Source organism: Vigna unguiculata, chromosome 10 (genome assembly GCF_004118075.2).
Source record: "Vigna unguiculata cultivar IT97K-499-35 chromosome 10, ASM411807v1, whole genome shotgun sequence".
Lineage (NCBI taxonomy): Eukaryota > Viridiplantae > Streptophyta > Magnoliopsida > Fabales > Fabaceae > Vigna > Vigna unguiculata.
Window position 1 is genome coordinate 9,132,518 of NC_040288.1, and position 72,089 is coordinate 9,204,606.

At 32.6% G+C, this 72,089-nt stretch overlaps 3 protein-coding genes across 4 annotated transcripts; 2 read left to right on the forward strand and 1 right to left on the reverse strand.

Annotated features, from left to right (window-relative positions):
• Window positions 1-3,044: 3,044 nt before the first annotated feature.
• On the forward strand, window positions 3,045-27,812 carry LOC114167131 (sterol 3-beta-glucosyltransferase UGT80A2). Of its 2 annotated transcripts, none has more exons than XM_028052097.1 (14): window positions 3,045-3,361; window positions 5,680-5,861; window positions 6,496-6,715; window positions 8,006-8,117; window positions 9,768-9,938; window positions 10,277-10,340; window positions 10,487-10,544; window positions 10,635-10,812; window positions 13,205-13,335; window positions 17,873-17,975; window positions 18,058-18,134; window positions 19,597-19,644; window positions 19,729-19,878; window positions 27,421-27,812. In XM_028052097.1, the coding sequence occupies exons 2-14, from the start codon at window positions 5,818-5,820 to the stop codon at window positions 27,586-27,588; spliced, it is 1,524 nt and encodes a 507-aa protein (XP_027907898.1). In that variant the 5' UTR covers window positions 3,045-3,361; window positions 5,680-5,817; the 3' UTR covers window positions 27,589-27,812. The 2 variants fall into 2 exon arrangements, with proteins under 2 accessions (XP_027907898.1, XP_027907897.1); XM_028052096.1 differs by having other exon boundaries at window positions 3,046-3,361; window positions 6,479-6,715.
• Window positions 27,813-28,578: 766 nt separating this feature from the next.
• LOC114165192 lies at window positions 28,579-30,313 on the reverse strand. Its single transcript, XM_028049855.1, has 4 exons — window positions 30,161-30,313; window positions 29,470-29,710; window positions 29,153-29,350; window positions 28,579-29,066 (listed from the first exon to the last, which is right to left on the reverse strand). Exons 1-4 carry the CDS (start codon window positions 30,311-30,313, stop codon window positions 28,579-28,581), a joined length of 1,080 nt encoding a protein of 359 aa, XP_027905656.1.
• A 22,188-nt stretch (window positions 30,314-52,501) lies between these two features.
• LOC114166609 (receptor-like protein 7) lies at window positions 52,502-56,138 on the forward strand. Its single transcript, XM_028051360.1, has 2 exons — window positions 52,502-55,838; window positions 55,945-56,138. The coding sequence occupies exon 1, from the start codon at window positions 52,517-52,519 to the stop codon at window positions 55,823-55,825; it is 3,309 nt and encodes a 1,102-aa protein (XP_027907161.1). The 5' UTR covers window positions 52,502-52,516; the 3' UTR covers window positions 55,826-55,838; window positions 55,945-56,138.
• Window positions 56,139-72,089: the final 15,951 nt, after the last annotated feature.

Sequence of the window (72,089 nt, forward strand, 5' to 3'; positions counted from 1 at the left end):
TTTTTTCTTTGATCATGCAAAAAGAGAGAAAGAATACTAGTTTTGGAATTTTAAGTTTTGAAAACAAGGTCTTCTTGAATGCTATTGAGAAATCATATAAAGCTCAAGAACAAGGTTCTTGAAAAGGTCAAAGGCAGATGCAACGATTTTCGAGCTCAAGGAAAAGGAAGAGGAAGAAACACCCAACTAAGGAAATGTACTTATTGTCATAAGATGAATCACATTGCAGAAATATGTTATTCAAAGCATGGATATCCTCCATGGTATAAACAAAAAGGAGACCAAGACATAAGTTATTACAATGGTAAAAGTGGAAACACACAACAAATGTGCAATCTTAATGTCAAAGGTGATACTCAAGATTCTGCTAATCTAGTTTCTAAGAAAGATGACACAAACACTTCTTTGAGTGTTGAGGATACAAAGACTTTTGAAGCTTTTGGATGACAATGGTGAATCAAACCATGCTATCAGCCACCTTTAAAAGGCCAATAATAATGTGTCCAGTCACAAAGCAAAAGGTAAACTTTGGATCTTAGATAAATGGACTACTGACCATGTGACACATAATATAAAATAGTTTTCTACATTATATAAGATCGAACCTATAACTGCGAGGCTTCCCAACATTTCTATTATTAATATTGTGTATCCTGGAACAAAATACTTCTCTGAAAACTTCATGATCTTTAATGTTCTTTACATTCCAGAATTTTCATTTAACTTGATTTTTGTTCAATCTCTTATCAAAGACCTAAATTGCAGTCTATTTTTTTCTAATGAGCATTATCAGATTCAGCACAATACTTCATAGAAGATGATTGGACGTGCTAGCATGTTAAAGGGTGTATACTACGTTGATGTTTGTCCTTCCATTTCAGAAGACCTTCTTTTATTAATATTGCTTTAAATTGTTCTAAGGACAACATTGATGTTTGGCACTGCAAATTAAGGTATCCTTGTGATAATGTTATTAAACAAATTTGTAAAGCTTTCACTTATTTTATTTTATTTTTTGATCCGCAATTGTTAGTTGTTAGTTTTTGTTAGCGGGGCAAGTTAAACCTACAACCTCTCCCACCCTTCCTTCTAAACCCCACCAAATCCACTTTATTTCTCCAAATTGTTAGCTTTCCCTTATGTTCATAATTCTTTTATAAAGATATTTGTGAAATATGCCATTATTCCAAACAACATAAGCTTCCTTTCTAACATAACATTACTTTTTCTCTAAACTGTTTTGATATGATACATACTGACATAGGGGGTCCTTTTTCTATTCCACCTATACATGGTCATAAATACTTTCTTACTATGGTTGATGATTATTCTAAACATACTTGGGGTTTTCATATGCGTTCTAAAAGCAAAACCAATAATCTTTTATTGAATTTTGTCATTTATGTTAAAAATCAGTTTGAGAAACATATTAAGATCATTAGATCTAGTAATGGTCCTGAGTTTGAATACGTTGATCTCTACAAAAATTATGGCATTGGACATAAAAAAAAAGTTGTGTTGGAAACCCATTATAGAATTTTGTTGTAGAGAGAAAACATTAACGCATTCTAAATGTTACTCAAAGTCTTTTATTTCAATCTAAATTATCCAAATGTTATTGGTATTATGCTGTTAATCATGTTGTCCACCTGATAAATAGACTTCCTTCTATGTTCTAGAAAGAAGTCTCTTTCATGACTTGCACGTCCAAACTGATCTCCGTTTTTTTCTCTACTATGACAAATAATCAGCAAGACATATCGTCGACAACCCTACCTTTCATGAGCATACTAAACACATCGACATCGACTTTCATCTTGCCTGTGAAAGACTTCAAAATAACTTTTTCACCTCCTTCCGATTTGCTTAAACGACCAACTCATCAATATGTTTTACAAAGGCTTTTCATCGCACCAATTTCAAGATGAACATTTCCAAGCTTAGAATCCTGAGATTCACCGTCAGCCTGAGTTGAAACTCCTCTTAATATTTCTGTTTTTGGATTAGTTTTCGATAAGTGATTCAAATTAGTTACTTGGATTTTCCTTTTCCCTTTTTTTATTTCCCAAAAACTAAGACAGGTCCCGCTTTTCTGTAAATACACATACACACACTTTCACATTCACAAAGTGAAGAAGTTTTCTTACCTGTGTTCACTATTATGCTTTTTCCTCATTTGTGCTCTCACACTCACTTTCCTTCTGTTTCCTGCTCGCATGTTCACGAAACCATGGAGAGAAATGTCCAGCAGTCTGAATATTAATCTCATTAAAGTATAAGCATCATCACAGGTAACTAAAACCTTACCACAACTCACAGGTTCTTTAAAACTAACCCGTGTATTCAGCAAAAATTTACCAAACCAAATAAAATACTGTTCAAATTTATGTATTTGTCATAATTATCTATTTTATTTTTTAAATTAAGATATATCAGATTTACCATCGTAATCGAAAACTATCACAAATTTTTATTTATTTTGTCTGTCATTTTTTACGTGAACCACGTCTTTTGTTTTTTGGTGTAGAAAGCAAACGAAAATCACTAGCAATAGGTGATTTTTTTTTGCCACAGAAACAGCGCGGACCCCATTTCCTTTTTTCTCGCAATTTGTTAAGAAAAAAAAATCAAAAGGAATCAGGTGCCGCAGCCTGTAAAGTCAAGAACCTGAAGAAAAAAAAAAGAAATTGGCTGAATGGTTTTTTCAATTCTTTAATGTTTTGTTTTTTTAAATTCGTAAATAAAATGTTCATAAAATCACCTTTCCTTTTCCATATTTAGGACAGAAAATCCTGCAAAGAATTATTACAGGTCTAGTCTAGCGGTTGTATTGTGTCAATTGAGAATGAATTCTGAAGAAGAGTAAAAATGAAGTCGCTGATCAAGTTTCACATTATTATGATTTTGAAATTAAAAATCTTGAATAAATATTTTATTATTTAATAGATAAAATTGATCATCATAAATAAATAATAAAATGACAAATATAATTAAGTCTTTATTTAAATTCTTGGTACATGACAACATATACTATATCGTTCCACCAAAAATATTCCTTACAGCGTGCTATCCTTTCCCCACCCGTGTCGCGCACACGTGTTCTCTTCCCTCCCCTACAAACACGAGGTGCGGTTCTAATTTCGTGACAGCACCGATACCCACCACTCGATACCTCTCTTCTTTTAATTTCTACAATTCTTCTGGAACCGTGTTTGCGACAGATCTAGATCGCCGGCAATGGCGGACTTGCCGGAAAATAGCCGGCACTCTTCTAACAGTTCAAAAGATCACGGAAACGGCAAGGGTACGGAGGATAGTGAGCACTCTGCTGCCAATGGTACAAGTAGCTCTTCAGCCTCAGGTTCTTGTCACACACTCTCTCTCTCTCTCTCTCTATATATATATATATATATATATATATATATATATATATATATATATATCAACACCTTTACTTTTCCATTGAATTTCTGTTACGGTGAGTTAAGCACTAGTTAACCGGAATTGGACAAAGAAATTGTAACGGACACGCAGAAAAAAAGGAGGAAACTAAGTGATTGAGTTCATTTCCTTTTTAATGAAAGCTAGATCGCTAGATTCTTCTTTTTTTATTTTTTTTCTCTTATAAAGTTGCTGAGGTTGCTGAGCGGAGTTGTTTTTTTTTGTTGGAAATATTGTGAACCGAATATATTGGATCAGATTCCTTTCGGTGCGGGGCTAAGCTAATGATAATGTATTTGAACCCATAGTGTAGCGTGTAAATCACGTGATGGAAGATGTGAAAATTACAATCAGTGAGTTTAATGATCGGTATTTAGTTCAGGGAAGGCGGAGGATAAGCGAAATTTTGCTTTTAGAGGTATCGATTATGGGGAATAATATTTAGTTATGCTCTGGTTAGTGGTTAGGGCATGCATAATGTGGTCTCTGCAAGGTCTTTTGAATTTAACTACAATCTAAGCAAATTCCATTGAAGTAGGGTGCAGAAGGTGGACTCTGTTTTGACCATAAACAAAGCAAGTGAGTTTAGAATGACATAGCAGTTAATTAAGGACGGGCTTGCAGAAGGTTGAACCTATTTTGACTTTTCTGTTCCTCTATTCTAGTTGTCCACATCGTGAGCCCTTTTTGTATCTTGCACAACACAGATTTCTTACTAGATCTTGGAATTGGAGCTTTAATACTAGCTATAAAGCATTGACCGGATCATGGATACCAAACATGACACAAATATGGACATTTAGACATAGCTAAAATCTAAAGCATTGGACATGGGGCAATTCATATATATTATATGATCAGCATGACAAAAATTGAATTGATAATTTAGATTTCTATATTCATCTTTAAACAATTTAAGCATTATAATTTTCATATGATAGTAAGCCTCACAAAATTGGTACCAAGAGGCATCATATTCTGCAATGCATAAAATCTAAAAGAAACTTTCTAATGAAGAATCTCGCAGAACAAGAAATATGAGTAGCCATCATTGGAAAGACTTGCTACTTGGTCATCATTGAAAAACACAAATTCTAACTTTAGTTCATCAAGAAATAAGTTAGCAACTTCAAGAATTCCATTGTCATCAAGTAAGTGAAATCCATCTCTTCTAATGTCAAATTTTTGAGTTTCTTCTTGATTGTATCGGGGGAAATTTTTTCAAAGGAGTCAAAGATTGCTATGGACCAATGCTAGATCTTTTGCCCTAAGGTGCCATGTTATTTCTTCTTCTAGAATGAGTGAAGGAGTATATTCTTTCATTTCTTTAATAACATGAAATGAACATGGTTGCCCAAGTTGCTAAGGGCAATCTTTTAAAGTATTGGTACATGAGCACCGTGAACTTGCCCCAAAGATTTTCCATCCATTTGACTTCTATTCCCTAAAGAGTCAACACCATCAGAACCTTCTTTCCAATCTAAAAATATTGCAGACTTCACATTCACTTATATTCTTACATTTGCACCAACAAGGTTCCTTTTAAAGGAATTCTTCCTTTCAACAATAAGTTTCATATCTTGATATAGAGGAAGTCCGTGCAACAATGTCTATTTCACAAATTTTATCTTTCCAACATCATAATTCATGTAAGAAGATAACCACAACCAATATCTACAAATAAAAATAAAGAAATTATACATTACAAAATATCTAGAATTAATAAGAAAAAAGAACGAGATATTTGAAAAGAAAATAGAAACCAAGCAAGACGAAGTTAGACAGAAAAAATATAGAAATGCATGTAAGGAATAAAAAGAATACAAGCCAGAAACCTTATAATTGTTACTATACATTCATTTTATTATATTTTCTCTTTATTTCTGCACACACACAAAAAAAGAAGAAACTTTTTAGAGAAGAAAAAGAAAGATGTACAAAACAGGAAAGTTATCCTCCTAGAAAAACCAAAGAAAAGTGGAAACTAGAGATACAGGAAAACACAGTAAGTCGCAAAGATATTTAATGTCTTTGTATATCTAAGAAAGAAACCCTCTTTATGTCATGAAGTTGATTGTGCCAAGGAGCTCTTAGTATTCTGATATGATACTCGATACATGTCTCTTGAATATTTTTTGGAAGTCTTTTCCTTTTGTTTTCTATTCTAGAATGTTTTGTTTAATTTTATGCTCATCTTGGAACTATGTGTAAATGCTATTGTTTTTTCTCCTTATTCAGACATTCCTGGCAAGGTGTTGTCCAAAGTGACCACAATGCCAGTAGACATTTCACATGGAGATAAATTGGAGTCAAGTTCAAGTAAGTTTAGGATGGAAAGGTCAAAGACAGAGAGGCTTAGACACTTAAGTCCTGAAGATGCAGCACAAATTTTTGATGACAAAATTCCTGTTCAGGAGAAGGTATATGGTTGTGTTTTTTCACCTTTTACCAAATACTCAATATTTTCCGTGTATTTTGGTAAGTTCTTATCCATTGTTTGGATAGGGGATTTGGTAAGAAAAATGAAGCTAGGAGATTGATGATTATTTTTAAAGATGTGATTTGATATCTATAAATATGAAAATGTGTAAACCAAAAGAATAGAGAATGAATTTGAGAGAGTGAATTTCGCACTCTTGGGATCTCATATTTATAATGGTATTGGAGATTTCAGATACAATTTAATGAGAGGGAAGAAAAGTAAATAAGAAAGGTCATATCTAAAAACTAGGTAGTGCACAAAGCAAACAACAACTTTTTGATAAATTCTATTTAAGATGACTTATTCTAACACACTCCCCTTCAAGCTTGAACATACAAGTTGTATATGCCAAACTTGGAACAAATAAATCCAGTCCGAGGTTAATACAAATGACACTACTGTTTCTCTCTAGACATAAAATGTAACTATGAGTAACAGTTTATAAACCTAAATCTATATGAGGTTGACTTTGTCAACATCACTATCATCATTATCTTTATTTTTGTTTTTAATCATGTATGACTGGTACTTCAGTTGATTTTTACAACTGTGCAGCTTAAATTGTTGAACAGAATAGCTACTGTTAAAGATGATGGAACTGTAGAATTTGAAGTTCCTCTAGATGTTGAACCTGAGGCAATTGTTACTCAATCCACACAAGTAAATCATGTTGTTGATGATGCACTTGATGCAACGGACTTTCATTACATCCCACCATTGAATATAGTCATGCTTATAGTTGGTACACGAGGAGATGTGCAACCATTTATTGCAATAGGCAAGCGATTACAGGTATAGAGGCACATTCTTATGTCATAATTTTCTTTTTCCTGCTTCAATAATGCATACACACTACTATGAAATATGAATTTGATGCCTTGGTAAAAAATAATATTCAGACATTGGTTTTTCTTCCTTCTGCCTGCCAAGCCATAGGTTGTAAGAGGGTTTTTAGAGTTAAAGAAAATGTTGACGAGTCTAAAAAAGTATAGCTTTGTTGCAAAAGTTTTTCATCAACAACCTAGTTCAAGTTGGTTACTATTCATATTATATTGTCTTTGGTTAATAAAATGGAGAATAGTAAGACAAATAAAACAAAATAGTGTTCTTGGAGGACGGTGAATCTTGTGGTGAGATTGGCAGTCTGATTGTACGCTTCGGCGAACACTAGAGCCATGGTGACGAGTGTGGCTTTAGTGGTGACGGATTATGACAGCTGGCGGTGGTGGAGACAGGTGGTGGAGACAACAGGGATAGAACCAAAAGTTGGGTACTCTTTAGGCAACTTCAATAATGAAAGGAAGTGAGTGCACTTCAGATAACCCTAAAAATGAAGTATAGTAATGACGGTAAAGAAGAAATGCGGTATCAGGGTCCCCAATTCGGGAGCTTTTTATACCAACTTAAGAAGGTTAATCTGAATGAATGAAAATATTTATCAATTGATTGATTTGAAACCCTCTCTCTCTCTCTATATATATATATATATATATATATATTACAAACACATACATATACATATATATATATATATATATATATATGTATATGTATGTGTTTGTAATATATATATATATATATATATATATATATATATATATATATATATATATATATATATATATATATATATAAACAGAACTCTTGTAATTATGTGTTTTACAATAAAAGTTGCCTCTTTTCTGGTTCTCTTTTCTTTTGTCTCTCTTTCTCTCAAGATCTTAAATAGGTGGCTAATGGTTGTATTTATATAGTCACTTTATTATTGTTTATGACTCAACGAAAACTGTCCATAAAGCCTTGTGAAAGGAAATATTGCCAATACATACTCCATGTTTTGGCAATGCTCTTTCACTTGGTTCTGATATTTGTGGTTGGTACATTTCTGCAATATATTTTCGTTCTTTTGGCTTCACATTTCTATTTACTAATGGGAATTTTCTGTTTTCTGGTGAACATATTATCATTGGATTAGTACATGTTTTAATTTATTGTAGGAGAAGATATATGAAGTGAATAATTTGTATTCAAGTTATTTTCATATTCAAATTCGTTACTTTTTAATTCTTTCTTTAAGTGCAGGACTATGGCCACCGAGTTAGATTAGCAACCCATTCAAATTTTAAGGAGTTTGTTTTGACAGCTGGGCTGGAGTTTTATCCATTAGGCGGTGATCCTAAAGTTCTGGCTGGTTGTATGTACTCTCTACCCATGTACTATTTCTTCTACTGGCTGGCTGGGTGCATGATATTCTTAATTTTTTCCGATCTACATTCGCTTCCCATGTGTCCTTTTGTTTGGCAATGTGATAGAAGAATTTTTAATGAAAATATTTTTTAGCTTGGAAGTAATTAGTACCCGAGTGGCTAGTCAAATGAATAAGTTTTTTCTCTTAAACCAGTCATTTAACATTTTATATAATCAAGTGATTGAAAATAATTGGAAGTAACTTGCCAGATATTTCCCATTATTATAGTGATATTTCTTATTATTGTATCTCTTCACTATAAATAAGAGTACTCGTGTGTACCAAACACACCGAATTCATTGTATTCCTTCTTGGTTTTTCTCTTTTCAGCATGGTATTAGTAATAACATCCTTTGTGACTTGTTTTTGTTACTAGTCCGTTTCAACAATATTTATGATGGCACCCTTTACAAATAGGTCTAAATATGATTTTAGTTCCTCAAGTTTAGGATAAGTTTTTTGGTCTCTCAAATTCAAAACTATCATTTTTAGTCCTTGTAATTTAAAAAATGTATGTGATAGGAACCAGAGTAAATAATAAAACAAAAGAAAGTTATCGATGATACTAAATTAAAAATATATCAAGGATGTTAACCTTTGTTACAGAATGAACAATAGATGGCAAATAAATGAAAGATTATTGAACCCTTTTCTGGGGAAGAACCACTCCTTGACTTATCTCCACCAAATATTCCTTCTAACAAATTCCTTCATTGAACCCTTTGCTGATGCCCCACAACACCTAGAACTAGTAGCCTGTGAACCCAAACCTGGTTGACCTGCCGCCTACAGCTGCTGCAACTGCAGTTTTATTGTCAAAATATCTCTACTAAATCTTGCAATGCATTTTTCTTAGTGACAGGACACAAAAGTTCTGGGTGATGGTGATGTTAGCCAGCTATAGTAGTTCCACATGCTGTATCCCCTACATATTCAGCATATTTTTGGATATAAGATATGTGAGTGAGCCCCCCTAAAATTCAACAATAACAATGGTAATGTATTTTTAAAAAAAAAGTGCTTGGTGAAACACAATTTTGTTATGTTATTCACTATTGTGTTCCTGCACCTTCCTTGTCCTTATTTACATTGTGTCTGTATTGAGTTGGGCATGCTTTTCAAATAAGTTAATTCTACTATCAAATATTTCTTATTATGATTTTGTAAATATGAATGTTACATGATGGGTATACACTGACCCTGAACACTTAACCTACCCCAAATATTGTTTGGATTGCTAGTTATTGATTTGGATTGCTGGTTATTGTGCAATGGAATTTGAAACTTTAATTAGCTTGGACTCCTACACGATCCTAAAAATATAGCATATACTTTGACTTATGTCATGAATAAACTAATGGTGTATTTGGAATAAAGGAAAGAAAATCGAGGAAAGAAGCTTCAGATAAAGTTGCATTTTCTTTTGTTTGGCTGAAAAAAAAATGGAAAAGAAAACTTGACTTTATAAAATTTTGAAAATTTTCTCTCTTTACATTTTCTCTTCAATTAAAATTTTATTTATTTATGTTTTCAATTGCTGTCTTTCCTCTTTACAGTTATTTCTATATTTTTACTTTTGAATTATTTCTGGAGCAGATATGGTTAAAAATAAGGGCTTTCTGCCATCAGGACCTTCTGAGATACCTATTCAGCGAAATCAAATGAAAGAAATTATTAATTCTCTGCTTCCTGCTTGTAAAGAACCAGATATTGACTCTGGTGTGCCCTTTAAAGCAGATGCAATCATTGCCAATCCCCCTGCCTATGGTATGCTTTCTTGTTAGTTATATGTAGATAAGATGATTTGATGAATTTGTGCATCTATATTTTCTCGTCCAGTGAGTATGATGAGTTTCTAAATTATGAAAGAATATTGGATTGTTTTTGTCAGCATACATGAGCAAGCCTGAAAAACTTACTTCCCTATTAAAGCAGTATACAAGATTTCTGCGGATTTTTTATTTTTTGTTTTACTGAAGCGTATTAAACAAGGATTGATCAATTAGGAGGTCACGTTTAACCAGAGTTTATGATCTGTGTGAACTATAAATATTTCTGTTTAATTAATATCTTGTACATTGCCATTGACATCGGTTCATCTTTAGGGCATACCCATGTGGCAGAGGCACTTAAAATTCCAATTCATATTTTTTTCACAATGCCATGGACGTAAGTTTCATCCTGTTTTCACAATCTTTAGAATTCTTTTCCCGTTCATTGTTGCTTTAGTTCTTTAACTGTTGGTTGTGTTTCTTTTAGTTTTCTCAGTGATTCAATTTTGCGTTTTATGTAAGTACTTTTTCATTTCTTCTCAGGCCAACTACTGAATTTCCACATCCTCTGTCACGTGTAAAGCAACAGGCTGGTTATAGGGTGAATTCTTTGTTAATTGCTGTATCTTATAATCCCTCCTAATTTTTTTTTCAACGTGTTTAACTAAATATTGGTCATATTTATCTTCAGCTTTCATATCAAATAGTTGACTCTTTAATTTGGCTTGGAATACGGGACATGATTAATGATCTTAGGAAGAAAAAGTTGAAGCTACGACCAGTCACATATTTAAGTGGCTCACAAGGCTCTGAGACTGAGATTCCACATGCATATATATGGAGTCCACATCTTGTTCCAAAACCAAAAGGTGGTAGCACTAGATCTCAGTCTTCTCATTTTGTTTCTGTAGTTATTGTTATGTTAAGTCCCTTGATTGTTACAGTTTGTGCTCTGTGCATCTGTTTGTTGTTTTGATTTTCTTTCTGACTATTAAGAGAAATGCTGCGAGAAAAATTAGAGAGAAAACAAAACTTTGTATTTATTGTAGAGTTTGTACAAGTGATGAGCTTTTGTTTACAACAACAATCTGTAGACTATAAAAGCTCATCTTTCTAAGTCAGTTGTAGACCACAGGGAGCTCAGTTACATTGAGTTTGAACCCGAGAAACTGAAATTGGTAAGGAGGTCGTCCTGGTGAGAAGATCAGTCTACTGGTCAACATCTGGAATGTACTGAATTACAATTTTCTAGGCCAGGACCTTTCGTGATAAGAAAGATATGAAGTTACATGTGTCTAATTCGTGCGTCCAGGATCTCGCTTGTGAGATAGATGCACTGCATTAACCTGATAAAAAACGATTAAAGGGAGTGTGATGAGGTTTTGGAATTCCAGATTTATAATTTGTTTGCGTGGTATGAGTTTTAGTTGGTCTAGGAGAACAAGAAACATTAGATGAGGGAGTAGACAGGTTGGGTCAGAAATGTTGTTTGATGTTAGTGAGGAGGGAGTCGATGGGGACACTATAATGGATTTGAGGGAGATGGCATGATAGGTATAGATGATGAGAGGTGGATGGAAAGGAGACTAAGGTGGAAAAAGTTCAAGACAGTGGAATCTAGTTTCTTTTAACACTAGTTTTGTATGCTTTTCAAGAACATAGACATTTGTAACCTTTGTGGGCGGTGGAATAGCCAAGGAATGAACACTCATGGACTTGAGATTGAAACAAAGAAAATTTATGTTTTAAGGGCTTAAAGGACCCCTCTCCCAATCTTCTATTTATAACGAAAAACTAATACAAGAATCCATGGAAGATTAAGGGACTGCACTAGACACCTAGGTGCATAACTAGGTACAACTATAAGTACAACTAATAGATGTTCCCAACACCCTACCCCTTAAACTCAAACTCTAAAGTAATAATTACATGAGATCTCTAGAACCTTTTAAAAACTTCTAAAAACTTGTAACAACTTCTACTAATGCATTTAATATCCTACCAACAACTTTCAGTATTGCATTTAATATCCAACTAACAACAGAATCAATAGGTGGAGAGGATGGTTCAGGAGGACTCTGATTAAGACTGTTATTGGCAAAATCATTAGAAAAACAAAAGAACTTGCTGTATGACATGGGCATCTTCAATAGATGGAGAGATGTAAGGAGTTTGTTCAAATAATGTAACATTGGAAGACATATAGTACTTCACACACCTATCTCTAATTTCGTTTTTCTCTCATTTTCAGCATGACCCACTTGCCGGTGCACCCTCTTCTCCTTCCTCACACTTAGGTGCCTCTTTTTAGCCCCATTTTAGGTTCATTTCCCATTGCTTCCAAAAGCTCACACTCAAGTACCCCCTTTGCAGTGACTTTAATGTATTTATAATAAAGAAAATATGCCCGGATACAAATAAATATGTAAAATATTATAAGACACAATATTATTATCTAACACAAGGTAACATTATTTTTAGTGAATTTGAAGATAATGTGATATGATTGTGTCGATCTATTGACAAAAGTAAATTAAATGGGAAGTTTTGGGATAAAGAACAAAGTCAAAAGTAAGAGATGAGAGGGGTTAGGTAGTGCCAATGCTACACATTGGTGTTTTTGAACTATTAGTAGGTCACCTCTTGGGCATTATTTCATTGCCATCATTAGCTAGGGGGAGTTGAGGAGCTGGGAGAGATGACATGCACGAGGGCACACAAATGGATGTTGGTTTTGATGTTTGTGTGATATGATAGATCAACTCAGGGTGATCCTAACCTTGTTCTTGTAAGAGCAAGATAGGTTGCCCAAAAACTCGTTAGAAAAGTCTTAGTGATGATGCCACAATAGTGCATGGAAACATGGTAGAGAAGTTTGCGAAGAAATCAAGGAACATTGACATGAAACCACGTGTTTTTTATATATCAAAGATGTTGTATTTGTATTTGTGAAAACATAATGAATACACTAATCAAAGATGTTGTATTTGTATTTATGAAAACATAATGAATACACTAAATAGAGTAGATGTCATACCTTCTAATAATAAAGCTGTGATAGGAGAATAAATACAGGTGTTTCTAGTAACACATACAATGTAGATATTCCTAATTATAAAAGATTTGCACCTTATTTCTACAATTATAACAAAATAATTTTATTTTTTGATTTATCATTAGTCTCATGGAAAATAGTTCTTAAAATAAACACCTATGCTGTCTGATTCTTGGTTTAAGAATCTACTTTGTTTCGCTTTACAGATTGGGGACCAAAAATTGATGTTGTAGGATTTTGCTTTCTTGATCTTGCATCAAACTATGAACCACCTGAATCCCTTGTAAAATGGCTCGGAGATGGTGATAAGCCTATTTACATTGGATTTGGTAGCTTGGTGAGTCTTTTCCCTTTCATTATATAATTATCGTTTCATATATTATTTCTGAAAGCTAAACCTAATTGTAGGAACTTTGCATTGACTCTTTAGCCTAGCAAATTTACTCTGTATTATTGAATCTTTATTGATGTAACCATTGCTTGAAAAGTGGTGTTTATAATTTCCATCTAGTTGTGAGTATATGCCAAGGTTCTAAAAGATTTATCGCACCCAAATGTGAAATCCAAATTATCTCCCTTCAATATGCCTTCCTTTACTCAAAGTGGATAAAAGCATCCTTAATGGTCCTTTTGTAAGAGAATTTGACACGCTTAAAATAAATGCTTCCCCTTACATGGTTTTTCTATTCTAGCAAGACAACAAACACCTTTTAGTCTAATAAGGTTGAACCACATTTTCTATAGAAGAATATCAGTAATATCTTAGTTTGAAGTCCAATAGCTAAGGAGAGCATTTCATTAGTTTGTCAAAAGCTTGCATCTCTCAAACCTAGGAGTGTCAAAGTTCATGTATAATTGACTCAAGTGCTTCCAATCACATTTCTGGTAATGCTTTATTATTTTCTTCCATTTTGTCATCCTAAAATTTTTCATGTTATTACTTTAGCCAATGGATCTAAAGTTACTTCTCAAAGGCTTAGTCATATCTCCCTTTATCAGTACTTGAACCTAAAACATGTTCTTTTTGTCCCCAATTGTCCTTTTATTCTAGTTTCCTTAAGTCAATTAACTAAATCTTTAAATAGTTCTATAAACTTTGATGCAAATTCTTTTGTTATATGAGTGAAGTACTGACTGACTCACTACTAATGAAGAACATAAGTCTAGGGGATTATACAATAAAGCTAGAAATAAATAGGACTACCAAAAAGAGTTAATTTAACAACGGGATTATACAATAAAGCTAGAAATAAATAGGACTACCAAAAAGAGTTAATTTAACAACGTGGAGATTCGAAAAATATTGAATGCAAAATCAACCAATCAAACAAATCACAAGTATATAATGCAGAAAATAATTGTGTTGAACTCTTTAGTTCGAGGGTGGTATTAGAGAAGTGTAAAAGCATTTAGTTATTCAAGTGGATGCCTGTTTTCTTTCCTAGTCTGTTTTGCTAACAATAGGCTTTAAAGCCTATATATACTATGCCTCTACTCTTGGATGCAAAAGTGAAATAATATACAAAGCTAGAAGCTTGTTGGTTGCAATTGAGTTTACACCATAAATGTTTGGCCAAATTGTGTAATTGACCATCACAAAGCTAGATTTGTGGCCAAAGGATATAGTTAGATCTATGGCCTTAATTATGGTGATATGTTTTTTCCTGTAGTCAAAATGACTACTGTGCATCCCTTCTCTGCCATGGCAGCTATACGTCATTGGTCTCCTCATCAATTAGATACCAAGAAATCTTTCCTTCATGGTGATTTAGAAGAGGAGATTTACATGGAGCAACCTCCTGGTTTTATTGCTTAGGGGAGTTTGGGTTGGTTTGTAAGTTACACTAATCTCTATAAGCATTCTCCTTGTGTTTGATTTGGAAAATTTTGTTAAATTGTTCAAACTTTTGAAATGAAACATAGTGAGGCTGATTATTCGGTTTTTTGTTGTCATATGTTGCCTAGAAAATGTATTTACTTAATTATGTATGTTGGTGACATAGTTATTATAGGAGATGATGCTACTAGAACCTCGTAGCTAAAGGAACACTTATATAATCACCTTCAAACCAAAGATCTTGTAAGTTTCATACATTCTAGGCATTGAAATGGCTTAATCAAGTCAAGGCATTGTAATTTCCCAAAGGAAATATGCTTTAGATATCTCTGAAGAATCAAACTTGACTGTAAATCACTACATAGCCCTATGGATCCTATTAAATATAGTTAAACTAGGTTTGAGATTAATCTTCCTTGTGTAGAAAATACACATAGGGGCTATATTTATAATAAAGAAAATATGGGTTAAGCCAAAAATACATATGAATAATAATAACAATAGAAACAAAAAAAAGAAGATATTAATGATATCTTAACACTCCTCCTCAAGCGGGTGTATACAAATCTTATGTATCGAGCTTGTTACAAATATAACTAATTCTCGGTTCCCATAAAGATTTAGTAAAAATATCTGCTAACTGATCACTTGAGTTAACAAACTCAGTCTTGATGTCTTCAGACATAATCTTTTCTCGAATGAAATGACAGTCGATCTCAATGTGTTTAGTCCTTTCATGAAAGACAGGATTAAAACTGATATAAAGAGCAACTTGATTGTCACATATAAGTGTCATTTGATTAATGTCTCCAAACTGTAACTCTTTCAGCAATTGCTTAAGCCAAACAAGCTCACAAGCGGCTGAAGCTATGACTCTATATTCTGCTTCTGCACTAGACCTTGCCATGACACTTTGTTTCTTGCTTTTCCATGAGATCAAGTTACCTCCAATGGAGACACAATATCCGGATGTAGACCTTCTATCAGAAGATCCTGCCCAATCAGCATCTGAATAATAAACAACTCTTGTATGGTTATTAGAACCATATAACAACCCTTTTCCAGGAGAACCTTTAATGTACTTTAGTATACGAATGACTGCATTCCAATGATCTTCGCACGGAGAATTAAGAAATTGGCTTACCACAGTGACTGCAAAGGAAATGTCAGGACGAGTAACTGTAAGATAATTCAATTTTTCAACTAACCTTCTATACTGTTCGGGATTAGACATAGGCTTCCCCTGATACGGTAGAAGTTTAGTATTGAGATCCATGAGTGTGTGAAGAAATTTTGAATTCATCAACCTAGTTTCTTCTAAAATATCCAGTGCATACTTCCTTTGTGAAATAACAATATCATCTTTATTAAATTGTGCCACCTCAATACCCAAGGAATATATGAGTTTTCCAAGATCTTTGGTTTGAAAATGATCACAAAGATGTTGTTTCATCTGAGAGATGCCATGGTGGAGAGAGAAAAACCCTAAAAATTGAAAGTGCGCCAATGGAAACACGAAGCCCAGATCTGGAAAGCCAAGGATGAGGCGAGTGTAGCGGTGGTGATCGGCGCACGTGCCGCCATGCACGGCGGAAGCTGATGGCGGCTGAAACAGTTAGACGACGTGTGGGACCTCCGATGACCATGAAACCAACAGCGTTCGGGTTGCCTAGCTGAGACGATCACAACCATGTGGTCGTCGGTCGAAACTGAATCTCCAGTGACGGTGACGACGGTAGTGGATCCAGTGACAAAGGCAAAAAAAAAAAAAAATCCTTAGGTTCTAGATACGATACTAAATATGGTGAAACTAGGTTTGGTATTAGTCTCCCTTGTGTAGAAAATACACATAGGGGCTATATTTATAATAAAGAAAATATGGGCTAAGCCCAAAATATATATGAAGAATAATAACAAAAAAAATAAGATATTAATGATATCTTAACAGATCCAAATCAAAAGTTATTGGCAAATCCTTGTATATTAAATGCTATCATCTGCATCCTATGAATAGACACTCTACTGCAGGGTATTGTGTTGTCATTGGAGGAAACATTTTTTTTCGGAAAAGCAAGAAACAAATTGCGGTTACCCGATCTAGTGTCGAAGCTGAATGTTGGGCAATGGCATCTCACACTTGTGAACTTGTATGGGTGAAGCAATTTCTTCAAGAATTGAAATTGAGATCCAACAATTGAAGATGTCTTGTCATAACCAACCTGCTCTCCACATGCTTTGAATCTAGTACTTTGTGAGAGGACTAAACACAAATAATTTGACTGTCATTTCATTTAAAAAAAGTTATTGGCAGGTAAATTTGTACTGAGTTTGTCAAATCCAATGATCAACTTGTAGATGTGTCAACAAAATCCTTAAGGAACCTCATTAAATCCATTGTATTGGAAAGCTACTATACGGTGTACGTACGTATGAGCTGTTTACTTATTTGCATCAATTACCTAGGCTTTTCCTCGTACCTTTGTTCGTATGAACTGTTTACTTATTTGCATCAATTACCTAGGCTTTTTCTTGTACCTTTTGGTGTTTCTAATGTAGTTTTCTTCTACAAATAACAAAGATCAACGAAGAGATAATCAATCTCTTAAACTCTTTTTATCATATTTTTAGTCTTAAAAGATGACTATTTTTCCTATCTTACCTTGACCACCAAAATGGGCCTAAAGTATTCGATAAAAGTCTTCCCTTTTCTATTTTTCTAATCTAACTTCTTTCAGCTTCGTCTCTTTTTCTGTAAGATTCTTGTTTAATAGTTTTATCATGAGGATATCTTAACCTTGTTTCTATGTTTTTCTTTGTTATAATTTTGTATCATTAAAGATTGTAACATTAAATAGGGAAAGTTAGAAATATTGTAGGGCAATTATTGACTGTATCCTTATGTAATACATTACATCTTTTTATTTTTTCTTGAGGAGGATATCTTATCCCCATTTTTATCCTCCTTTATTAAATTTATTTTTCTAAGAACATGAATAATGTTTTTAATCTTATTTCTACTCTCTCATTTTTCCGGCAGCCTGTTCAAGAACCAAAAAAGATGACAGAAATAATTGTAGATGCACTGGAGACCACTGGACAGAGAGGCATAATCAATAAAGGATGGGGAGGTCTTGGGAATTGTAAGAATATTTCTAATTTTTGTTTTCTTGTTGGAATAGTATTTCTTTTACGTGTTTTTCAACAACATATTTTTCTTCCCAGTGACAGAACCAAAGGACTCAATATACTTATTGGATAATTGCCCTCATGATTGGCTTTTCTTGCATTGCAAGGCAGTGGTAAGACTACTATACTATCTAGTTCTTGTTAGAGGGTGTTTGGTACCAGGGAAGTCTTTTCATACCCGAAACTTATGATTCCTGGTGAATCATGAACTGTGTGAATTGTGATTCATAGGAATGACTAAATTTTGTTTGGTTTCTTAGAAATATTTTTGTGAATATTTGTATGACCTTTTTAAAGACCAAAGAGTAATATGCTATTTTTACTAAAATCCTTGATTTTTTGTACATTAAACTAATTGGAGTTATCTGTTTTTTTTTTTTTTTTTCTGTAAAACTTGTATTTTAACTTAGGAATATTAGATTCCCACCCCAAATGAGGATGCGTTTTGCAGGAAAACTTGCTAAACCATCCTTAAGAATGTTATTTTTTAAAAGGTAAATTAAACACACGAAACATACTTTTCCAACTTTAAATTCTCAAGTAGCTAAATATTTCCTTTCGGTCAGACTTTTCCTTAGTCCATCCATTATAGTAGTACAAGTCACATTGAATTATTAGAATAAAAGATCATATGTCTACTGAACTTTCAAACTCTTTAAACCGGTCGAAGTCATAATTTGTTGGATAATCATGGCCTTCCAGCCCATGTTTGCTGTTTCACAAATCTGGAAAGTCTGTTGGGTACAAAGCTTACATAATCATGCTTCAGTGTTTCTAGGGAACATCATTTGTATATTGAATGAATCTTTAAGTTCCATTCATATGCATCTTTTTCAGCATACTTAATCTAGTATTTTTGTTTACTAAAATTTTTTACATAGTAGCATGTGTCTTATAGTACTACAATTTCTTTCACGACATGAAGATGAAAACAACGGTGTGTAACTAACTTGAGGGAACGTTTTCATTCTTATAGTACTAACTTCTTGAATCATGAAGACCAGCACCTAACCAGAAATGTTTTCGATTCATGTTACCCCTATCATTCAAAGAATCAAGATCATCAAAACCTTCTCCATCTGAGAAGTTAACAAAATATATATGCACTTGCTCTACATTCACATCAATAAATTACATTAAAAAGATTTTGCTCTTTCATTACCAAGTTCTATTTCTTGATGTGGAGAAACTTAGTTACAATCTTGACTTAGCCATTGATTACTATAATACCTATAGTTTCTTGTTGATGGGTTTGATTTGGTGCCCCATCTTATTTTTGATAATATATTACAAATGTTGCAGATGATTGGTACCGACTGAGATGCCAACCAAGTTATGATTGCAGTTAGTACAGTCATACACTAGCATTCTTGCTTTTTATAAAAGATAGGACCTGCTGACTGATTCTTAACTAGAGTAATTCACTGAATTCAGACACTTGGGAAAAATGTAACTGATTTTAGGGCTGCATGCATGTAGAAGAGTCAGGTTACATCAGTATATTTATGAATGAAATCGTGTGCAAATTATCTTTTCGCAAATTTTTATTCTTGTAGTTTTACTCAATTTTTGCAGGTTCATCACGGGGGTGCTGGAACAACAGCTGCAGGGCTCAAAGCTGCTGTAAGAAATTCGTTGCTTTATAGATCCTTTGTAATATTATCATGTCTTCTGATAATATGTTTAATATGGGTATTTTTGTGATAGTGCCCAACAACGATAGTTCCCTTTTTCGGTGATCAACCATTTTGGGGTGATAGAGTACATGCCAGAGGAGTTGGTCCTCCACCTATCCCAGTTGATGAGTTTTCGCTTCCCAAGTTGATTGGTGCAATAGAATTTATGCTAGATCCTAAGGTAAATTTAAGTTTCATGAAATAACAAAACTATAAGCAAAAATGTTTACTTATAACTTTTATAAAAGTAAATATTGGAACTAAACTCATCAATCAATATGAAAATATAGTTTACGTATTATAATATATGAATTGCTCTCATAATACTTACCTTGAGAAATACTAAAAATTAATATCTTACTTGAGTAACTTTTGGACCTCTAAAACGAGTTTAAAATGGTAATTTGTAATGTTTAACCGCGTGCATGTTGTGAATAAAAAATAATATACAACTAGAAATTTTTGGAGTTTTGTGTAGATAATCTTCTGTTTTTATTTCCTATTATGTTTGTGTATATATATTGTGGGAAGGATTGCTGTATTTAGGAAAGCTTTTTGTATTATAGAATATTGAATTGATATGCCCTAGATTTAGGATAATTTTTTCCTCTTTTTCTTGTTCTTTGTACCTCAATACATGTCCCATTTGGTGCTTTTTATCAAGCCAATAATATCCAGATATTCAGCTATGCTCTTTGTTTTCAAGTTGGTATTTACTCATGCCATAAATGTGTTTCTTAGTCTCACCACACGTCAAAAGGAGTATTTAGCCTATAGTGTTTCCCCATTGCTTTTGCACGTGTTTTTCCTTTCTTCTATGTTTTTAGTTTGTCTTCCACTGGAGCCACTAGGTCCTTGGCCTCTTTTACTTATTCCTAGAAAGTGCATTTTAGGTCTAATTCAACTTCAAAATTGAGTTTTAAGGTGAGGTTTGCACTCACCTATATGTTGTAATTTAATCATATTTCAAGTCACTATGGGATCTCCAACACTTAATAACTCCATTTGAATTATGTGCCAAATGATATGCACCATACGGAAAGTATAGGTAACTAGGTTCTCCTCTGGCCTCTTGTACTAGGTTTGGCTCCATTGACTCTACATATGATTTTTCCATTGTTGTTTGTAAAGTTATTTATTTTATTTTATTTTTGATCCCTAGTTCAATCTATAATTTCTTTAGTTATCACCCGCTGCCTCTCCTATCCAATGTTTTGTCACTATACCTATATCTCTCCATTGGAAGCACTTATTGGTGACTATTAAAATCTTGGGAGGATGGAAACATTGAGTTGAAACTATATGTTTCTAAGGCAACACATGCGCTTTATTCATATTGAGAATAAAGAAGTAATAATAAATATAGGAGATTGGATATCCTCTAATAACAAATGACTAGATAAAATAGTTACTAATAATATATATAATCTCGATTTTGTGATTATATGGGATCAACTCCTTATTTGTATAACTTCAACAATATTTCTGATTATATAGGATTAGCTTCTTATTTCTATAATTATAACACTTCTCCTCAAGATGGAGTATATAGGTTATATAGGTTGTATGTGCTCAACTTTCTACAAATATAATCAATCATTAGACCTGATAGTGACTTGGTGAATATATCAACCAATTGTTTATTACAGTTGACAAATCTAGTGGTGATGTCTCCAAACTCCAATTTTTCTCTTATAAAATGACAATCCACGTCAATATCTTGAGTCCTCTCACTAAAGATAGGATTAGAGGCAATATGCTTGGGTGTCTCGCACAATGTGCTTTTGGGAGTCATTAGAATGAACAGTTGTATGATATGGAACAAAAGCAAAGAAATTGACGTCAACATACACAAAATACCTATGAAGATAAGGAAAGAGAAACATCGATACCCTTTTTTTATTTTAGCAATGATTTCTCACGAAGACACATTTGAATGGCTAAGGAGAAAGTTTTTTCTCAACCAGCTGAGATTATGTATAAAACATGTGGTACCAAAAACATAAAGGAAGACATGTATAGAGGGGGAATAAAGAAAAAAATGGTAAGGAAGATAATTGTGGTGAAGTGTCTGAGTAGCTTCAATAAGATGTTTGTTTTTGTGTGACTACTTTATTTTGTTGAAGGGTAATCATGACACAAAGTTTGATGAAGGAGCCCATTGGATGTCATGAATTGCTGCAATTGGTTACACAAATATTCACTAGCATTGTCATCATAAAAATACATATGGGAATACTTTGAAATATAGAAATCACTTATGATTGATTCTTCATTAACCCAGTCTAAGTAAATTTAGAATAATCATCAATGAAAGTAGTAAGATATTTAAAACCAAAAGGTTAATAGTATGAGAAAGATCCTAAATATCAAAGTGAGCTAAAGAAAAAGGAGACAGATAGTTTGTTAAGATTACTAGGATAGACCGACAAACATGTTTTCTTGATTGGTATGACTCACAGTTCAAAGTAGACAAATGTTTTAACTTTACAAATCTTTAGCAATTTTGTTAAGCTGGAATGTCCTAATTGTGCATGAATTATCATTTGAGAGACCGTTGATGATCATATTGATGGTGATGGATAGAGACAGTAAAGGTCATATGACTCACTTGACGTCACCAATCGTCTGACTTGATATCCAATCCTGGAAGGCAATATTTTTTTAGTTGTTAGAATAAATAGTCTTAAAGGAGATTCATTTTCCTAGGAGTATGCTTTAGTCCTAGTTCCTAGGAGCATGCTTTAGTCCTAGTTCCTAGGAGCATGCTTTAGTTCTAGTTCCTAGGAGCATCTTCTAGAATTCTCCTCTTTCCTCTCATCCATTGTATCTCATGTACTATAAATATTGAAACCTAAGAGGAGAGAACACACACTCTCAAATTCACTCTAAAATCTTCTTCTCTTTAATTTTAAGTTGGTATCAGAGCGGGTCGATCCCGCTCTGCCTGTCTCTGTCAAAGGAATTGTCACTGGTCTGCCGCTGTCCGCCGTCGGCCGCCGCCGTATTTTTGCCATCCAGCACCTGGGTTCGAGTTGCCTCGAGGAGCGCAATCTAACCTCGGTGGTCGCGCCTCCGTTCATTGCTTCACGCACCATTCAACGTCGCTGCTTCCGTAGGCGCGTGGGTCTCATGCACCACCGTCCCGTCGCCGGATCGTCTCCAGACCACCTTCGTCTGACTCGCCAGAGCACCGTGAGTCCATATTTGTCCTTCGTTTCTAGTTTCACAGCGTTTTGGTGAGTCTCCAAGGGTTCTCTCTCCTAAAAACCTAAGATTCTTTCTTGAACCCCTGTTTTTTTTTCGGTTCTGCTGTTTTTTTTCAGATAGTCCACCAGCTACTGTCAACTTATCATGTCTTCAGGGAGTATTCCATCTTTTTCGGGCACTACTTCCATAACTTCGGAAAAATTAAATGGAAAAAATTACTTGTCTTGGTCTGCATCTGTGGAACTTTGGTTCCTTGGTCAAGGGTTTCATGATCATTTGGAAGATGGAAGCTCAGTGCCAAAAGATCAAATTCAGCAATGGAAGAAAACTGATTTTCAGCTTTGTTCCCTACTTTGGCAATCAGTAGAGCCTAATATTTTGAGTACGCTTAGGGCCTTTAAAACATGTCATTCTTTTTGGAAGAAGGCCCAAAATATATTCGCAAATGATATCCAACGGCTCTACGATTCGGCTAATCGACTATCTTCTTTAAAGCAATTTGACAATGATATGGTAACTTTTATGGCTGAAGCTCAATCTGCTGTTGAGGAATTAAAGGTGTTCTTAGAAGTGGACTCATTAGAAGAAATAAAAGTAAAGTTGGATAAGTTTTACATGGTTATGATTCTTCGAGCAATGAATCCGGAATTTAATCGTATTAGGGATCAAATTCTAACTAGTCAAAAAGTCCCTTCTATGGAGAACTTGATAACACGCCTCCTTCGTGTTCCATCCCTTAAGCATAGAAATGTCCAAGAGAATGCTGAGTCTTCTGCTATGATTTCATTTCGTGGTAAAGGAAATCGTGGTGCTAGAGGAGGGCGTGGTGCTAGAGGGTGTCCCCAATGCACATATTGTAAAAGAATGGGATACACTCAAGAGAATTGCTACTCATTACATGGCTTTCCTGGAAAGACAGCCAATATTTCCAAAGCTGAAAGTTCTGAGACAAAATTCTCTGAAGAAGAATATCAGGAATATTTAAAGTTGAAATCGAGCAACCTAGCTCAATCATCTACAACTCCTAGTTTGTCAACTGCATGCATTTCACAATCTACGAAGAGTGAAAACCCATGGAGTATTGACTCAGGTGCATCTGATCATATTTCTGGTAATATCTCCTTGTTCTCCTCTCTCCTTTCCTAAAACATCTCATTTCATAACCCTTGCTAATGGATCCAAAGTAGCTTCCCAAGGAATTGGTCAAGTTTCTCTTTCTCCTTCTTTGAACTTAAAATCTGTTCTTTTCGTTCCTGAGTGTCCCTTTAGTCTCATCTCTTTAAGTCAATTAACAAAATCATTAAATTGTGTTGCTTTATTACCTTGGTTCTAGCCCATCTATATCTTGTGTTGCTTCATCTCCTAAATTTCTACATGACCGCTTAGGACATCCTCATTTGACGAAACTAAAGAAGATGGTCCCTGAACTCAATAGTCTCCAAACTTTGGAATGTGAATCATGTCAATTAGGGAAACATGTGAGGTCTTCTTTTCCTAAACATTCTGAATCTAGATGTGATTTTGTTTTTTCTATTATCCATTCTGACATTTGGGGGCCAAGCCGTGTGTCATCTTCTGGCTTCAGATATTTTGTTACTTTTATTGATGAGTTTTCTAGATGTACCTGGATTTATTTAATGAAGGATCGTTCTAAACTTTTGCAAATTTTTATATCCTTCTTAAATGAAATTCGAAATCAACTTGGAAAAATAATCAAATTTTCAGAAGCGATAATGCTAAAGAATATTTTTCCTCTGAATTATCCATGCTCTTAAGCTCACATGGCATTTTGCATCAGTCTACTTGCCCTCATACACCTCAACAAAATGGTATAGCAGAAAGGAAGAATAGACATCTAGTTGAAACTGCTCGTACCTTATTGCTTGGTGCAAATATGCCGATTCATTATTGGGGTGATGCTATCCTAACTGCATGTTATCTCATTAACAGGATGCCTTCTTCTTATCTTAAAAATAAAGTTCCTTATTCCATTCTATTTCCAAAAGAGCCTCTCTTTCATATCACTCCATGTGTTTTTGGTTGTGTATGTTTTGTCCATGACATGTCTCCAGGTCTAGACAAACTCTCAGCAAGATCTATCAAATGTGTCTTCTTGGGTTATTCTCGTCTTCAAAAAGGATATCGATGTTACTATCCCGAGACCAAGAAGTACTACATGACTGCCCATGTCACCTTTGTTGAGCAATCTACCTTCTTCCCTACTGCTACTTGTGATTCAAATTCTATCCAACATGTTCTACCTATTCCCTTCATTGAGTCTCCGGCTCCGATGGTCCAAAATACCGTACCCGATCCTACTGAGCCGTTGTCTCCACCCATTATTACTTATCAACGCAGGAACCAAATAGCTAGACCAATACTCCAAGGTGAGTCCTCTTTTGAAGGTCATTCTCCATCATCACCTGGTACCACGACTTCTGATCATGATGATTTGAATTGGCCCATTGCCATCCGCAAAGGTACACGATCTACTCGAAATCCTCATCCTATTTACAATTTTCTTAGTTATCATAGGGTATCTCCTTCCTATTTCTCTTTTATTTCTTCTGTCTCTTCCATTACTATTCCTAAAACTATGAAAGAAGCACTTGATCATCCTGGGTGGCGACAAGCCATGATTTCTGAAATGCAGGCTCTTGAACACAACAAAACATGGGAGTTAGTTCCTCTTCCTTCTGGGAAAAAGATAGTAGGTTGTCGATGGGTCTATGCCATTAAAGTTGGACCCAACGGTGAAGTTGATCAACTTAAGGCACGATTGGTGGCCAAAGGATACACTCAAATCTATGGGCTTGATTACAGTGATACTTTTTCACCAGTAGCCAAAATGACTACCGTCAGACTCTTTCTTGCAATGGCAGCCATTCGTCATTGGCCCCTTCATCAACTAGACATTAAAAATGTTTTTCTGCATGGAGACCTTGAAGAGGAAGTTTACATGGAGCAACCTCCTGGATTTAGAAGTAGCCAAGTCAAAGGAAGGAGTTGTAATTTCTTAAAGGAAATATGCTCTTGACATCCTTAAAGAGACAGGTATGGTCGACTGTAAACTAGTGGATTGTCCCATGGATCCAGATCAGAAATTAATGGCAGAACAGGGAGAAGCTTTCTCTGATCCAGAAAGGTACAAAAGACTAGTTGGAAAACTTATTTATCTTACTATTACCAGACTAGATTTATCCTTTGCAGTTGGTGTTGTGAGTCAATTCATGCAGAATCCGTCTATCGATCATTGGAATGCTGTCATTCGTATTCTAAGGTATCTTAAAAAAGCTCCAGGACAAGGACTACTTTACGAGGATAAAGGGAATACTCGAGTTTTTGGATATTGTGATGCTGATTGGGCTGGTTCTCCTATGGATAGACGTTCTACCACGGGGATATTGTGTTTTTCTTGGAGGAAATATAGTCTCGTGGAAAAGTAAAAAGCAAAATATTGTTGCACGATCATCCGCTGAAGCAAAGTATAGAGCAATGGCATCCCTAACATGTGAACTTATATGGGTTAAACAATTTCTACAAGAAATAGGTTTTTGCAACATTCAACCAATGAAGATGTATTGTGATAATCAAGCTGCTCTCCACATCGCTTCTAATCCAGTGTTCCATGAAAGGACCAAACATATTGAAATTGATTGTCACTTTATTCGAGAAAAATTGATGACCAAAGAAATTTGCACAGAATTTATAGGATCAAATGAACAACTTGCAGATGTATTAACAAAATCCTTGAGAGGTCCTAGGATTGAATTTATATGTTCCAAGCTTGGCACATACAATTTGTATGCTCCAGCTTGAGGGGAAATGTTAGAATAAATAGTCTTAAAGGAGATTCATTTTCCTAGGAGCATGCTTTAGTCCTAGTTCTTAGGAGCATGCTTAGTTCTAGTTCCTAGGAGCATCTTCTAGAATTCTCCTCTTTCCTCTCATCCATTGTATCTCATGTACTATAAATATTGAAACCTAAGAGGAGAGAACACACTCTCAAATTCACTCTAAAATCTTCTTCTCTTTAATTTTAAGTGAAGGTGTGGATAATATCATTTGGTCAATTAGGTAAAAGTAGTAAATTAAGAGGGCAATTTGAGAAATAAAGAACAAAGTCAATAGTAAAGGATGGGAGGGTAGTACCAATGCCACAAGCTTGATTGCGAACCAAAACAGTTATAAAAGGCAAATTGGCAGCAGCAGTAAAGGTGTAAAAGAGAGAATGATTACTAAATGTGATGAATCACACCATAGTCTGGGGGACCCAAAGAAGGAAATTGATAGAGGCGAGAAAATGAATCACTAGTGTGTGCCACCAAAGCAGTGTCACTAGCGTTGTAGATGGATGAACCAGTAATGTAGGAACAAGAAGTGTTATGACATCTTGGCATCTACCTTAATTTTTTTGGTGTTCTGCCATGCAATGCAAACTTAGTGGATTTTTTTTTTCTTGGGTGCGTTATAGCTGAAAGATAACCATTACATTTGCTTAATATTATTCCAGGTAAAGGAACGTGCAATTGAACTTGCTAAGGCCATGGAAAATGAGGACGGAGTGACAGGAGCTGTGAAAGCATTTTTTAAGCAGCTTCCTCAAAAAAAATCAGACGCTGATGCAGATCCGCAACCATCTAGTTTTTTTTCTTTAAGAAGATGTTTTGGTTGTTCCTGATTCGAATCCAGTGGATCAAGGCCAACCTTTTTTTTTACGTGAATCGCAAATATTTACTGCATTTATGAGATTTGCTTGTCACCCTGTCAGGTCATTGTATAATTCTGTGCATGCTTCTATTCTCACTGCTTGAGTTTCAGTATGTAAGTAAATTTTCTGTGGCTTTTAGTTGATGTATGTGCTCCGAATGTATGTGTTCTGTATCAGTATTTTGCACTTGAAAATGTTTGTGAATATGGCCGTAACTAGATGTTTAGAATGAATTCTAAACCCAGCATTTTAAAATATTTGCAAAATATTAATTATTTAACAAGAATCTGTTCTGAACAAGATTTTTTATTAAATATATATATATATATATATATATATATATATATATATATATTAAAATACACTAAATATTTTTAAATTTTAATTGTTTAATTTTAATTATAATATTATTATATATTTACATCCTTAAAACAGACTTTTAAAAAACAGGTTGACGAGCTTGTCCTATTCTGTTTCTAGCCCGTCAAGTTTGTTTTATCATCCGAGTGCTAAACACATGCTAATTAGCTAATAATATTTACATGATATCAGAAGAGGTCTATGAATCAACAAAGTTTATCTTAAAATTTAATCAAGAAAATTGTTTAGAGGTAAGCTTAATTGAGATGTTTTGAAGAGAAAAGAAAAACAATAGATGGAACAATTATTACAAAGATATATTTCGAAGAGCGGTTATAAATAAAAGAATTTATTGTCAGAATATTAACTATATTAACTACCAGAGTTACATTATAAATTGAATTTAATAGGCAATTTGTTAAAAGATAATAGATATAAACATGTCTCTAAACAATATTTCCAAGAATGATCAACAAATAATTTAACATTTTTATATCTTTTGACATTTTAGTGAATGATTAAACTATTCGAAGTTAAAAAAATCTGAGTATGACCAATTGTCCAATCCTGTATTTGAACAATCAATTTGCGACCAATCGACTATTCCTTGTTAGACTCAGAAGTAGGATTCTCCACTGAAAATGAGTTATCCAAGTTTTCATGTTTATGGAAAGAATTAGCATCCAAAATCCTTGTACTTGTTTTGTTTATATCTTTGTTACTTTCTTTGCCTGTATTTTCCTTGTGTGTTTCATCATTATCTGCCACAACAGGAGAAAAATTACTATTGCCTTCTTTACAGACCATTTGTTTCACAGGTTCAACCATATCTCTCTTGGTTGAAATCATATTGTAAGAAGGGGTAGTGACCTCCTTATTACATGTTGCATAAGGAGAAATCTGAGTAGGAGGTAGGGACACATATGTATCACTTTGCAATGAATGGATTGTGGGATGTGTTCTCGAAACTAAATTAGATGAAATTTGTAATTCCTTTTTTGCAAAGTTTGCGACCAAGGATTCAGTCGATGCAGAAGAGCATCCAGAATCTACTTTGTTATTAGGAGATGGTAGCAACATGTTTGTACCTATAAATGAGGAGAATGTTAAAAATTAAATTGATGACATATGAAAATTAAGTGGTATACTTTATGCAAACATAAAACAATCATACATTGGACTTGCTTCTTCTTCCCAGGTGGTCTACCACGAGGTTTCTTTGAAACTGCACACCCATCTACTGTCAGAGTATCTTTTCTCTTCATGTCAGACACTTTAATCATAGGTGATGTGAAGTTTGCATCGAACATGGGTTTAGGTGGTGGCAACGACGTTGTGTTTTGCACAGGAAAAATTGCAGTAGAAGACACAGCTAATAAAAAGTAGAAAAAACAATCAATAGGTTAAAAGAGGAAAAAAAAACTCAAAGATGAAAAAAAAAACAATAACCATATTTTAATTCATTAACAACTATAAAATCTGTGCGCCTACCTAGAGGATCTTGGATAGAATTTTTCATTGGAGGAACAATTGTAGGATTTGTGACCACGGTTGTGACATTAGACATGGGTGATCTTGCATTGAAATTGTTCGTAGCTTTCTGAATGTCTTGCAACAACATTTGGATTCTATTTTTCTCTTGCATCAGCATGACCTTTTCCGCCTCCAACCGTATATTTTGTTTCTTCATAAGTATATATTGATTCAATATCTCCTCCAAATTCATCAAATTCTGGGATACCAAGAAAACAAAATTGATGAGAAAAAATATAGGTCTTTTAGGAGAGATTTATTATTCCTACCACACCCAACAATAATCCCACTTCGTTTAGAAATCTGAGGCCTAAGGAAGTTTAAATATTCTTTTCTCCTTTCACCCTTCAAAGCGCCTTTTAAAGACAAAACCATGACAGATCAATGTTCCGATCCAAGGTTTGATGATAAAAATCAGTGTCAATCACCATACATTTGAGGTATTGTTCGCTTTAAGTAATTAAAGTGCCTTAGACCTCAACTTCTAAGTGAAGTAAAACTATTGTGTATATTAGGTGTGATAAGAACACTATTGAAATTTAAACTTACACTTGGATTTTAAACATAGAATGAAAGAACATCAATTCATTTGTAAAAATTGGAAAGACAAGAAAAAAAATCGAAAGATAGAAAAAGTAGGACGAATAACCTCGCTTGGTGGCAGATTGGAAAAGTGTGGCAAGACTTCGTTGCAATAGGTGGCCCTTGTTTGGTAGAATTTGTTGCGACACAAATATTGATCCACCATGATGGCAACTAGAGCTTGGAGATCGTTACCCCTTCCACAAGTCACTGATGTCATTGAGAATCACACCTTTTAATGCGTTTAACAAAATGTTTTTCACAAGAACACTTTCGAATCGAATAGAATCAAATCAAATCAGAGAGCACTACTATAATCACACGATCAAATACTAACTCACTCTTTTTTGCACTCTGAAATCAAACTTTAGGAAGAGAACACTTTGAAGTGGTGTGAGAGGAACTACTTTTATACTAAAAGGAAGAAAGCAAATATAAACCTTTTATCTTTATTATCTTTTCAATAAATCTTAAATCTTTATTATCTTTTAACTTTATTATCTTTTAATTAAATCTTAATTCTTTGATAAGTTTAATTATTTTCAAATCAATTTATATTACTAATTTAATTATTAAATATTAAAAAATTTAATTTTTAATTAAATCTATATTATTTTTAATTAATTTATTAAATCAATTTTATATATTTAGTTTAATTTATCTTTCCATTTTTTCTTAGTGTTTTCTTATAGGCTCCTAGATAAGAGTTTTATCTTTTTACTGCCTTTTTTTTAAAAAACTTATTATTAGATAGATTTTAGTTATTTAGTAGAATAAAATATTAAATAACATCATTTACGTGTTATTTATTTTAACACGATTTTTCATAGTTTTTAGAATATAATTATTTATAGTTTTGCTTTCCCGAGAAAAAATATTAGACAATTATTATTAAGTATTTTTGTTTTATCATATCAAATATTATATTTTTAAAAAAATTACAATCAAAATTCCTTTGTTAGTATTTATATTAAGAGATTTGATTATTTGTTTATTTAGATACATAAATTTTTGTCTATTTAGATATAGATAGATATATAAATATTTCTATAGATAGATATATAAATATTTCTATAGATAGATATATTTTAGATAGATAGATAATATAAATATTTAGAAAAGTAATATATATTGTAAATATTTATCTATTTAGATAGATAGATAATATTTAGATAAGTATATATGTTGTAAATATTTATATATTTAAATAGATAGATATATAAATATTTGGATAGATAGATATATTTTAGATAGATAGATAATACACATTTTCAGATACATAATATTTAGATAAGTATATATTTCGTAAATATTTATCTATTTAGATAGATAAATATATAAATATTTAGATAGATAGATATATTTTAGATAGAAAGATAATATACTTATTTAGGTACTATTTATACAGATAATATTTAGATATATTTAAATAGATAAGTAGATTAATAAAAGATAAATTATATATATATATATATATATATATATAATGATATTTTTATTTCTTATTATTTAAAAAATGTCTGTGATAAAAACAAGAGTAAAATAACAAAACTAAAGAAAGTTATGAATCATACTAAATTAAAAGTATATCAAGCGTATTAGCCTTTCTTACAAAATGAACAATATATGGTAAATAAATAAGAGAAATTATTGAACCCTTTTTCTGGGGAAAAATTACTCCTTCACATATTCCTACCAGATATTCCTTCTACCAAATTCTATCGTTGGGCAAGGACGATCCTTAAGGATTAAGGAGAGCACGACTCTTCCAAAAATTCTTATTTTATTTTCAAATATATTTTAAAATTATATTTTAATATTATTATTCTTAAATATAAAAAAATATTGGATAGAATTAATTTTCTTGTATTTAAAATATACATATGGTGAATATAATTATAATAAAGAGTTATACAAATTTATAATAATCAAATATAAATATAGTTAATAAAAAATATTATTATAAAAAATGTCAACAATATCTATCAATATTAAACAAAATTTATGTTTTTCTAATAAACAATAGATGTCATGTTTTCCTAATTAACATCAAAATATTAAGTTAGTTTAAAAATATTTTCTTTTAAACTTCAAAACAAAGTTTTCCCGTCCTTCTGTACTTTCTTTTTCTTCTTCTTTTGGTTTCTCTCTTCCATACCTTTATTTGTTTCTCATCTCTCCTTTCTGACTTAATTTTCAATCTCAATCTTTCATTATTTTCAAAATCAAGTGCTACCACATCGAAATTGAGGTTTTAAGGATAATTTTGGACAAAACAATTTTTTCTTTTGAGTAAGTTCATTTTCTAACTTTGTTTATTTTGAAATCATCTATTTTCCTTTTACATGTGGTTTAGGATTTAGGGTAAAAGAATTGTTTCTTTTTTAAAAGGGAGATTTGCGATGAAGATGAAAAAAATGTGTCTACATCAACTGAACTTGAGAAATTTCACGAGTTCAAAATTTGAAGAAAAGAAAGTTCATAGAATTACATATAATGAATTTGAAAATTCTTTAACAAATAGTTTATATTGAAAGGAATATTGTAATAAGTTTTAGTTCTAATTCAATTATGGAATATTTCAAGCATTTAAAGAATGGTAGAGGAGCACTTTGACTAAAAGTAATATTTAACATTTAATTATAACTTTTTATAGTTATTTTATGATATGATAATGGATGATAGACATTTTTTTTGGATTTTACTATTATGTCTGCTTGTTTTGAGTAAAAGAAATAAATATATTTTTTCAGTTAAAAAAATAATTTATATATAAAAAATATAATTTGACACCCTTAAATTTTTTGTCTAAGTTCCGTCTTTGGTCGAATCCTTTGATTATGTGCCACAACATCTAGAAATGGTATGCTTTCTTGTTAGTTACATACGTAGATATTATGGTTAGATGAATTTGTGCATATCTATATTTTCTCGTTCAGTGAGTATGATGAGTTTCTAAATTATGAAACAATGTTGGATTAGTGTTTTCGTTAGCATACATTAGTAAGCCTGAAAAAGTTACTTCCCTATTAAAGCAGTATACAAGATTTCTGCGGGTTTTTATTTTTTATTTTTAAGCGTATTGAAAACAAGGATTGATGAATTTATGATCTGTGTGAATTATAAAGGCCTAGAAGCTCATTTGACACAATATCCCTAAATACTTAACCAAAGTTTGTGTTCTGTGTGAACTATAAATATTTCTATTTAATTAATATCTTGTACATTACCATTGACATTGGTACATCTTTAGGCCATACTCATATGGCAGAGGCACTTAAAATTCCAATTCATATCTTTTTCATAATGCCATGGACGTAAGTTTCATCATGTTTTCACAATCTTTAAAATTCTTTTCCCGTTGATTGTTGCTTTAGTTCTTCGACTATATTGAGAATATTATTTTATATTTATTTTATTTAAATTAATTTTTAAAAAATATTTCAATTTTAAAAAATAGTTATTATTTTAACTTAAAATTGAGATATCATAAATATTTAATATTTAATATATTATATATATATATATATAAAATACAATAAATTCCTTCTTATAAATATATCATGTATATCTTTCGTATTTTGAAAAGTCCTAAAACTTAAAAAATAAAGTTGTGTTTCTTTGGGATTTCTCACTGATTCAATTTTTCGTTTTATGTAAGTACTGAATTTCCATATCTGTCACATGTAAAGCAACAGGCTCGTTATAGGTTGAATTCTTTGTTAATTGTTGCATCTTATAATCCCTCCTATATTTTTTTTTTACATGTTTATCCAAACATTGGTCATATTTATTTTTAGATTTCATATCAAATAGTTGACTATTTAATTTGGCTTGGAATACGGGACATGACTATTGATTTTAGGAAGAAAAAGTTGAGCTACGACCAGTCACATACTTAAGTGGCTGTGAGACTATCTGTTCGTTGTTGTTAAGAATTTCTTTTTCATAATATTCTTAAATTTAAAAGGGAGGATTTTTTTTTTATTTCTCACTCACAATTATTTCACTAACCCAGAAAAAAACTTTTATATTTGTGTATTCATGTCTGACATAGAGATCATACATTCAAAATATCGGTCACATATTTGTAAATAAATCATCAATATTTATGTTTGACCTCACATAGTCAGAAGTAAATTTATGTTTGGTTTAAATGAATCAGACATAAATTTATGTTCGACTATGTGCGGTCAGACGTAAATATTGAAATTTACGTCTAACATAGAGGTGTTAGACGTGAACCTTAAGTTTTTAATTTCAGCTAGTCTTCTCTAGTACTTCCAACTTTGTGCGAAAGGGCTTTGAGTTTGTTTGCCTCCATTTCTTTGTGCGTGAAAACCACCAAAGGTACCAAACGTACCATTTTCGTTTGCCTCCATTTGCGTTTCTCGAAAGCTTGAAACCCTCCCTTTTACAACAACGATGTGTGACGACAGTGGTCGACGGTGGTCTACGGCAACACCGTGCAACAACAGTGTTCGACAATGTTTGTTTGCCTCCATTTGTGTTTCTTGAAAGCTTGAAACCCTCCCTTTTGCAGTAGCGATGTGGTATTCGATGGTGGTCTGCAGCAACATTGTGCAACGATGGTTCCGACGATGGTTTGTGATGACGTGCGACGATAGAGGAGGCTATATCTCCTATTATTGCGGCGACGCACGACGTGTCTCTTTCAAACTGCATTAGCTGCGTGACCTCCCAAAGCACTATTTTTTCTACGTGATTTTACGTATGCTCAGAACCCAACACACGTACATATTCATAATCACTATAAAGATAAATAATATTTATCTTTATCTTTATCTTTATTTTAAAAAATATTTGAGAGATTTTAGCAATAGAAAAGCTCAATCCAAGTTCTATATAAAGAGACTAGGGAAGCAGAAAAGATTAGCTCAGAACTTCGGAGTTTAGGAACCCTTAGGGGGCCTAATTTCCTTTCCTCTCTCTCCACTCTCTTCTTCAATTTTTATGTTACTTTTGCATTCCATGGAGTCCAGGAGCCGGTTACGCGTGGGGAAGGTATTAGCACCCCACATCGTCGTCCTAAGATAGTACCTTTAGTTAAATGTGCAAAAGGATATGATTTTTCAAAATATTTATTTTCCCCAAAAATAATAATAAATGAATGTACAAAAGAAACAAAATTAATTTTTTGGTTTTTGGGTCCGACAAGGATTAATCCTCGCTCTTACGTATCTACATCTACAATGGAGAATCAGGGTTACGTAGTTCTTTATGAATCTTTAAAAAAAATGTTGATTTGACTTCTATTTTTTTTTTTTTACAATTTTGAAAACTCTTTTATGTTTTTTTGATATTTTTAATTATTTAGAAATGAGTATCATGCGATGCGAGCGACCGGACAAACACTAAAAAGTAATCAAAGAAAACTATTTTTTTATTTTAGTTTTTTATATATATTTTTATATTTTCTGAAGAAAAAAAGAATTTTGAAAATTTGTGTTGGACAAACACTAAAAGAAATGAGGAAAACTATTTTTTGTTATGAGTTTTAGAATAAGATAAAAAAGAAGAAGGCCAAAAGTAGGTGGAGAAAAAAAAAGCGTATAATATTAAAACAAAATATAGTGAAAATTTGGGAATGCATAAATAAAAAATATAGGCACTGACATACCTTTTAAACGTTTGAGTTCCTCTTCTTCTTTATCAATCTCATTCTTTTGTTCCCTACAATATAACTACCTTCTCTCTCTTCTTATTTTTACTACATCCTCTAATAAGAATTTTGCTCTTCTTCCCCTAAAAGAGATAGAAAGGAGGTGTGACTGTGTGAGGGGTAATAAGAAAGATAGAAGTGTAAAGAATGTTTTTCTTTTCTTTTTTCGATTTCATATGACAGACTGTGTATTTATATTCACATAGTGCAATATCAATGTAATCCTAGCCTTAATTGTAATGAACAATATAAGGAAGGAATTGGTGATAATAGCACCTACGAGAATCAAATCACAACAAATAAGAGCACAATATCAATCCTCACCAGTAATATTGATTCTAATCATTAGAAGAGATATTGTTTTTAATTATTAGAATCATATCACTATTTTCTCTATCAGAAAGAAAAGGTAGAAAAGCAAAGAGTGAGAACAAAAACATGTTTGGTTGTTAGGCTCATGATAATGAGTGTGATAATTAAAAACCAATTGGGTTCTTCCTCTTTTCTTTTTCCTTTTTTTTTCTTTTTTACATCTCTCTTTTTTTCTTTTTTTGCTAAAATTAAAGTTTGAAAATATTTGAAGAAAAGTTTATTTCACTTTTTTTTATTTACCATTAATTAAAAACTTTTTATTTTTTTTTCCGAAAATAAATTTATTCACCTGACTGACTTGTTCATTAAATCTCTTACACATGATAGATTTAATAAGTTTAGGACGAAATCAGGTATTCTGGATTGATATATGTTGATATTTGTTTGGCTTGTTAATTTTATTGGATCATGTGCCTGTTGCATTTAAAGTGATAAATTCTCCATGTGAACTACCAATATTTCAATTTGTTGAATTCGCAAAATCAACACATAGATTTCACTTAAACTGTCAAAATCTGCATATTGTGTGATCTGGCATGTTTTTAATCTATTATTTTTCACAAAATAGCACATAGATTTCACTCATTGTCATAGCATGAATTCGTGTGATATGAAATTTTTAGTCTGTTAAATTTGGAAAAATAACACATAGATTTCACTTAAAACTGTCACTACACTCAATTTGTGTGACCTAGTGCATTTTTAATCAACTGACTCTGTATTTTTATGTGTTAATTTCACTTATGTTGATGTGGATTTGCTCGAATTGCATTCAATTGATTGACCTGGTCAAATTACTTATCACATGACTTTGTTTGGACTATAGTAGTAGTAAATCTATGAAAATTAATTGACTGATTATTAAAATCAACACGTTGATTCTATAAATACATGCATAAGCATCATGCATTGACACTCATATCTACTAGTAAGAGCCAGACCCAGATACAATATGCCTCAAAGACAGAGAAATGTTCAATCAGATGAGGAGATTTCCACTCCACCCACTCCATCCTCTCCCATTACTATGAATCATGGAAGATTTGAAGCATGGTTTGAAGGCCATGAAGATAGGATTCAAAGCTTCCTGATTGAGATTACTAGAAAGCAAATAATCATCCGTAAGGTGTTGTGTTTCTCATGGCTAAGGGTTGAGAACTTTGAAGCCTTGCAATAACACCTCAAGTCACAAAAGCTTAAGATATTCCTTGAGCTTTTGGGCAAGATCTATCCGGATTTAGTGAAGCTTTTCTTTGCCAATCTTAAATTCAACAATGTCATACTGAAATCAAGTGTGAAAGGTGTTCAAAGGGAGATCATAAGGCAAACATGGAAAAATGTGGTTGGGCTTAGGCAAAGAGGTATGCAAGTCCGCAAAGGGTAAACTACTACAGTGGATGAATTCAACAAGGTTCAATACTTTAATCAATGTGTGTTTAATCTAGGGGAGCAAACTCACAACTTTCATGTGGGAAGGCTTAGTGTGGAAGAAAGATTGCTAGCCATGATGGTGACCAAAATTATTATGCCTCGGAAGAGCAACCATTCAACCTTGAATGAAGGAGACTTGGTGGTGATGTATTGCATTTAGAATGAAGTTGTTTTCGACTGGACCTACACTATTCGTGACCACATGATGAAAGCAAAAAGGCTCATAGATTTCAAGTTGCCCTATGTTGTGCTTATCTCCAAGTTCATTGAGCATTTTGGAGTAGATGTGGAAGGAGAACTTAAGGAATCAACTGACTTGCTAAACCATGTTTCCATACTCAACATGCACATGATGGGATTTACAAAATTTGGCAACACATGGTTGGTAGAAGGTGAAGTTGCAGCAAATGTTGAAGTTGGTGCTCATGATCATGAGGCTGGACCAAGTGGAGCAAACCAAGATGAAGATGATGCCTTTGATCCACAACTTATGGCATTGAGATTTATCATCCTCCAGAGGATACTAGTCCTGCATATTCACAGTTTGAAAGGATGGTTCTCAATCAACTTCAAGAGCTAAATGCGTCATAGAATGCTCACCATTCCTACTACACTATAAGGTTTCAAGACCTAGATGATCAGATCCACAACGTCCATGACCTGCTCTCTAATGTCTACAATAAAGATAACCTCAAGAATGAGTGAAGGAGATGGCTCATAGATCATGCATTGCATGTTGGTGTTGCATTCGTGTGTTCATCTCTCTACTTCTAGTTTTTTAGTTTATTGTTTCTCATTTTAAATCGAATCATTATGTTAGTTTCAGCTTTAGTTTATTAGTTTTGTTTCTTCTTTTATGTTTCGTTGCATGTATTCACTATTAGTTGTTTTGATAGTTTGTTTTGTTGGTTAATGAATGAAAATTTTATCTTTCCAAAAATAACTACTTCATTACCTTAATTTGATGAATCCAAAGGGGGAGAAAAATTAAGATAAAATGAGTAAAAGTGTGAAAAATTGGATATGTCATGCATTGGATACCAAACCTAGAATTGAACAACTACTGGAACTATGTAATACTGCAAACTGGATCTAAAATCTTAAGTTAAATCACAACAATGATAGGGGGAGCATATGCATATGTGAAGTAATGCATGCTTGTGTGCTTTTGCTTGTATATATATATGTGTGTGTATTTCTTATATGCAAAAGCTTTTCAGGTTTCTCCATGGATCTTGTCTCATCAATTCAACTCAAGGATGTTGGCTTCATCAAATCAAGGGGAGAATGTTAGCACAAGTTACCTTGGTGCAAGGATTTGATGAAGCAAGTGCATGAGATCACATGAGGTTGATAAAGAATTGATGAAGATGCATTGATGATCAAGATTCTAGTTTGTTGAATTTGGAAATGACATGAAGACCATGAAGTTTATATGTTGTATTATATTTGTAGACTATATGACATAGGTTAGATGTCATTTTGTCTTATGTGTGTTTTCAATCTGTTAAAAAGGTTTTTAAGAGGTTAAAAGGCTTGCTGCATATAGTTTTGGTATGAATGTATTCAATGAATTGAATTGTTATTCAATTGATTGATTTCACTTAAGTCAAGTGAAATCAACAGATTGTACAGACAAATCAACATGTTGAATTCATTTATGACTAAGTTATATAAGTTGGTTTTCAGAGAGATTAGGAACAAAATGAGATTGTTTAGCGCAAAAAACAATCACACACTTCTGGAAAACTCTTTTTCTCTCAATCACACAGTTGTGGTTGTAGAATGAAGATATTGATTGATCTTGGAGACATTTTAGCTTGGTTGTAGCTTGAAGAACACTTGTTTGGTTGGCTAAGGAGAGCCCTCATCGGGTTTTGTGGTTCTTGTGCCTCTATAGTGTTCTCGGTATGATTCCAGATATGGAAGTGAGTTTCTAACAATGCTAGGGATAAGATTTTTGTGGGATTCAAAAATCTTGGTGTTTGCTTTATTCAAAAGTGTAATCTTTATGTGATTTTGTAAAACTTTTGATAATAGTGTGAAATTAGGCTCATGTTGTCTTGGTAAACTGAATGTAGCTCTATGATTGAGTGAACCGGTATAAAAACAAGTGTGTGATCTTCTTTTTCGTGTCTTGTTCATCATTAAAATCTCAAGAAAACCAAGCAAATCAATCTTTGTTAGGTGTGCATGTGTTTTTACGTTATCTAGTAGTATAATGAATTTGGATATATTGATTGGCACATATCTTGATTGAAAAAGCACATTGCTTGGGTGAGATTCGTGCATTTCACATTTCTGCATAATTTCCCAGAATATTAGCTTATTGATTTCATATTTTAATTTGTTGAATCATAGTGTATGAACAAATTAACATGTTTTTTATTTTAATTAGTTGAAAGTGTATTCTCTTGCAACATTTTTTTTTTATCTTGTGGTCTGGTTGATTCAAAGAAAATGGTTCTTAAGCTTTCACAAAGTTTTATAAAGTCAATTCAAACCCCCCTTCTTGGCTAAACCAACCATTTCAATACTAACAAGAACCACCATCATTTTCACTATCTTCATCCTTACCATTATTAACTCTTTTATTCTCCTACTACCTTTCAACTTCATCTCCATCTTTCTTACTCCACACTACATTGTCACATAATCAACACATCACTTTTGTAAGACCCGTGAAATTTAATTAATTAAATAAATAATTAATTAATAAATGCGGGTGTGAGAGCCTTTGTGGCATTTAGTATTGATTGATGTGACGTGGAAAAGTACTAGCTCAAATGGTTGAGAGTACTTTAATTGTGTGAGAGGACTTGGGTTTGAGTCCTATGTATACCAGTTGTGTATTATTTAATTATTATTGATTTTAATAATATGATTGAGCATGTTGAACAAGGAGATAATAATAGAATTATAGTAGTCATCACGAAACATGAATTGGTTAATTAGTTGTACATTGATTTGGCATTTGGCATGGTTATGGGTTCAAACCTTAGTGAACCCAAATTAAGCTTTCTTTTTGCTAAACTTGATTTTGGCAAAGAGGAGAACGGGTAGAAACCCTAGCAGCCACGTGAAGGCAGCCAAAGGGGCTGAAAAACAACTCCATAATGGCCTTGAATGACAATTATCATTAGCATTAAACCCAATTTTCGTTTTTGATAATTAACCCCCATTAAGATCTAATTAAAAGGCAATTTGGAGGTGAGAAAAGGGTTTTGCTTGCTCTCTGATTGTACTGCACGTAGGGAGAGAAAAATCAGAGTGAAGAGAGCGTGTTGAGTGAATCATTGAGGCAGATTTGAGGAGGACTAAGGGAGGCTATTGGAAACAAGAGGGAATCTAGAGCCATTCAAATTTTTAAGCAAAAGGATCCAGGTAAGGGGAGTTATTCACGCTAATTTTATGTTAATCATGATTTGTATGCGATATGTATCTGATTTTGTCCATGAACCTCTACTGTATGTACATTTTCGCGTTTCTGGAAAATTTCCAGAAACCGCCTAGCGGGCTATTCATAGCCGCTAGGCGGCACATGCAATTTTAGCCTAATACTGGGTTCCTGAAGAGGAACCGCCTGACGGTAAACTCCCGACCGCCAGGTGATGCATAGTTGATAAGTTAGTTTCCTGTGGTTTGATGAAGGGCCTGGCGGTGGGGGAATCAACCCGCCAGGCGACGTGAGCCGTTTGATTTGATTTTGACGCTCTCTGCATTCTGGGATGATTATGATCGGAGGGAGAGTTGGTTTCAGTTGAGTTGTGATATTTAATATTAAACTTCCAATGCTTTTCGCGTAATTGGAGGTTAAAATTGATGGAACAATGCGAATATGGTTAGGGTTGGAAAGCCTTGGGGTGTGATTGCTGCGAGTTTCAATTGGGGGTGAAATTCTAGTAAAAACAGGTAAGGTTTGAGTGTGAGTTGTACGAAAGTCTGAATGTAGGGAAATCTGCGTGAGAAATGGAGGAAACTGGCAGCGAGGAAACAAATTGGGGAATTTTTGGGAGTTCTCGCAAGGTGGAACCAAATATGGTAGTCGTCAGAGACTTAGGCAAGAATTGGAGCCACTATATAGTGTATGAGATATAGACTTGACACTTGTATATTGTTACATGGTTAGATTGAATTGGTGCTAGTTTCCTTATTAGAAATCTTGGGTCAAGAATCTAAAAGGTAAGGAAAGAAAAAGATTTGGTAGTGAGATTAAATCCCCTGGGAATTGATGGGTTGAATTGGTAAAGTTTACAGCGGGTGATAGGATCTATTGAAAGTGTACCATCAGAGTCGGAGAACCTAAATCAGAAAGCTTGGCTGTACAGATACAACGCCTGGCGACAAAGTGGATCCGCCAGGTGACAGATGTGAAAAACAGAGAGCACCTGGGTCGCATGCGCCTGGCGGTGTGAGTGTTTCCGACAGGCGATAGCCATAAAATAGTGGGGTCTGGTGTGAGTTCCGCCTGCGGTAAAGGTGGTTCCGCTAGGCGGTTGCTGTAGATTCAGGGGGCTCCTGGAGCGAGTGTGCTTGGCGGTGTGGGATGTCCCGCCAGGCGGTGTTTGCAAGTGTTGGTAGTTCTAAGGCGCTTCGCGCCTGACATTAGTGTCCCTGCAGACAGTTTAGAAGTGGGCAACCCTGGTGGTACGTGTCCCCCGCCAAGCGATTTTACTCCAGCAATATTGGTGTGCGTGATCTACAAGGCTTTTGGTGATGATTCAAAGTTGAGTTTGTTGGTGTTCCTTGAGTTGAGCTCAGAACATATCCCTTGAGTTGAGCTTGGGATAGGGGTTAAGCACGTGGCATCCCTCGAGTTGAGCTAGGAATGGCATCCCTCGAGTTGAGCTCAGGATGGCGGATGAACACGAGGAACCCTTGAGTTGAGCTCGGGTTAGCGAGTGTTGTCGATGTGAGTGTGCTAGTTGTGGCCAATACGGATGGGTCCAGATAGATTGCCCTTCTCAGTAGTTAGTTGACGAGTTTGGTAGTCTTGAGACGTTGTGAACTATGTTCGTATTTGGGAACTCTACCTGGCGTTACAGTGTATGATCCGTAGAAATGGTTTCCCGCACGTGCTCTATCGGTTGTGGCCGATAGGTATGGCAGCAAGTCATCTTGAGGTAATCACTAGAAGATCTAGAACACGATTCACATGGTTGTGGCCATGTGGTATGAAATCAAAGGGTGGGATTCATTTGAAACGATTGTGTTGCATATGTAAATGTGTTGTATATGTGTATGCATTTTTATATGTTTTATTTGTTAAGCTCACCCTATCTACTTGTGTTTGGCGATGATCGTGTACGCGGTACACATGAGCAAATGATGTTGTTGTAGGTGGTTCTGGTGAGGCTTAGCTTCGGAGCGAGGATAACTTGGGAGTTTTATGTTTTATGATTTTGGAATAAATTGTAAACACCTATGGATGTTTTATCATATTCTTGTTTTGTAAATTATGGATTGCGTATTATTTATTATTTAATAAAGTTTTAAATTTCCCGCGCTTTTGGGAAATGAGGTTTTATTAAATGCAGTGTAATTAATATTATCTCTATTTTATTATTTAAATCCGTAATATCCGGTCGGGATGTTACAACCTTCATGTCTTCCATTTCCATCAGTAAATGCACTCCAAGATAAGTTTTATAGCAAGAAAACCCATCCCTTATTTTATCCACAGAACACTAATGTATATACATACCATAAATACACTAACCTAAATAAAAGGTCAAAATAGTCAAAATATCAGTTTTAAACCTATCCATCAAATAATGTACATAATAACGTTCATAAATAGGCTAAAAATATATCTCCTAATTAATAATAAAATAAATAATCATAATGGTTTAAAGAATGTAGTGTGGAAGTGTCTGAAGGGGTTCCAAGTGTCATTTGCATTTTAACTTAGGCTTCGACTAGTTTTAGTTTTAGTCTTCATTCAATTATTGTTCTTATGTTTGTTTTATATTGTTTTTAATCTTTGTTTCAGGTCTCCATAATAAGTAGGAAAGAAAATTTTTTCTCACTTAGTTGACCTACCTTTTGTATTAGAAAATTCACACACTTAAAATTATTTTGAAATTTTTATTGAGAAGTTTGGTGAAAGAAATCTGAAGATCTTTGGCTAGAAAATACTTGATTTCTAAAATTGTGCAAGTGACTCACCTCTTTTTCCATCGAGAATCTAAGTAAATTTTACCATCTTTTCTCTTTAGAAATTTCGCTCAAATAATTTTTTTTTCTTCTAAAAATTGGTTTTGCCAAATTATTTTGCTAAAAAAATGAGTTGTTACTCTAGTGTTAGGCATGATAGATTTTAGGAACATAGTAGAATACATGTTAGTTTTAGTGAGGATGAGTTGCATTTTAGAGCAAAAAATGGCATCCCTTTCTTTGGTAGAAAAATTGATCCAAATTCATAATTAGCTAGGGAGAAAAGGGAGAAAAACTTTATCTATTCATTGTGAGGTGTAGTAAATATCATATAGTTAATTTTTGTAGTTCTAAGTTTGTAGGACATGCATGTAAGTGGTGGAATTATAGATAGTATGTTGTTGAGATTTGAAAAAAATCACCAAAAAGGGACTGGCATGAGTTAAGAGCATGTATGAGGAAAAAGTTTGTTCCACCTACTTTTCAGAAAATCCAAGAACTTAAATGTTAGATGAGAGAACTCATGGAGAGACGAAGAGAATTTATCATAAGTGAGAAAGTGCTCTTTCTTAGAGAAAAGGATTTTAAAAAGAAAGTTCAAAAGCTCTTGAGAGATAAAAAGAAAAGAGGGATAGAAAGGTGGAAAGAGGGACAAATACAACTAGAGATAAAAATAAGAGAGATGGAAACGAGAGCAAAAGAGAAGGGAAAAGTTCTAAGAGTTAGAGAGAAAAGGAAATTCTAAGAACTATAGTTGAGGAAGCTAGAAGAGTAAGAGAGGAGGAAACTAAGAGAGAAGAAGACAATAGTAGAAGAGAGGAAAAATTGAAAGAGATAGAGGAGCAAGAACAAAGAGATAGGAAGGTGATGGATCCAACCCAAGCCCATTTCAAGGCCCAATACCAAAACAAGGCCCAAGGCCAAATAAAGGCCCAATCATTAAAGGAATGCTTAAGAAGATTCAAAATGCTAGTGATGGTCAAGATCTTTCAAGGCACAATGGAATCAAGCTACTTTTCAAATGGGCTAAGGAAGATATTAAAATCTAGATGAACATTTGTTTACATGTGGATTTCGGCCAATGTAATTGGGCCACCTTTGTAATTTTGTTGCACATTGAATGATGGATCAAAATTCACCAAAGCATTGCTTAATTGGCCTCACGACCTCATTGAGCAAGCCTTGGCCGAATAGGTGCTCTAGGAAGCAAGTCATGTTTACCACATTTGTGACATATTGCAAATGTAAGAAGTGTGACTTGCCATTTGGCATTTGATCCATGAAATAAGGAGATCTAGATCTAGATCTAGAATTGAATTTGGCACATGTTAATTAGCATGGCTAGCCAAATTCTCCTCCTTCCTTAGGCTATAAAAGAAGATTCCATGCACCTTTGTATAGGTTACACATAATTTGAATGGTAAATGCCTTGATGTTGAGAGCACTCCACACATTTGCCTTATTGAGAGTCATGAGAGTTAGGAATCTCCTTAGATCTCCTCTAGTCTCCTTCCTCTAGGATAGCTTCTCCTTCCTAGAACTTCATCTACACCACACCATTCATTGCTCAAGGGCCTTCAACCTTGCTTCCATTCCAAATTCCGCTACACCTATGAAGCTCCTCCTCTCTTAATTCGTGCAATGAGCTCTATTAGAAAGAGAAAGAAAGGGGAGACCATGAACAAAAAGAAAAACAAAAGGAGGAGGGAGAAAAGAGAGAAAAATAAGAGACAAGAAAAGAAGGGAAAAGAATTAATACTTATAGAGGAATTGCTACTGAAAGCACTTTTCGCACCTACAACCATCATTGAAGCAAAGATGTTGAAGGTAGTTGTCAAATATTTGAGCTCTTCTCAGTTCATTAAATATATTCATTTCTTAGTGTTTTTTTCCGGTCTATACTCTTGAAAAATTTTCAACTCCATTTCCCATCCTCATTGATTTGGAATCGTTATTAAATTTGTAAATATCACACTTTGAGTTAGTGGTACCTAACTTAAGGTTACAATTAATTTAAAGTCACAAAAGATTTTTTTTATTTGTGGAGTAGGCCATCTTAGTTTTCAAGAAAATGCTTACAAAAATAAAAGAATGCCTATTTCTTTTATTATTTCCTTTAGATAAAGTTTTCTTTGGGTACAAAAGTTTATTTAAATTTTATTTTATGGTTGTTATAGATATATCTTTGATCTGGGATGAAATAAGTAGTCAAAGTTTTGATCCTTAATATATCTTTTCGATATGAGAACAAACTATCTTCAAGAGGATGGTATGGTGGAAATCCATATGAGGGGTTGCGACATGGCTTAGTGGCAAGGCCCAATCTTATATCTTTGTTTTGCAAAAAAGTAAATTGTGGTAGTAATTGTGTATAGGCCTACTATTTTCTTTGTTTAATTTGTAGATTACATTAGACTTGTATTTATTGGCCTTTGTGTCCGTTAATATTTTGTTTGGGGTTCTGTTTGTGAGGTCATTTCTCCCTGCACCTCCAACAATTTCATCAGCACTTCAAAATTTTGAAAAAAGTTCCCAAAATACCCTTTTAACTTTGACAGGCTCATTAATCTGAACCCCTAGAAACAAAGGTATCGGATGTCGACATCCGGAATATATATATGTCGACAACTGATATAATATATTTTCCACTAATTACATCATCTAATACAATATCAGTTATAAAACCAATGTGATATGCCCAAAAAAACTTATGTTAATATTCCTTTGCTACTACTAGTGTTTAAAAGTATTGAATATAATTTGCATCTTAATTTTGTCTTCATTGTTGTTTTAAGTTCACATAAAATTGGGAGTGTTTTCTCCTAGGCTTGCCTTAATCATCCTTCCTTTGATCTGTTAGCATTCAAGTTCATATTGAGGAACTTGGGAAAGTCATATTATTCATTTTCTTCCGTTGTGTGTGTATGATTGTGAGCCTTGAAAAGCCATCTTTGATCATTAAATTCTGCATTCTCATTTATGCATTTCATTAAATAGATTCAAAATTTATAGTAAAGCATATCCTTTCTACATTTTAATCTTCAAAGCATACTTTTGTTTTCATCCATGACATTTCATAGCTTTGTTAGTGCATTCTAGTTAGGAACTCATTGTTTCATATTGCATTTCTTATTCTTATAGATTACATTGGTTTTACCTTTTTCTAGTATCTTCATATTTTCCCTATCATTGCATCTTTCCATTTTAGATTGAACTTATACAAATACATCGTTCATCCTTTGCCATCTCCTAGGCTTGACACTCGAAGTCTTTCCTTATATTTCATTAGGGTGCTTTGTAATTTTGATTGAGTCTAAGCGCAACTAGGGGCCTGAACAATTTTATTTTTTCTTCTCAATATTGTACAAAATTGTATAGAATAATTTTCTTTTGTAGATGCATGTATAACTATAAATTTTCTTTTGTAAAAATTAGGAGAATAAACTCTCAAGTGAAGTATAAAATATAAACTAATCTTCATCCTTCTCCATTAGGTGTTCCAAAACCTCATTGGAGAGTCCATGAAGGAGCATCTCATAGCCACTTTATGCAACTCACACAAGCTTTCACTTTACCCATGCAAAAGGAAGTTTATAAAGACTAGGGAAACGCAAGAATTGAAAGATGTGTGACTTGAAGAAGGCTAGGAAATAAATTCCATCTTAGCTTTGGGATTTGTTGACTCTTTAGCTCACAACCTCTTCCACATATGTCTAATTCAACTTAAATTTGTTGTATTACATTCTAGACTGAAAGAGCTTTAATTTGAGTATAAAAGCATAATTTTTGGAGTTTTGAGCTAGATTTGATGCAAATTAGAAGCTAGAAACAAAATTGATTTGTACAATAACTTATGCACTACATTTTATGCATTTTAGTTTGACATCTCCTAGGTCTTTGAGTGTTTGAGGCCTCTCCATTTATATATATTAGAGGCCTACTCTTCCCTTTTTACTCACTTTGAATTTAATGAGAATTGATAAGGTTTTTGCTATGTCTTCTTGTAATTTGAAGTCAATTTTAAATGGGATTATTTCTACTAGGCTCTCTACCAAGGAACCTTCCTTAGGTAACTTATTGCATCAAATTTTCCTTGAGAAACTCAAGAAAGTTAAAGTTTTATTTGCCTTGCTTTTGCAACCATGTCAAGCCGTGGAAGACTTGTCGTTTAGGCTGGGTCAACTCATCTCGAACCGTATCGGCTCGGCACGACCTTCCGCCTAAGCTGACTCATCACGACTTTGAACCCACGTCGACTTAGCTCGAGCTTCAGCTCGGGCTGATCCTTCTTGACCTTTTGCCTGGGCTGACTCATCACAACCTTTAATGGCTTTGCTTGACCCTTCTTGTATTTAGGAGTTATTAAATTTTTTTGGTGGGACCAAACCCACTTTAGTCCAGACCTTTACCCCTATTAAGAAGGGACTTTAGGAGCTTGGGTTTTTTATGGTCCTCATTTGATGGGCCACTAGAAAGCAAGACTAAAATTTTAGGAGTGGGTTAAGACTAGCCATTGATCATGGAACAAATTTACACCTCTATTAATAAAGTTAGTCTCTTCCATATAACTAAGTGTATTCCAAAGGGAGCAATAACCTATGTTTTACTAGATTTTAACTTCAATAGACTTGTTTTCTAAAGTTTTTGTTTAACTTGTAACATATATTTCCAAACTTTGATTTTACATACATTATTCTCAATAAAAGTTGTAACATATATTCCAAAAATTTGATTTTATATAATGATTCTTAATAAATTTTTCATCATATCTTTATCAAATTCATTTTTCCAATATTGACATTTTTATATGTATACCATATGTGGAAAATGGTATATTACATCGAATATGAGGAAATGATAGTGTTCTTACAAAGCTGAATATATTCTACAAAGACTCCAATTCCATAGTTCACCTAGCTCCAACCTCACGCTATTAAGTCGGGCTATCCAAATACTCATCTTTGCTGGTCCGAATGGGGGTTGTGCCTGTAGAAGACACTCTAACGCTCAAGTCAACCAAGTGCGATAATATTAAATGTTATAATGAATGAAGGTAATTAATTTACAACGTACATTATGTTATTTATACCATATTTATGGAACCTTACTTAGATGGGTCTGGTCCACACGGTCTAATTACCTTGATTAATCTTGTCTAATATGGTTTGAACTTCATCTTAAATTACTCATATCTTGCTAGCTTTGATAACCAAGCCAAATAAATCTCATCTTGGCTGAATATACTTGGATCAGGTACATGTCGACTCAGGTGATCAAGATGTACTCAAACATAGTACAAACTTGAAGCCTCAAATTTGAATAAAAATCAATGATTAAACCTTAAAATCAAATCAAAGTGTCAATAAAACCTAAAGGTATTAACCAATTAAAGAGATTGTGTGAAAAAACCTGGAGCATATGTATTAGGGTCCTATATGCGCACATTTCATAACCACGAGATATTTATATTGAACGAGCTTTGAGGTAAGGCAATTTTGCTATTGTGATGAGACAGGACACCAACATGGGTTGTGTTCTTTTTCTTCCAACTTTCCATAATTCTAAACTGGTTAATTAGTTTAATCGATGTAATAATAATGTACTTTACTTTTTATAGTAGGCATCTTTGGACTTGGACTTACCATTACAATATCAATAGGCAATAGATCTAACAGCATCTACAAAATTTGAACTACCACCAAAAGAGTCCCCTTAGTCTTTATCTTTCAAACTAAAAAACTGCATGGTGAATAATCAATAATAATCTTAACAACTCTTCAAAATTGAACATAGCGCCCTTAGATTTTATCTTTCATACTAAAAGACTATATGGTGAACAATTAAATTGTTTGTTTTGGTGTCAAACTCAAATTCAAGAAACTATTCATAATATATTTTGTATGTTTCAAATTGTTTAGTTTATAAATTTCAATTATTTGAAATAGTTATATGATATCAATGCGTAAACCTAATCTCAAGTATTGTTGAACAATGAAATGACAATGTAAAATGTGATTACGCGGACATGAAGTATGCATCTGCTTTCTTGATATTTCCGAATTTCCGTGAACGACCCTTCACAGTGATATCTCTTGACAAAGTCACTGATTAGAAATTTCAAAAAAATTGAAGATTTAAAAAAACAAAAAATTGTTTTACAACGAATCGACGGTAGTACAAGGAAAAGAAAATAAGAAATTCCTTTTTCCGTGTTTTATATTAAAGTAGAATCCTTTTAAATTTCTAAAACTGTTAAATTTTTTATTTTATAATATTTTTAAAATATTCAAAAATCAACCGTTTTAAAATTAATATCAATAAAAAATTGACATAAAAACAAAATTGAGTCATATTACAAATATAAATGATGAAATTAATATAATTTATAAAATAAAAATTATCAGTAAAATAGATTTAACCGAAGGCGGGGTGAGGATAGTCTTTTTCAATTCTATGATATTTTTTCAAGTCTTCAAGAATTAAGACATCTCGCACATTGTATTTCAATTTTCTTTTTATAGTAATAATATATTCAAATTCATTTTCAACAAGTTCTCGAAAGAAATTATCAAAATATATATATATATATATATATATATATATATATATATATATATATATTATAGTATAATTTTTATATTCAAAGTATTTGTTTTAGTTGCATAAAAAATAATTTATTATTTTGTCCAATTAATAGTAACAAAATTTAAGGTAGAACGTTAATCCTTTCATGCAATGCTATAATTTTTAACATATTACCAATAATATAACCAATTAAATAATTAATATAAAATTATATGGCTTTTAAAAATTGGTATTAGAAATAAAAGTTGGTAGAAGTGATTTTTACTTCTAAAAAAGACTTAATTGTGTGATTGACTTGAGAGACTATAAATACTACAATTAAAAAGATTTAATTAGTCGTCGAATTAGTAATTTTAGTGACTAATAATTTAATTTCTAAAATCAATTTTTTTGGGTATAGCAACTCATGAGACTAGGTCTCATATAAAGAATTAATATAAAAAAGCTTTATATATATATATATATATATATATATATATATATATATATATATGATATTTTAGTTTTTTCATGTTTGACTAAGGTAAGACGTAATTACGGAAGATGTAATCATGGAAGATGTAAACTTATGATGAATAAAATATTAAACATAAATTTACGTTTGGTGCATATATAACATATATAAAATTGTGGTTTGTTTTATTTTTTTATATTTTTTACCAAAATTTACCTTCATCGAAATCATGAAAAATTAATATATAATACAAGAAAACACCACAAAAAATTTCAGAACTTTTTAAGTAGTATGAGATATAAAATAAATATGTGAATATAATAAGTATATTTTGTGTCAGTAAAGATCTTTTAATCATTCAACATGTATCGTCAGATCAATTTTGAATTGTCTGATTAATTCTACTCTTATCCAAATTTAGAATGTGTCAACAGATCTTTATAAATGATCACTTATCTACCGTACAAATTTGAAATACATATATTATGCTATACAAATTATGAGAATAGAGAGACAACAATTTTGAACTTATTAACTATAAGAAATAATCTTATATTTTGATTATATATGTTATTATTTGTATAACATAACTCTTATCCAAATTTGGAATGTGTCAACATATCTTATCATCACTTATCTACTGTACAAATTTGAAATACATATATTATGCTATATGCTCTACAAATAATAACATATATAATCAAAATATAAAATTATTTCTTACGGTTAACAAGTTCAAAATCGTCATCTATCTATTTTCATAGACGATGAGTTTACACAAAATCATCATCTAACATAATAATTATAAATGACAGTTCTCACTCCAATTATCATCTATATGTGTATTAAAGATGTCAAACAAAGGACATGCTGGATTAGAGTTTTCAACCTGTCAACTCGTCATAATTCGACCTGCCTAACCCACCCAACTGGCAGGCTGGCCCGCCCTGACTCACCAATCAGTAATAGACGAAATAACATCTTCGGAAATGGACCAATATAATCCCACATGTTTCCTTAGCTTTTGTCTCTCGGACTATAAAGCTACACGGTGAATAATTAGATAATAAACTTAACATCTTTGAAATTTACGTGGTGAATAATAGTAATAAACTTAACATTTTTGAAATTGGTCCGTTTCTTAGCCTTTATCTCAAGTATTGTTGAACAATAAAATGACAATGTCAAAATGGATTACGCGGACATGAAGTATGCATCTGCTTGCTTGATATTTCTGAATTTCCGTGAACGACCCTTCACAGTGATATTTCCGCATTTCAAGAATTAAGACATCTCTCACATTTTTATTTTTCAATTCTCTTTTTATAATAATTCAATTTCAACAACTTATCAAAAGCAACTATCAAAAAATAAAAAATAATATTTTTTATAATATAATTTATATATTCAACGTATTTGTTTTAATTGCATAAAAAATAATTTATATTTTTCAATAGTAATAAATAAATAAATTTAAGGAAGGACGTTAAACCTTTCAATGCCATAATTTTAAACATATTTCCAATAATATAACAAATTAAATTATTAATATAAAACTATATGGCTTTTAAAAATTGGTATTAATATTATAAGTCGGTAGAAGTGACTTTTACTTCCAAAGTGACTTAATTGCGTGATAGACTCGGGAGACTACGAATACTACATCTTTTTGTAGCCTATAAAAGAGAGAAAGATTTTTCAAATGAGAAATATCTCTCAGCACACACTTCTAAAAATACACTATGAGAGGACACACACTCCTGTGCTTTTTTCTTATAACATTTCTCTCCGTAAACCACAATGCCAACGTCTTTCCAGCCAATGGGTATTTGCTTGGCAACGAGTGTTCCACGTTGCTCCATTTGAAAAATAACCTAATATTCAACCCTACAATTTCCAAAAAACTCACTCTTTGGAATCAAAGCCAAGATTGTTGTCATTGGCATGGGGTGACATGCAAAGAAGGTCGTGTTGTAGCCCTTGATCTTAGTGAAGAGTCTATCTCAGGTGGACTTCTTAATTCATCCGTTCTTTTTGGTCTTCAATATCTTCAAAGCTTGAATTTGGCTTTAAACAACTTCACTTCAGTTATTCCTTCTGAACTATGCAAATTGAATAATTTGAGGTATCTGAATTTTTCAAATGCTGGCTTTGAGGGGCAGATTCCGCCTGAGATTTTTCATCTCAGAAGGTTAGTTATTCTTGACTTGTCTTCAATTTCTTCACCTCATAACTTGAAACTCGACAAGCAAAATATAGCAATGTTTTCGCAAAACCTTACAGAAATCACAGAGTTATATCTAGATGGTATAGCAATATCTGCTAAAGGAAAAGAATGGTTTCAGGCTTTATCTTCATTGCACAACTTACGTGTTCTAAGCATGTCATCATGCAATATCTCTGGACCTATTCATGCTTCCCTGGCTAAGCTTCTGTCACTCACTGTTCTAAAATTAAGCTACAACAACATGTCTAGCTCTGTGCCAGATTCTTTAACAAATTTGTCCAATCTAGTCATACTACAACTCAGAAGTTGTGGCTTGAATGGCTCTTTTCCGAAAGATATCTTCCTCATGCCGTCATTAGAGGTGCTTGACATCTCAGACAATCAAGATCTTACGGGTTCTTTGCCAAACTTCCAACCACGTGGTTCTATTCGTGACTTGAATCTTAGCGAGACAAGTTTCACAGGAAATGTTCCGGGTGCAATTTCTAACTTGAAACTTTTATCTACAATTGATCTATCTTATTGCCAATTTAATGGAACACTTCCTAGTTCAATGTCAAAGCTCACCCAACTAGTTTATCTGGACTTGTCTTCCAATAACTTTTCAGGTCCACTCCCTTCTTTTAATATGTCCAAGAATCTCACACATTTATCCCTCTTTCATAATAGTTTAACAGGGGTTTTACCATCTAGTCATTTTGAGGGCCTTAAAAATCTCGTCAACATTGATCTGGGGTTTAACTTTTTCATAGGGAGTCTTCCCTCATTTCTGCTTAAACTTCCATATTTGCGAGAACTTAAACTTCCCTCTAATCAACTCACTGGTCTCTTGGATGAATCTGTGATGACCTCAACTACACTGGAGATGCTTGATTTGGGTGGTAATCATTTGGAAGGACCAATTCCTTTGTCTATATTTAACCTTAGAACACTTCGTGTCATTCAACTTAATAAAAACAAGTTTAATGGCACATTACAGTTGGACATGATTCGGAGGTTGAGTAATCTAACTACATTAGGCCTCTCGCATAACAATTTGTCAGTTGATATATACTCTAGAAATGATCATGATCCGTCACCCTTTCCTGCTCTAAGAAATATAATGTTGGCATCTTGCAAGTTGAGAGGAATCCCTAGTTTTGTGAAAAATCAATCAACATTACTATATCTTGACCTTGCTGACAACGAGATTCAAGGAACAATACCTTACTGGATTTGGCAACTTGAATATCTTCTTCACTTGGACCTTTCCAAAAATTTCCTAACAAAATTGGAAGGAAATGCCTGGAACTTTAGTTCAAACCTTTTGCTTCTTGATCTTAGTTCCAACCAACTACAAGGGTCATTTCCTTTCCTTCCAACGTTTGTAAATCATTTGGACTACTCAAACAATAGATTTAACTCGGTCATTCCATCGGACATTGGAAATCGTCTCCCTTTCGTAACAGTGTTGTATCTTTCAAACAACAGTTTTCAAGGACAAATCCCTGAATCCTTTCTCAATGCTTCCAGTCTTCTTCTGCTGGATCTTTCTCGCAATAACTTTGATGGAACGATTCCCAAGTTTTTTGCTGAGTTGAGTAGCACTCTTCGGGTGTTGAACTTTGGTGGAAACAAACTTCAAGGATATATTCCTGATACTCTGCCAACTTCATGTTCTCTACAGTTATTGGACCTAAATGACAATCTCTTGGAGGGTACCATCCCAACATCTTTAGCTAATTGCCAGAAACTACAAGTCGTGAACCTTCGAAGAAATTTATTAACCGACAAATTTCCTTGTTTCTTAAGTAAGATTTCCACCTTACGAATCATGGATTTACGGTTAAACAAACTTCATGGGTCAATTGGATGCTCAAAAAGCAGAGGTCAATGGGAAATGCTCCATATGGTTGATGTAGCATTCAATAATTTCAGTGGTGCAATACCTGGAGCACTATTGAACAATTGGAAAGCAATGATGCGAGACAGACCAGAATTTGGCCACTTATTCATTGATATCGTTGATAACTATGATCCCAAGAATTTTAAGGAATTATTGTCACACTTAGACAAAACTATTGTAGCAAAGTTAGCTAAAATTGTTGCAAACGAATCTCGCTCTATTCTTGACCAGGGGTCCTCAGATTCTTTTGCAGTGGATATTTCTCGATATCAAAATTCAATTCTTATTACAAATAAAGGTAAACAAATAAAATTGGACAAAATCCAGAGAGCCTTCACTTACGTGGATATGTCAAGCAACAATTTTGAGGGTCCAATACCTATTGAGCTAATGCAGTTCAAGGCAATGATGGCTCTTAACTTGTCAAATAATGCCCTCTCAGGTCATATCCCATCATCTATTGAAAATTTGAAGAATCTTGAATCCTTAGACATGTCAAACAATTCTTTAAGTGGAGAAATCCCTAGAGAGCTTGCTAGTCTAAATTTTCTTGCATATCTGAATCTCTCGAACAATGACCTGGTGGGTGAAATTCCAAAGGGAACCCAAATTCAGACATTTGATGGAGATTCCTTTGAAGGAAATGAAAAGTTATGTGGGCCTCCATTGACCCGTAATTGTAGCAATATTGGAATGCCAACTCCTGAAACACCTCAATCTCATTCTAAGAGCTCAATTGATTGGAGTTTATTAAGTGCAGAGTTGGGATTTATTTTTGGCTTTGGAGTTTTCATTCTCCCCCTTCTTTTCTGGAAGAGATGGAGCTTTTGGTATTCCAAACATGTGGATGAGATGCTTCACAAGATCATTCCCCAGCTTGATTTTTCTTATGAACACCGACGAGGTCAGACACATAGAACTCTAAGGAGGAGGTACTGAAATGAAATCTAAGGTAAAATACTTTCTGTGATTTAATTTCTATAACAAAGAACTTTACATATTCTATATAAAATTTCAATTTTATATTTCTGAATGAATTTTTCTTTTATTGTGAGCAGTTTTCAAATAAGGATGTTGTCCGTTATCCATGTTGGACCCAATGACGAAGTAGTAAGTAATTTTAATATGAATTTAGTAGATGTTTCATAATTCCTTCTATTCAACTTGCTGTTGTAAAATGGATAAGATAGTTGGGTGATGTACGTGTTTCTTTAGATGTGAGACCCAAATAGTATTAGAATCTTTATATACATTATATACAATATATTTAAATATATTACTTTAAAATAATACGTGATAGAGGGTTACATTACATAGGGATGACCCGTGCATGTTATTTTACTATTTCAATTTAAATTAATTAATTTTTATAAAATAATAAAAATTATTGTAAAGAAATATAATATTATCATAGAATATTAAAATAATATATATTAATTTTGTTTGATAGCAAATATTTAGAAATTATATTATATTAAATGAATTTTTTATATAAAATTGAATTATAAAATAAAAATAATTACATAAAAACATCAAAATAATATTCTACATGATAAAAATAAATAACAAACAAAAATATTAGAAAGAAATCTAATTTACATCTTAGAAATAATTTGATAAACTATTGAATGAAATCGTGAAAAAAAAATATAATTAAGATATGTTAGTAATAAACTATAAATATTTAATGATTTAAACGAAGCATAACATGAGTGAAGATGTGTATTATAAGGGATATAGGGACAGGTTAAATATATACATACGCATCTCCATCTACTTACATAATTAGAAAAAATGGGATACTATCCATATACATACCTATATTAAGCCAATATGATGATTTTCTGTCAAAATTAAAATAAGTTTGGACAATACTCACAAAAACCAATTTATTTGTCATTACTACATCTATCACATTTTTATTTAATTTATTTATATTTGTTAATGAATTTATCTTTTCACACATACATAATAATATAATATAACATATACATACCCATATTAGGTCAATGTAAGAATTTTATATCAAAATTAAAACGAGTCTAAAGAATATTCATGAAAACCAATTTATCTGTGATCACTACATGTATCACATTTTATTTAATTTATTTATATTTGTTATTGAATATATCTTTTCACACCTACATAATAATATAATATAATATAATATAACATAATATAATATAATATAATAATATATAATATAATATAATAAAACATAAAATTATCTGAAATAAACATTTATTATATGTTATATTATGCACATGTAATATTTTAGAAAACTAATTAATCAATAATTTTGAAGACTATCTGTCATAATAAATTTAAAAATTTTCAATTAAATTTTTTTAAAATTTTGATTGTTTATTAAATCTTCAAATTTTAAAACTCATTAAACAAATCAATTAAATTTTTGGTTAAATTTCCCTTTTGGTTCCTCTATTTGTCATAAAATTTTATTTTGGTCCTCACGTTTTTCTTTGTCTCAATTTGGTCATCATGTTCTTAAAAATGACTCATTTTGGTCCTCACCGTTAACTTTGACCAGACGGTGTTAAAGTCAATGCCACGTGTTAATTTCTGGTTTTTTTGAATTTTTTTAATATTTTTTGAATTTTTTTTTTATTTTTGACACGTGTCATTTCACTGTTGTGCCACGTGTCAAAGTGACTCAATTTGGTCCCTATATTTGTTTTTAGTTTCAATTTAGTCCCAATTTTTGTAAAAATGAAGCAATATTGTCCTCCTTAGATTGACACTCGATTTAATCTTTGTATACAACTTATGATGATATTCTTAATAAAATTGACATTTTTATTAAATATTTATAGAAATATTTTTAGATAACATTTTTTAGTTTTATTATTAAACAAAGTTAAACTCCAAACTTAATTTCAAAAACTAACAATTTTGTCATCATATATAAAGACATCAAGTGTATCATATTATACAAACTTGGTAAAGATTAAAAATCAAATAACTTGTCACACATAAATTTAGGAACTAAATTTCAAGTTCAAAACAAAATCAAAGTCTAATGTTTTGTGTAGAATTTTAAGTTGATTTAAAATATTTATAGAAATATTTAATAAAAACGTTAATTTTAGTAAGAATATCACCATAAAATTTATAAAAAAGTAAATTTAGTGTCAATTTAAGGAAGGACAATATTGCTTCATTTTTACAAAAATTAGGACTAAATTGAAACTAAAAACAAATATAGGGACCAAATTGAGTCACTTTGACACGTGACAGAACTGTGAAGTGACACGTGTCAAAAAGAAAAAAAAATAAAAAAATAAAAAAATTTCAAAAAAGTTTCAAAAAATATTAAAAAAATTCAAAAAAACTAGAAATTGACACGTGGCATTGACTTTAACACGTCTCGTCAAAGTTAACGGTGAGGACCAAATTGAGTCATTTTTAAGAAAATGAGAACCAAATTGAGATAACGAAAAATGTGAGGACCAAAATGAAATTTCATGACAAATAGAGAGACCAAAAGAATAATTTAACCTAAATTTTTTCAGTTAGTTACATGACGTTGTAGTTATTATACGCGGTCACCTACTTAAATGTCAACAACACCATACTTTCAAACAAGAGACCATAATAAATACATCCTCATCAAATATTTGTTCTATTCAACAAAAAAATATCAATAAAATAAATTAAAATTCAAAAAATTAAAAAATACACAAAATAATAAAATATCAAATATCAAATTAGATAAATATATAATAATAAAATTATAAAATATAATTTTGTAACTATCTAATTTTATAATTTTATCATTTATATTTTCATATTTTGTAATTTCATAATCTTCCCACGTCTTATTAATTACATAATTTTGAAATTTAATAATTTTTATCTTATAATTTCTTAATTTTATAATTTTATAATTTTATAATTTTATAATTTATAATTTATAATTTTAAAATTTAAAATTTAAAATTTATAACTTCATAACTTTATAATTTTATAACTTCATAACTTTATAATTTTATAATTTTATAATTTTATAAATTTATAATTTTATGATTTTATAATTTTATAATTTTATGATTTTATGATTTTATAATTGTTGGTAGGGGGAGGTACTTCACCTATGAATGAAGAATAATTTTGATGATGTCTACTGGTTTAGAATAAAACATAGCTTGGTCTAGTTAGGATATGCATTAGGCAAATAACTTCTCTTTATCAAATGTATTTTAGGCCTGCTGTGTAATCTTGTATATGATTAGTTTTTTAACTAATGGATTAGCTGTGAGTATGGCACAAAGGAAGTGAAAATATACTCACGATAATCGATTAGGTAAATTGCTAATCGAATTAGTGACAGCAAAAACCTTTGTATAAAAGCTGTTTTGGAATCTGTTTTGGGGGTGGAAAAATCAGAAAGATCACGCAGTTTTCATCTGAGATAGAGCCATCTGAGAGACATAAAGTTTCAGAAGATTCTGCAAGATAACTCAAGTACAGATCCAAGAAGAATTGATGGTTGATTCTACCATGATGGATCTTGCTTGATTCAAGGAGCATCAAGTCAAATTTGCACAGCTTAGGTGTATTCGTTTCTTGTTTTGTTTTCTGTATTTTTGATTACAGTTGCTTCAGTGTTTGAAGTGTGGACCTAGGTGCAATTGTGTGGATTCATTGCTCCTAGGGGGAGTTCTTGATTGGTGAATCAAGTTCTTGAATTTTGGGGGGTTTAGAATTACATAGGTGTGCTTGTAATTCTTGGATACTTTCTGTTTAGTGGAATCCTCCTAAGTGTGTTACTTAGGAGAAGACTGGATGTAGATTCGCCTTGAATCGAACCAGTATAAATTGTGTGTCTTGATTCCTTATTCTCTCTCTTAATCTTTCTTGATTGATTTGAACAATCCATTAACTCAGAACTGCGAAATTGATTAATTGAGTTTTAAACCTTAAAGACTCCTTCAAGATTCACATTAAATAAGTGAGAAACTAATTAATCAACACAGATCCCTTTGTGGTTAAGATAATTAGACAGATTTGTTTTTAACAATTGGCACCAGAGCTGGTTAATCGCACGCTAATCGATTAGAAAGATCCTGATATGTCTAATACATCTCAAACCTTTGCTGAAGGGGCATCCATTAACAGGCCACCTCTGTTTGCTGGTGAAAACTACCCTTTTTGGAAAATTAGAATGAAAATTTTTCTTGAATCAGTGGACAAAGGGGTATGGAATGCTGTGGTGAATGGACCTTTTAAACCAATTAAGATAGTGGAAGGAAAAACTGTTCTTAAAGAGTTCTCATAGTGGACTCTTGATGAAAATAAGAGGGCACACTATGATGTTAGAGCCAAAAATATTATATCTTCTGCACTAACTTTGGATGAATTTTACAGGGTATCTGTGTGTGAATCAGCCAAAGAAATGTGGGATGTCTTGGAAGTAACCCATGAGGGCACGAATGAAGTTAAAAGGGCAAGGAAGAACACTCTCATTCAAGAGTATGAGATGTTCAGGATGAAGTCTGGAGAAAGCATTTGTGATGTGCAGAAAAGATTTACACATATAGTAAATCACCACCTAGCTCTTGGCAAGACTTTTGACAAAGAGGAACTCAATATCAAAATTTTGAAGAGCTTAAATAGGACATGGCAGCCCAAAGTCACTGCAATTTCAGAATCTAGAGATCTCACTAGCATGATCATGGCCACACTCTTTGGGAAACTAAGGGAACATGAACTAGAGCTTGGAAGACTCAAGGAAGAAGAGGATGGAGAAAAGAGGCACAATATAGCCTTGAAGAGTGCAGTGAAATCTGCAGTAAAACAGAAAAAGGCAGATTCTGCAGACGACTTCAATGATGGAAACTCTGACAGTGAAGCTTTGAGCTTAATGGTGAAAAAGTTCTCAAAATTTCTGAAGTATAAGAACAAGACTAACAACAGTTATGCAGGAAACAAGAGGCAGACTAGATCTGGAACTCAAACCTGCTATGAGTGTGGCAAAACAGGACACATCAAACCAGATTGCCCTGTACTCAAGATGAAACAAAAACTGGAAGAGAAAAGTGAGGCAAACAAGCATAAGAAGAAAAGGAAAGCTTACAACAGTGACTCTAGCTCATCCAGTGAATCTGACGGAAGCATTGAGGAAGAAACCAACCTCTGTCTCATGGCTGGAATAGGCTCTTCCAAGAGCAGTGTGAGTAGTTTTAACTCCAATGATGATGAAAATAACTATTATGAACTACTTGATGCTTTTAATGAATTACATAAGGAAGCCACAAAATTGAAAAAGTCAAATAATAAGCGCAGAGGAGAAATTAAATGGCTTGAAGGTAGATTAAACAACTAGAAGAGGAAAATGAAAATTTGATAACAAGTCTTGAAAAACTAGAGAAATCTAAGAAACACTCTAGGTCCAAAGATGACACAAGCTCTCCCCAATGTGAAAAATGCCCAGGACAGCTAGAAAATATAGATTACCTAATGAAAACTCTCAAAATTCACTTTGGGAAGATCAAACCTTGATGCAGTGTTAGGATCTCAAAGGAGTGTGCTTAATAAAGAGGGAATAGGTTACAATGGCAAATCTAATCCATTAGGCACCAGAAGTTTTCTAGATATGAGTAAACCAACATCAGTCATTTGCTCCTACTGTTCTGAACTTGGTCATGCATCAAATTCCTGCTATTTTAAAAATTGTGGGGTTCCTAAAGGAGAGTACAAATGGGTACCTAAAGGAACACCTCAAACCACTAACATGAAAGGACCCAAGTTCAATTGGGTACCTGCATCTTCTCTTTAATCTTTGTTTCAGGTGTGTCTTGATGCAAGGAAAATAATGTAGCTTTTATATAATGGATGCTCAAGACACATGAAATGAGATATGAAGAACTTCTGCAGGATATCTTACAAAGCCAATTATTGGTCATGTTACAAGAGGTGATAATAACAAAGGTCAAATTTTTTATCCATCACATTGGTCTTGGTTTCTATTTGCTCTATACTTCCATAAATGTCTGCACTCTGATGTTAACCTGTGCTACTGATTTCACCTGCTGCGTTGTTAGTATTGTCATACTTTGTATGCCTACTATGTTCAAACTGTGTAGCTGCTTGCCTAACCTTGGCCTTAATCCATTATGCGAAATTGTTATGCATTCTGGTTGTTATCCTGATTGTTATGCATTATCTCCTGCTGCATCTCTTATATTGCTGCGCTGTTTAGATACAATTTTCCTGCTGTCCTGTATTGCATCCTAAATTTGTCTGATTTTTTTTGCTAATGTCCAAAAAGGGGGAGAATTTGATATATTGTTGGTTTATTGGTAGGGGGAGTATGTAATGAAAATGATATCTGTTATATGCCTATGTTGTTGTTTGCTTTGTGTGCCTGTACTGCTGTTGTTGTTTGCTTAATGTGCTGCAGGCAGGCCTATCACAGTCCATGTTTTGGACATCATCAAAAAGGGGGAGATTGTTGGTAGGGGGAGCTACTTCACCTATGAATGAAGAATAATTTTGATGATGTCTACTGGTTTAGAATAAAACATAGCTTGGTCTAGTTAGGATATGCATTAGGCAAATAGCTTCTCTTTATCAAATGTATTTTAGGCCTGCTGTGTAATCTTGTATATGATTAGTTTTTTAACTAATGGATTAGCTGTGAGTATGGCACAAAGGAAGTGAAAATATACTCACGATAATCGATTAGGTAAATTGCTAATCGAATTAGTGACAGCAAAAACCTTTGTATAAAAGCTGTTTTGGAATTTGTTTTGGGGGTGGAAAAATCAGAAAGATCACGAAGTTTTCATTTGAGATAGAGCCATATGAGAGACATAAAGTTTCAGAAGATTCTGCAAGATAACTCAAGTACAAATCCAAGAAGAATTGATAGTTGATTCTACCATGATGGATCTTGCTTGATTCAAGGAGCATCAAGTCAAATCTGCACAGCTTAGGTGTATTCGTTTCTTGTTTTGTTTTCTGTATTTTTGATTATAGTTGCTTCAGTGTTTGAAGTGTGGACCTAGGTGCAATTGTGTGGATGCATTGCTCCTAGGGGGAGTTCTTGATTGGTGAATCAAGTTCTTGAATTTTGGGGGGTTTAGAATTACATAGGTGTGCTTGTAATTCTTGGATACTTTCTGTTTAGTGGAATCCACCTAAGTGTGTTACTTAGGAGAAGACTGGATGTAGATTCGCCTTGAATCGAACCAGTATAAATTGTGTGTCTTGATTCCTTATTCTCTCTCTTAATCTTTCTTGATTGATTTGAACAGTCCATTAACTTAGAACTGCGAAATTGATTAATTGAGTTTTAAACCTTAAAGACTCCTTCAAGATTCACATTAAATAAGTGAGAAACTCATAAATCAACACAGATCCCTTTGTGGTTAAGATAATTAGACAAATTTGTTTTTAACAATAATTTTATAATTTTATAATCATATCTTATAATATTATAAACTTATAATCTTATAATCTTAAAATCTTATAATCTTATAATCTTATATTTTATATATGATTTCATAATTTTAAAATTTCATAATTTTATAATTTTATAATTTCATAATTTTATAATTTTATAATTTTATAATTTTATAATTTTATAATTTTATAATTTTATAATTTTATAATTTTATAATTTTATAATTTTATAATTTTATAATTTTATAATTTTATAATTTTATAATTTTATAATTTTTTTTTTTTTTTTTTTTATAATTTTATAATTTTATAATTTTATAATTTTATAATTTTATTTTTTTTTTTTTATAATTTTATAATTTTTTTTTATAATTTTATAATTTTATAATTTTATAATTTTATAATTTTATAATTTTATAATTTTATAATTTTATAATTTTATAATTTTATAATTTTATAATTTTATAATTTTATAATTTTATAATTTTATAATTTTATAATTTTATAATTTTATAATTTAATTTTATAATTTTATAATTTTATAATTTTATAATTTTATAATTTTATAATTTTATAATTTTATAATTTATAATTTTATAATTTTATAATTTTATAATTTTATAATTTTATAATTTTATAATTTTATAATTTTATAATTTTATAATTTTATAATTTTATAATTTTATAATTTTATAATTTATAATTTTATAATTTTATAATTTTATAATTTTATAATTTTATAATTTTATAATTTTATAATTTTATAATTTTATAATTTTATAATTTTATAATTTTATAATTTTATAATTTTATAATTTTATAATTTTATAATTTTATAATTTTATAATTTTATAATTTTATAATTTTATAATTTTACAATTTTACAATTTTACAATTTTACAATTTTACAATTTTACAATTTTACAATTTTACAATTTTACAATTTTACAATTTTACAATTTTACAATTTTACAATTTTACAATTTTACAATTTTACAATTTTACAATTTTACAATTTTACAATTTTACAATTTTATTATAATTTTACAATTTTACAATTTTACAATTTTACAATTTTATTATAATTTTATAATTTTATAATTTTATAATTTTATAATTTTATAATTTTATAATTTTATAATTTCATAATTTTATAATTTTATAATTTTATAATTTTATAATTTTATAACTTTATAACCATCTTAATCAAAGAAGTTGTCATATGTTCTACATCAACATAGAAATTTAAGATATTAATATCTAATTGTTTACTTCACACAATGGCATTGGGAATCTAATATCTTCTTAGATTGTGTAAATGTGGTTGAAAACCTTACATTAATCATTTTCACGTGACATATGTCTCATTCAAGGTTGCACAACGAATAATACAAGAACAATTATAGGTTTCCCTCTCCAAAATTCTCGTTACCAATTTATATTCGTAATAACAATAATCACCAACACTTTAATTTTGCACAACTTGTAAAAATGTTAACAAGGCCAATATACACAATAACAAATATTAACATGGACATTCATAGACCCAAAAACATAATAACGAAGATTAACATAGATTAGTGGTGATTAATACAATAACGGTAATAATATAGATCTCCACACAAAATTGTTATCAATGTAATAGTAGCAAGTCTAAAATCAATGTAACAGTAGCAAGTCTAAAATCAATTTACTTTTTCAAGTCTAAAATCAATGTAACTAATGTATACACATATAAGGAAGTCATTGTTAATCGGAAAAGATTTGGAATGGTAATTGGAGTGTCCTCAAGATAGGAACTGCCCAAATTGATGAAGTACGTCCAACAAAATATAAGTACTGGAAAATCCTAACCACAACGCTTGTGAGAGTGATATAGTTGGGAGAGTGACCACAATGTCTTCAACAACGAGAGACGCCACAAGAGTGAGAGCGTTAACACCACCAGAACGAATGTGATAGTAGCAATCACAATAGAGGGATCGCTCGAGAAGAGGAAAACGGAACCTCAAGGAGACGAGAACGAAAGCCACCAGTGAAGGGTAGACCAACAAAGAGATGGGACCAGAGAGGGTGCTTTAAGTTGTAGAATGGTGAAGTGAAACGAGAGGGAGAAGGGGGGAGAAGAAAACTGAAGATTCTATGTCGGTTATTGTGAAGAACAAACATAATATCAATTTTTAAAGCATGATAAATAAATAATGAAATTGAAATCAAACAATTGCAATGTGATAACTAATGAAACTAACTCATTCAAAATACGCAAAATTTACTCATTCAATTTAAACAAATAGACACAACTCAAGGTTATGAATTAATATAGCAAACTAAGCTAGACTAGTATGACCGAGTGGTAACCACCTATACTAATTATGCAAACCTTAAAAGTAAGCAATCCAAGGCTATCAAGGAATATGTACGACAACAAATAGGACTTAAAATAGAAAAATAGCCCAACTAGTGATTGAAAACTCAGCAAAATTATGATCATTAGCAAACTGAAAGTTTAATAGCATTTCTTTTAAAAGAAATAAATTGCACTAGCTGAGGCTTTTTTATTGAAAACATGTTTGACAAACAAGCAATGGAAATGGAACCAATACTACAATCCTAAACACATAAATTTTGCGGAGAAGTCAAACATAATATTACACTAAGCTGTGAAATTCAAAAGATAATACAAATAAAGCAAAAGAGATCACCGACATAACAAGTTGGCATCAATGAAATAGTACACTAAATGAGATAATATTGAACTGGGTTGGATAGATTTTATAGCAAATTGAAGTGGCAACTCATGTTGATAGTAGAAGTAGAAACAACACATTAACTAAAACATTCACCATGGTTTTCAAACTACATAGTCTTAGAACCAAAATGAAAACTGAACCATGAACTAAAATAAAACACACAATCCAACTTACAATTCAAAGTTGTTCAACACTTAGTCTCAAAGGACCTTGAAAAGAAAAACTAAGGAACTCCTAACAGTACGAAGACCCTATTTTCTTTTTCTTTTTCTACCACGCAAATTAAATCTCTTTGAGTTTAGAATCCAACGCAAAAAAGAATCAACTCAATTGAACTCATGTAGTGAAAGTTACGAACAATACAATAAGCAAAGGTGAGAGTTTAAAATCCTACATTTTTGGGTTGCTAGATTATGTGCATTGGGCACCACATTATGCACACTGAGTGATAACGTAACATAGGCTAATCCTTTCGGTTGTGTTGGGCACCAATCAAATGGTGCGAGACGATACCAACAATGGGTATGGTTTTAAAATGCACCCAACTTGAGTAAAATGGCATTGGGCAGTGTTTTAGCTCTTAAAAATCCTAAAAGTTGATAAACCAAACTAAAAATGAAAGATACAAGAAATAAAGATCCTAATTGTGTGTAATAAGTTTTAATAAAAGAGTATAGAAATTGAGTTATCAACCTTGTACTCTTTTGCACCAATTTTTCTAGTTGGACTATTCCTTTTCTTTTTCCTATCCCTAGCTTCTACCACCAGGACCGTGTCCACTACCTCCTCGGTCTCATCCTTTTCCTTGAGTGTTTGGATCCTCTCCCTTCATTAAGAGTAATTGATTAAGTGGCTCCTTCTTCTTCTTCTCCTCCTCCTCCTCCTCCTCCTCCTTTTTTTAATATTATAGTATAGAAATTGAGTTATCAACCTTGTACTCTTCTAATCCAATTTTGCTAGTTAGACTATTCTTTCTCTTCTTCATGTTCCTGGCTTCTACCACCAGTGCCACTTCCACTACCTCCTCGGTCTCGTCCTTTTCCTTTAGTGTTTTGAGTCTCTCCCTTCATTAAGAGTAGCTCATCATGTTCCTTCTCCTTCTCCTTCCCTTTTCTTGCTCGTGCACCTCAAGATATCAGGCAAGCTCTTCAAGCGAGAGTGTTGATAGGTCATTGGACTCCTCAATCATGCATACCAAGTTCTCAAAGTTGTCCGATAACAATCTTAATATTTTTTCCACAACTTAGGAAGTGGGTAGCGTTTCTCACTTTTTGTGAAGTTGGTTCACCAAGGTTTCTATCTAAGTTATCTACTCGGACACTCCTTCAATCTTCTTCATCTTCATGCTCTCCAACTTGCCTTTGACTATTTGAAGGTGGATTTGCTTCACTTTATTATCCCATTGTACACTTTCTCTAAAATGTCTCCCTTTTTTTGAATATTTTGCACTTGCAATCTTCTTAAAGCTAGACTCGTCAACATCTCAATACAATATGTATAAGACTACCTTGTCCTTCATGCACATTGCTTTTAACATATTATTAGGGGCATTGGTAAAACAAACTATGTTTTTTGGTTTTATAAAACCATCTTGAACCACCTCCCAATTATCTTAGGCACCAAGAAGAGTCTTCATCTGGAGACTCCAATTGTTATAGTTGACAACAAATTTACATTGGAATAACCTGATTCACCTCTATTGTTGTTCTGTTATTTATGCAAGCAATAATACATTATAGACTCACATATTCCTGATCGTTGTACTCAAAACAGACAAAAACAACTAAAAATGGCTAAATGTTAAGTACGACTCCAATGACTAATACATTAACTATTTGTAACAAATTTACTTTGTGAATAACTTAATTCACCTTTGTTGTTGTTGTGTTATTTATGCATTCAACAATACATTATAGACTCACATATTCCTGACCATTCTACTCAAAACAAACAAAAACGACTAAAAATGACCAACATATTAAATACGACTACATTGACTAATACATTTGAATTTATCCTAACCCTAACATAAAGTTTAGCTCAAATAACACACATTTTTCTTTTTATTTTTTCAAAATAGTTAATGTGGCTTTCAATGATAGAGATAGATGGTTTACTATTTTAGTTTAAAATCCAATTTTTGAAAAGCAGAATTCTAGACTACCATCAAATTCATCTGATGGAAAAGTACTCAAAATTCGATTCCTAAAAATTTAAATTCGAAATATTTTTCTTCTGCTTATAATTAACAAAGGAAAAATTGGTGGAAAAATATAATAAAAAAGAATGGTTTGAAATTTTTCCTATAGAACAATAACAAATTATCATGAAACATAAATATTGCCTTACCCAATCTCCGAACCTCTCAAACGGATTCTATGCGGTCTTGCAGGGTATGTCTTTGTATTCAACTGCCGGATGGGACATTTGGAGGTTACCTGCAGAAAGGACTCCAACGATCAAGTCAGTGAGAAAGCTCTTAAAGTAAAATCTCAATTTTCAGTTTTAATGAATTGTGTACCTTTAATTGTTGGGGTCCTTCTGTATTTATAGAATATTAATCACAAATTACCTGGCTTATGGGTTAGGCCTATATTAGGCTTGCTTGATTTTCTTTGGGCTTGTGTGGGCCTAATTAGAGCCTAAGTTCTAGGCTTATGAAGTAATGACTATTATTTTAAAAGTTTAGGGTAAGCGGCCTTTACCAGTATGTAACCTTAGATGACATGTATGTAATATTTTTTTATATAACTGACCAATGATTTGTACTATGCAGGACTATAAGTTGGCGATAGGGTCATGTACTTGATCTTATCGGTCTTATCAGCCTAGTATAGTACATCAATCCCTCAAGCTTTGGTGGGATATCTTTTGAAGGAAAAAAAAATCCTCTTTTCTTGGTATTCTTGGTATGTCCTTATGGTAGTAACCTAGCCTCGGGGAGTGGAAACGATGCTGAGGCTATGTCAAAGAAAAGACCAGGAATGTCAAGGGTCGTGTTAGGAGATGTTGAATAGTCATCCCTATTATGTAGGTTTCACTCTTCATTTAGGATTATTCAAGCGGGAAAATTGTTTTGGTTTTTACCTTATAAATAAAAACTAGGGTAGAAGTTGTGCATATGCTATCTTATTTGCTTGTTGTGAGACAATTGTATCATTTGTGGTAGAGTGTGTATGATATATATTCCCCTTCTCTTTGTGTCATTTTCTTTTCACATAAGGTATGTCTAGTGATAGTGATAGCTCTTCTACATCAGGTTCGGGTAGTAGGGATAACGATTCGGTTAGCGGATCTAGCGGTTCTATGTTTAGTGAAGGAGGGGTCCAACTGGAGGTTATTCCTGACATCAGGGAGGATCCTACTGAGGAAGTGGCAGAGAATAGTATGTTGGCAAAGGCCGGGTACAAGTGGGTGGCTTCAGATGTAAGTACGCAATACTCCTTACTCAAATGGTCCTGGTTACTTAACTCGTGACTAGGTTGTGTACCTGTTTTTGAGAAGGGTACTTCCCCAAACATCGGTTCTTTGGAGCGGGTTAATGATGTCGAATGTGTATGCAATGATCAAGGAGAGGCTGAAGAGGGGTTCTTTTATATGTACGTGTGCCACTTTTCTCAATTGCATATGAGAATTCTCTTTGATGATTTCACCATGGGTGTATTTTGGCTACTGAACGTTGCACCAACCTAGTTACATCCCAATAGCTGGGGATACTTGCAAGCGTTCAGGGTGTTATGCTGATCATTATACTTGCACCTTTCCTCTGAATGCTTTTTATATTTTTATGACACAAGTAAAAAAATCTGGTTACTTAGTTATCCTTGGTCAACCGACCAGGCATAAGTATTTGGATGCTTTTTCTCAATCTTTTAAGCATTTTAAGGATGGATTTTTTTTAAAGTTTTTGTGAAGGAATCAGGTCGTTTACTGTTTTATAACGAGTATGGGAGTACTAAGTTTCCATTCAGCTGGACAGATAATCCTCGTTCATTATAAGGGGATGAAAAATGAGCTGTTTGTGGATGACAAACGAGTAATAGAAGTTTTGGGGAGATTTAGCGATAAACTGCCCATTGAGGGCTTAGTTAGAGTTAATTTATCAGTGCATCCGCTTGTTGATTTAGAAGGTATTCTTTTTTATTTTTTTCGTTATGTTGGGTGTAAGAAAGATAACTTAGTGTGTGTTTGTTTTGCAGGACATGTGGCCTAGTTGGGGAAAAAGAACCTGAACCTTTTTAGGACCCTACTCAAAGAGCAGGCTGAGAAATCCAAAAACTCAGGAAGTATTGAAGTTCCGAATATGCAAGAGCCGCTAGTGGAAGTTCACGTTCATGGCGGCTCGAAGAGGAAGACGTTAGTTTCCATTCAGAAGGGAGTTAGGAAAGATATGAAGAGGGTAAGGGTCAAACTGATGGGATCGACATCGACGCCAAGGATTATAAAGCCTGAACCTTGCTTAATAGAGTTGTCAGAGACATTTGTCCGCTATGATATTGACATCAATTTGGCGGAGGCTGTGATATCCTCTATAGATAATATGGAGCCTAATGCGATGATAAAGTTGGAGGGTAGGCAACCTTCTTCAAAAGGAGATTAAGGAAGGGGAGGAGAGCATAGGTAGAGGAAGTTCGAGAAGAATTGAAGACTTTGGAGGCCAAGCATGAGGAGGAGAGGGCGGTTTAGGATAAAGAGAGGGAGGAGTGGGCGGTTGAAAGAAAACAACTAGTTTCGTGGAAAGTTAGGTGCCTGGACTCAGAAAAGAAAATGAAAGAAAAAATTAAGGATCTGGAGGAAGACAATGATGAGCCGAAAGAAAAATATACCGGTATCGAGAGCGAGTTGGAGGATTTAAAAGAATATATAATTCAAGAGCATATCAACGGTTTTAACAAAGGCTTAAGGTAGGCGACCTTCTTTTGTTGCATCTTAGCATGTCTTTCAAGGATGGCGGGTAAGTCGATTTGGTTTACAATGACATCCTTAGATACTACTTCAGCTTGTTTTGAGACGCCAACTTTGTTATGGGTGGAAACCATCTTCAAAGATTCTTTGGTTTGTAAGGTACTATTCATGCCCCACGGTGGGCGCCAATTGTTCCTGTAGAACAATAGCAGATTATCATGAGACATAAATATTGCTTTACCCAATCTTCGAACCTCTCAAACAGATACTTTGCGATCTTGCAGGGTATGTCTTCGTATCCAGCTGTCGAATGGGACATTTGGGAGGTTACCTGTAGAAAGGACTCCAACGATCAAGTCAGCAAGAGCTTTCAAAGTCAAATCTCAATTTTTAGTATTAATGAATTGCGTACCTTTAATTGTCGGGTCCACATGTATTTATAGAACATTAATCAAAAATTATTTAGCTTATGGGCTGGGCCTATATTGGGCTTGCTGGATCTTCTTTGGGCTTGTGTGTGCCTAATTAGAGCCCAAGTGCCAGACTTATGAAGTGATGACTATTATTTCCTAAGTTTAAGGTAAGCAGCCTTTACCAGTATGTAACCTTAGCTAACATGTATGTATTATTTTTCTATATAACTGACCAATGATATGTACTAAGGAGGACTATAAGTTGGCGGATAGGGCTGGGTACTCGATCTTACCGGTCTTATCCATCTAGTATAGTACAAAAATAAAATAATTTGAGGAATAAAATTTTGGAATATATATATATATATATATATATATATATATATATATATATATATATATATTTAAAATTAAAAATGAGAAAGGAAATTATATTAAGTAATAATATTTAAGAGAGAAAAAGAAAGTATAGAATAATAATTTATAAAATTAAATTTAGTAAACAATAACTTATAAATAAGGTAAAACACATAAATTTAAAATGTAAAATAAATTTGAAGTAATTAAACTTTAGAAAACTAAATAGATTTAGAATTAATTATGTAGGTTTATTTAATTAAAAATGATAATATGAATATGTGTTTGTTTATAAATATATTACATATTGAGTAAAAGTAAGAAGTGTAAAATATGATTGATTTGCTAAAATTT

Excerpts from the sequence above, each read along its gene's own strand:
- LOC114167131 (XM_028052096.1), top strand. The coding sequence starts at position 3,238 with ATGGCGGACTTGCCGGAAAATAGCCGGCACTCTTCTAACAGTTCAAAA. Across the intron at positions 8,118-9,767 it reads TCCTAAAGTTCTGGCTGGTT|ATATGGTTAAAAATAAGGGC; the intron begins GTATGTACTCTC and ends TTTCTGGAGCAG. Across the intron at positions 19,645-19,728 it reads CTGCAGGGCTCAAAGCTGCT|TGCCCAACAACGATAGTTCC; the intron begins GTAAGAAATTCG and ends TTTTTGTGATAG.
- LOC114165192 (XM_028049855.1), bottom strand. The coding sequence starts at position 30,313 with ATGACATCAGTGACTTGTGGAAGGGGTAACGATCTCCAAGCTCTAGTT. Across the intron at positions 29,351-29,469 it reads TTCTATCCAAGATCCTCTAG|CTGTGTCTTCTACTGCAATT; the intron begins GTAGGCGCACAG and ends ACTTTTTATTAG. Across the intron at positions 29,067-29,152 it reads GAAGAAGAAGCAAGTCCAAT|GTACAAACATGTTGCTACCA; the intron begins GTATGATTGTTT and ends CCTCATTTATAG.
- LOC114166609 (XM_028051360.1), top strand. The coding sequence starts at position 52,517 with ATGAGAGGACACACACTCCTGTGCTTTTTTCTTATAACATTTCTCTCC.